Raw genomic sequence first — 72,089 nt, forward strand, 5'->3', positions numbered from 1 at the left:
ACAGAAGAATCGAACGAATGCCTCAGCTGAGACACACGAGGAACAGTTTAGAGTGTCAATTTGGATGCCTTTTCTAGATTTTCTGTATAGTAAACTAATCTATAGATTCCACAAAGTCCACTTTAAGCTGTTGGTCATTTAAAGAAGCTAATACCAAAAATACATTTCTGGTGTGTCCAGTGGGGAAGAGTTTAAGAGCGCTGAAAACAAAAATGATTTGCCATGTTTCGCAGCTTTGGAAGCGGAACTGATGATCAGGAATCAGATGTGGAAAAAACTAGACCAGAATCGAGTCTCTCCAGCAGAAGCTCATCCACGTTCATCTTGTGTTCGAAACATCGCAGTCCTCCTTCAGATCCTATCGAATCTGCCCCTCACTACTAGCGCAGCTGAAAAATAATTATTGCTCTGCGACCCAAAAAAATATATTCTCGCAGCACCACGGCAGAAAACCGACTGAATGGCTTAGCGTTGATGCACATTAACGGGAGCATCACATTTACAGCAGAAGAAGACCTAGACGTCTACTGTCGAAAATTTAAGAGGAGACTGAAACTGCAGTATTTTTGAGATTGCATTATTTTTCAGTGTGTGTCTTATGCTATATAAATTTTTTTGTTTAACTTAAACCGGTAACATTTGAATAAAACACTTCAGTTGAACTAAATTTATTGCAATGTCCTTGTGAAGACCACCTTGAGCATAACATACAGTCCCCTATTACAGGCAGATACACTGTGCTTTGCTGTGACATGATTAATTATTGACGTGAAAGCTTGTCTCCCCCCGCCCCTATTCCCCCCCACCAGAGTAATATTCTAAACCCGACCGGTGACTGACCTCCTCTGTGACGCTATCGCTCCTACTAAATGAACCTACAACGAAACGTGCTGCTATTATTTAGACCTTCACTGTTTCGTCTATCAGTCCTGTCTGGTGCAGATCCCCTAATGATGAGCAGTATCCAAGTATTGGTCTGACGAGTGTATTCCATTGTTGATGGGTTATACATTTCCTGAGGATTCTTCCAGTGAATCCCCGTCTGGCATCTGCTTTACTCGCGATTCATTTCGGGTGGTCCTTCCATTTCAAATCGCTCCTTACGTATATTCGCAGATATTTTGTGGAAGTAACTGCTTCCAGTGATTACAATGCGGTGTAATTTTATACTAAAGTTTCTGTCGTCTCTGTATTCGCAACACGTTACGTCTCTTTATGTTGGGGTCAGCTACAACAAGCGTCAATCCTCTGCAGGCCTTCTTGTATTTTAGTGTTGCGAATTCTCTGTATACAACGACGTCATCCATGAAAAGCTTCACGGAGCTTTCGACGTTTTCTGCACCTTTGAATAGAACAAATCCATCCCAAGGAAACATTATAATTTCCCGAGGAGAGCCTGTCAACTAAACTAACCCATGTTATACAGCGGCTGGTAAGAATACAGCATTCCTCTACGCCGTCAGAAATATAATTTAATATAATCACATACAATAATGTGTATAGAGTCAACATATCTTTAGTGGCGAAAGACATCTGCAGCTGGCCCCTCTACCTTCCCCGACACAGATAAGATTTGATTAGATTCAGCTTCCGTTCCACAGACCCTAAAATGAGGTGATTTTCGTGGGTGTGCAATGTGTCTGAAAGTATAACACTTGAAAAGAATACTCACTACCATGATCATTTGTCTGGAGATTGCCGGCCAGGGTGCCCGAGCGGTTCTAGGCGCTACGGTCGCAGGTTCGAATCCTGCCTCGGGAATGGATGTGTGTGATGTCCTTAGGTTAGTTAGGTTTAAGTAGTTCTAAGTTCTAGGGGACTGATGACCCCAGATGTTAAGTCCCATAGTTCTCAGAGCCATTTGAACCATTTTTTTGTCTGGAGATTGCCAATCTAGGTGACTACATTACAATAAAATGGAACTGCTAATACAATATTTACAGATTTAATACACTGTCAGAATGAAACACAGTTCTGCTAAAAACTAAACTAAACTCCTCCCGAACAGGCCATGAAGGCTCAAAGGTACCGACCGGCCGCCGTGACTTCCTCAACCCACAGGCGTCACTGGATGCGGATATGGAGGGTCATGTGGTCAGCACACCGCTCTCCCGGCCGTATGTCAGTTTCCGAGACCGGAGCCGCAACTTCTCAATCAAGTAGCTCCTCAGTTTGCCTCACAAGGGCTGAGTGCACCCCTCTTGCCAACAGCGCACAGCAGACCGGATGGTCACCCATCCAAGTGCTAGCCCAGAGCCGACACCGCTTAACTTCGGTGATCTGACGGGAACTGGTGTTACTACTGCGGCAAGGCCTTTGGCAATATAGTTATGCACTTTTAATAAATTTATCATACACAAAGTACGTAATCGTAACTGTTGGGACCAAGTGATGTCAGAACTGAAATCTCCCAGAATTTTTACTTAAGCTGGTTTTACAGTCACTGAGGATAATCATCCATAGAGCAGAAATAGTTGTCTACAAAAACGTCTTTGAACGTCTGTTTAAACTGTGCTTTATCTGAAAACACGTTTTCAGTGCTTGCTGGCAGTTTGTTAAAATGTGTATTTCTGGTCATTGGACCACATTTGGAGCAAGGTAAATGATTTTATGTCTTCACGATGCTTTGCGACACTTAGGGTTGCCATGCCAGCGTGTCTCCGTTCCAGGTAATCTGTCCTGGTATTCATTTAATGAATGAACTGGAGTAAATTTAGAGTTGTGAACGAGTGCTGCAATGTTTTTTGATTGTTGCGTTTTCGATTCGAAATCAAAATATTTCGGAGCCCTTACGGAAGTACCCATAACGGTTTGCGTTGCTAGTTCAGCCTCTGTGGCGATACGGGAACAATCCGTGTACCCGGCCATTGTGTGCCAGTGAATGTAGCGTGTTATGACGCGAGTTCAGTAGTTCACCTGCCGATCGCTCGCAGTCGGACGAATCAGTGTGCTCGCAGGAGAGCGCGTAATAGGTTTGCAATTACCGCGTTGCGTTGTAATCCGCCGAGCCATTCGGCCCGGCCGCAGTCAATCTGTTGTCCGGAGCGCCACTCAGCGGGGGGCTCGTCGTACGGACCCACCTGCCCTGCGGCGGCGTAACGAGCGAGCGCACACGTACACTTAACACACACATACACGGTTCCGCGCCCGCATAATCGTACAGTAACTGTTGCAAATGATGGGCGCTCCGGCGCGTTTACTTTCCGACCTCGAGGTCAGTGACCTGCGTGCCTCTCGTAGCCCTCAGCGTCAGTAAAACTGCGCCTGGATCGAAAGCGTGTAACAGATCGGGAGGCAATACATTTCATTTTATTTTATTTACGTACTTACTTCATGTCGCCCCCCCCCCACCAACTCTCCCTTTACAAGAAATGATATATCCATAGTAAGTTAATGATATTATATCTACAAACACAAACAAAGAAACATAAACACAGACTCACACACACAAACAGACATACATACTCGTGCACACACACACACACACACACACACACACACATATATATATATATATATATATATATAGTCTCAAGAGTCTCACGTTTTTTTTTTTTTTTTTTTTTTTTTTCATTCTCTCTCATGAGAGAGAGCGGGCTGGTGTTACAGCGTTGCTCTTTTCAGCCGTGGGATATTTGTGCTGTTGGGGCTCCATTTATTTGTAATTTGGGAGAAGATGCTGATCGATTCGTTTGATTCACACTTCCTTATGTTATATATGCTTCATATATGCTCTTTCTTTCTGTCTCTCTGAGGGGGTGGTTTTATAATCCCGGCATTTGCCATACAGGTAAGGGAGACCCCTCTAAAACCTCATCCGGGATTATTGGTTTCAGTTTAGATTGTCTTCTTGATCTCTTCTTTAATTCTAATTTAGTCTTCTTCTAGTAAGTGTACAATATTATCTTCTGGTCCTGTCTGTAAGTTAAGTTCGTCAAAATCTTCTTGTGTGTGTCTAATGCATTGTATTATGGTGTGTGTCGGATATTTATATTGATATTGATATTTGGGGAAGTCGAAAGTGATGATGTTTCCTTGTAGCAGCTCAGTTGTCAATGTGCTGGAGTGCAGTCTGTTCAGGCCAATCTTGCTTGCCAGTTTGATAAGTCGACTTTTTAGCATTGTGATTTTTGCTGTGTCATAGACTTCACTGTTTCTTGTATAGGTGCCGGATCTTGTGGCTAGTCTTAGGATGCGCCTCTCTGTACTTAGTATCCTATCGGTTTGGTATGCGTTTGCTATCCATACTGGTGCTGCGTATTCTAGTACTGGTCTGATGAGTGACTTATATGTATATACTAGTGTGTCGTTTGGGGCTCCGTTGAATCTGCCTTTGATCAACTTAAGCAGTCCTCTCCTCCTGGCTTTTGTAATCACCTTATAAATGTGTGGTTTCCATGAGAGGGTGGAGTCCATAATGAGGCCTAAATAGTGTGCGTTTTTTGTTGCTTTTATTTCTTGTCCCCATAACTGTAGTCTGTCATTTTCTGGTTCTTGTTGCCGGTTTTGAGTGGTTTGAGCTGGCTTTTAAGGGCATTTGGTTCAATTAGCCATTGGCTGAGCCATTCGTCTAGCCTTTTTAGGTATGTGGTGTTTGTGAGTTGCAGTTCTTCCGTTGTTCTCTCGTGACACCAATATACTGTGTCATCAGCATATAGTGCAAGGCCTTCATTCCAATGGTTAGGGCGAGGTATGTCTGCTGTGTATATGCTGTATAGCAGCGGTGATAGTATGGCCCCCTGTGGTACACCGGCTTCTGGTGAGAAAGTATTTGAAAATTTGCCTTCTACTGAAACTGCTGATGGTCTATTGTTTAGGATGGTCTTGATAAGCTGGACTAGTTGTCTGGGTACGCCAAAGTCTATTAGCTTGTGGAATAGGCCATTATGCCACACTCTATCGAATGCCCTTTTGATGTCAAGATAGATGGCTGATACACAGTCTAATCTATTGATGGCTTTTGTTACATGGTTGACTAGCCTCAGGATTGTGTTACGCAACACCTGAAACCCCGTTTTATTGAAACGAGGCTTTTACCAAATAAGAGTTCGCCAAGCAGCATGTACTCTGGTATGTGATGAACTCTCGTATCGATCGATATACTGAAGCTTGTATAATTTATTAAATAGACCTACGCCGCGCGGAGTGGCCGAGCGGTTAGAGGCGCCAAGTCACTAATCGTGCGTCCCATCCCGCCGGAGGTTCGAGTCCTCCCTCGGGCATGGGTGTGAGTGTTGTCGTTAGCGTTAAGTTAGTGTCAGTAGTGTGTATGTCTAGGGACCGATGACCTCAGTAGTTTGGTCCCTTAGGAATTCACACACATTTGAACAAATAGACTTACCTTTTTAACGGTATTCGAAAGCGTTTGAAAATACGAGTATGTGCTTTTTAAGCCTATGTTGAAACTCTTCGCAAAAAGAAGTCCGAGAAATATACTATAAGTGAAAAGCAGAGCGGCCAGAGTAAACACTGCTTAGCAGAGGTCCCATGCGAGGCTCGGTCGTTATATGCAGCAAGACGAAGCCTACGCTACTAAAATAAAACTTCATTACCAATACTGCATGGATTCAGGGTTCCTTATGGATTATATATATGGAGCTACGCATATGGTAGCTTCTCGGACATCAGATGGGGCTTAGGAAGACTATTTCAAATGGGAATTTTTCCATTGAAACCCTCCCTGTTGCTGCTTACTTGTCGAAGCGGTACAGAAACGTCGTCATTCATGCTTCGTAATGATAAACAGCCCTATTCATGGGAAAAGCGAAACTACTTTATTAACTTCCTAGATTTGAAGCAAAAAACTTGTCCTGTATTTTTCTAGTGACACCATAATGGTACTGACAGTACACCACGTGCTGTCTGACAAATTTGTCTATTAATACTACTCGAAATTGTAATTAGGCGGAAAAGACATTGTAATTAGGCGGAATAGACTTTAAATAGACGGTAGTCGAGCCGGTGTAAGTTCATCCCTTGCCGTGTAAAAGCGTTATTGCTAACTTCTCCTGATTGGTGTACGTGTCTGCATGCAAGGAATGTTGAAACAGGAATACCCTGATAATCGACAATTCAATTTCTGCTTGTTCTGCGGTGCAGACAAGTAAAATGTCGAAATGCTTCATGCAACGACTAAGCCTGGCATGAGCGTTTTTCTCATATCGCAATAGTCGATTTCGTATGACTTGCCTTTCAGTTGCAAAGACTCTCGATCTAAAAATTAACATGCCTTATATCACTGCACTCGCCTTTCAGACGCTTTCGGATGCCATTGCAGAGTATATCATTCTATTTCAAAAAATTGAACTTGCTTTATATCTTGAGTGATACAAGAGCTAAGACTCTTTAACACTTACCAAATTATATACTATGCAAGAAAGTGAAAATATATCTGAGTATGTTTGTGTATACGTCTGTTCCAGACCTCCTCGTAAACCACTGGACTGATTCCAACCACTTACTGTGTAGAAAAAATGGCTTTTGACGGGGATAGTATAAAACATAAAACGACATTAGTTAGAACATTATATTCATGGCACACACATTTTGGACGTATGTACTTGGAACTATGGCCGGTATATGGTTGTACTGTAATAGAGGCATTGCTATTCCTATTCGGTATAATTTAAACAAGTAAGTTTCGCAATCTGTTAATTGTGGAATGAACATGGGAAACGTACAAGCAGCACCGTAAAAAAAGAAAGAAAAAACACCGAAAAAGAAAAACTAAGACAAGAATCTGGCTTTACATTCACCGCGCAGTTCCACTCTCCTTTACCACTGGTGAATGTATTTATACATAAAACATGCTTGCCACACATTGTGAGGTGGTTTGCTGAGTATAGATCTAGATGTAGACGCCAATCAATGAGAAACATTGCCGAAGTAGTACACAACATTTTTTATTGCGCTTTCTTGTACCCTCTTCACTAAACTACTGAGAGGGATCACAGCAATGTTTTACCGTTTTGTTCGAAATCGAGGGTAAAATTTATCTAATTCCAAGGTCCAGAAGATGAAACCTCTAGGTTTTTGGACCCTCTGAAACTCTATGTTATGAAACTCAACAACTGTACAGTTACATATTCTACACTTATTCTCTACAAAATAAGACAAAACTCTTCTCTGGTAGAATAATGCTGTATATTTTACAAAAGATCCTGGTGCGGTTAGGAAATTATTACTGTTATTACGACCAAATGAAGTGTCAAAATATATATGATATCTTCAAATATTTGAGGAGAGAATGGGTCAGGTTATAGTGCGATAGTTCTGTTTTAGATTTTCAACGTTTTTGTGTAAACCACTTCAAACGAATATGGGGAGCTCTTTTAAGGGCACATCATTAGGACTTCCTTCAACAGTGTTTTACATAGCAATAGATGTTATTGAATCCATACCTCAAAAGGTTATCTGTCTGAAACATAAAATGTCTTGAGTCAATCATCAAGTCTCAGTTTATCGGGAAAAAATTTATTGTTTGCCCAAAATTGGAAGTTTTAAAAAACACAAGAAATAAAAAAAAGAATTAAAAAAGAAATTAAAAATTCAAGTACGTAAGGTGGCGGAACTAACCCAGTTGTGCTTCGTAACATTTACGCATCCTCTCTTCCCCTAAACCCCTCATCCCTCCCCTATTCTGCCCACATCCCAGTACTTTATAATACATTAAAATCAGTCATCCCTCAGAGCTGCCATCTCGTTTGTGCCTGGAAGTATCTGAAGTCTGAATGTTTTGCACTGTTTCATTACTATTTATGGAAATAGATTCTTAAAACACAAACACACACACGCTCTCTCTCTCTCTCTCTCTCTCTCTCTCTCTCACCCACCCACCCACACACACACACACACCCACACCCACACACACATACATACACACACAATCTTCATTCCATGTTCTTATAGCTCAAGCAGCCTAGTGAACATCGAAGTTTGATCTCTCTACCATACTTGCCATGGGTTAAGTCAGAATGAACCTGCAACTTAATTATTTTCCACAGATAAATTTTTCTGTCGTGCTTGGCAGGTGTCACAATATCTTTTCTATGTCTAAAATGTACGCAAATATAATTTAGCACCATAAAAATGTGATGTCTACACAATGGGTCAGAATTGTATTTCTCTTCAATATTTTCCAGTCCCAATTGTTCTCGATTGCTTGTCAAATATTACTGTGCTCTTTCCATGTCTAAAATATGTAAAGGCAGCTGGAATTTCCATCTGAGGTTATGTAACTGATGATTCACAAAATGCACTGGCATCACTTGATTTCACCGGTTCTTTTAGTAATGATACACATTAGCAAACTACACTCCTGGAAATTGAAATAAGAACACCGTGAATTCATTGTCCCAGGAAGGGGAAACTTTATTGACACATTCCTGGGGTCAGATACATCACATGATCACACTGACAGAACCACAGGCACATAGACACAGGCAACAGAGCATGCACAATGTCGGCACTAGTACAGTGTATATCCACCTTTCGCAGCAATGCAGGCTGCTATTCTCCCATGGAGACGATCGTAGAGATGCTGGATGTAGTCCTGTGGAACGGCTTGCCATGCCGTTTCCACCTGGCGCCTCAGTTGGACCAGCGTTCGTGCTGGACGTGCAGACCGCGTGAGACGACGCTTCATCCAGTCCCAAACATGCTCAATGGGGGACAGATCCGGAGATCTTGCTGGCCAGGATAGTTGACTTACACCTTCTAGAGCACGTTGGGTGGCACGGGATACATGCGGACGTGCATTGTCCTGTTGGAACAGCAAGTTCCCTTGCCGGTCTAGGAATGGCAGAACGATGGGTTCGATGACGGTTTGGATGTACCGTGCACTATTCAGTGTCCCCTCGACGATCACCAGTGGTGTACGGCCAGTGTAGGAATCGCTCCCCACACCATGATGCCGGGTGTTGGCCCTGTGTGCCTCGGTCGTATGCAGTCCTGATTGTGGCGCTCACCTGCATGGCGCCAAACACGCATACGACCATCATTGGCACCAAGGCAGAAGCGACTCTCATCGCTGAAGACGACACGTCTCCATTCGTCTCTCCATTCACGCCTGTCGCGACACCACTGGAGGCGGGCTGCACGATGTTGGGGCGTGAGCGGAAGACGGCCTAACGGTGTGCGGGACCGTAGCCCAGCTTCATGGAGACGGTTGCGAATGGTCCTCGCCGATACCCCAGGAGCAACAGTGTCCCTAATTTGCTGGGAAGTGGCGGTGCGGTCCCCTACGGCACTGCGTAGGACCCTACGGTCTTGGCATGCATCCGTGCGTCGCTGCGGTCCGGTCCCAGGTCGACGGGCACGTGCACCTTCCGCCGACCACTGGCGACAACATCGATGTACTGTGGAGACCTCACGCCCCACGTGTTCAGCAATTCGGCGGTACGTCCACCCGGCCTCCCGCATGCCCACTATACGCCCTCGCTCAAAGTCCGTCAACTGCACATACGGTTCACGTCCACGCTGTCGCGGCATGCTACCAGTGTTAAAGACTGCGATGGAGCTCCGTATGCCACGGCAAACTGGCTGACACTGACGGCGGCGGTGCACAAATGCTGCGCAGCTAGCGCCATTCGACGGCCAACACCGCGGTTCCTGGTGTGTCCGCTGTGCCGTGCGTGTGATCATTGCTTGTACAGCCCTCTCGCAGTGTCCGGAGCAAGTATGGTGGGTCTGACACACCGGTGTCAATGTGTTCTTTTTTCCATTTCCAGGAGTGTATATTTGGGAGGGGAGTGGGATCAGGAAAGATAATGCATTATAGTGTACAGCAGGGTAATGTAATCACTCTCACTGGTAGGCAATTGCGGCCAAGTTAAGTTACGAGGAGGGCTGCAGTGTTCGCTACCACTTTCTACAACGTGTATAGTAAATTTCAGATAATCAGCTCTAAATGACACCAAAATTTATTATAAATAAGAGACGTTAAAACACAAAGAAATAGCAAAAAACAAACAAAATGACCAAACACGATTTTGGAGAAAAGGAAAAATACGTTTAGACAAGAGTTGCGAACTTACAACATAATATTCTTGTAATAAAGAACAAAACTTCTGTAATGTTTTCTTTTTGCACAGCATGAATAAATACGTTGTAGGAACAAGACAGTGATGAAACTCGTTCTACAATAATGGTCTAATTCAACGATAATGGTGCAAAAACGCACAGACGGATAGTCAATCTTTCGAAAATACAATCTTTGCCACAAAACTAAATTTATTTATTACAATAATTAGCGATTTCAAATACAGTCTCTCTCCCCCCTCTCTCCCCCCTCTCTCCCCCCTCTCTCCCCCCTCTCTCCCCCCTCTCTCCCCCCTCCCCCCCTCCCCCCACCCTCCCCCTCCCCCCCTCCCCCCTCCCACCCCTCACCTCCCCCCTCACCCCCCCTCACCCCCTTCCACCCTCTCCCCCCCTCTCCGCCCCCCTCTCCGCCCCCCTCTTCACCCTCCCCCCCTCTCCACACCCCTTACCCCCCCCTCCCCCCTCTCCCCCCCTCTCCCCCCTCTCCCCCCCTCCCCTCCTCTCCCCCCCTCTCCTCCCCCCACCCCTCCCCCCACCCCTCCCCCCACCCCTCTCCACCCCTCTCCACCCCTCTCCCCCCACCCCTCCCCACCCCTCTCCCCCCTCTCCCCCTCTATCCCCCCTCTCCCCCCTCTCCCCCCCTCTCCCCCCTCTCCCCACCCTCTCCCCCCCTCTCCCCCCTCCCCCCCTCTCCCCCCCTCTCCCCCCGTCTCCCCCCCTCTCCCCCCTCTCCCCCCTCTCCCCCCCTCTCCCCCCCCTCTCCCCCCCTCTCCCCCCCTCTCCCTCTATATATATATATATATGCAGGTTGCTTATCGTAATTCTCAAGTGTAATTACAGATTTCTGATGATTGTGAACGAGAATTCAAATGTTTCACCAAAACAAAATTGTATAATTTTGCAAAGTTGTAAGCTTTCAGTCGCAAAACACATGACTGCCAAAATTAACTGATCTATAGATTCTTTTTAGAAAAAGGACTAGCATATAGGCACTACTAATATGTTATGCAGAACTTGTTGACTCCAAAGTGTAATTTTGTACCAAATATTGCAAATACGACGGAATTTCTAGTTAAATATTTCCACATCTTAAATGACTGTATGTTAAAATACATGTGGCTCACTTATTAGCACTGTGGAAATAAGCTACAGGTTAGTGGCTATTTGAACCAAACATTAATACAATGCATTCAGTTCATGACAATAATGAAAACTCGCTCCAAAACAAACATACATCAACACTACAACTGATCTAACTTACAGGTTAAAGTGCAACAGTTGATGAGAATTTCATAAAATAAGAAATGTTATTCCCACGTCTAAATTCATCAAAAACTCGCCTCAAGAATCGCCTTAATCTCAATTGAATATTATCGTGATCCCATGCTAGGATATTAGTTGTATCTTGCAACACAAAGCATTTGCTATTTTCTGCTTATAATGCCAGCCATTACAGTGATACTTATTCTAGGCTACTAACATTATCATCCAGGACAAAACATTTGTCATCTTCTGTCACACAGAAGAATTCAGTAAATTAATATACTGAACATTTGTAATACATAATCATGTATGTAAGAAACAAGTGTTGCTCTTGTGGCAAACCAGTACTGTTAATGCCTGCATGCTAAGGTACTACTTGTAGCTTGCAGTTCAAGAGACTTGCCATATTCTGCTGGAAACGCTAAATCCTGCAGTCACATGGTGGAGAGTACATGGCACTTCGATTAAATAACATACTGAACAGCACCGAGCGAGGTGGCGCAGTGGTTAGCACACTGGACTCGCATTCGGGAGGACGACGGTTCAATCCCGTGTCCGGCCATCCTGATTTAGGTTTTCCGTGATTTCCATAAATCGCTTCAGGCAAATGCCGGGATGGTTCCTTATAAAGGGCACGGCCGATTTCCTTCCCCATCCTTCCCTAATCCGAGCTTGTGCTCCATCTCTAATGACTTCGTTGTCGACGGGACGTTAAACAGTAATATCCTCCTAATCCTCCATACTGAACAGTGGATAGTAACAGCTATCAACCCAATCATAATGACTACCAAGAATTCTAAATCCATTTTTTGTGCTGTTGTTGGGACAATGATGCTCAAATTGAAGGATAACGGCAGTGATCGTCAGGTTGCAGGTTGATTACCTTTATCCCATACAAGCATACATACACACTTTAGCCTGGCCACTCTTAAATCACTCAGAATGTTCAGAGTAGTTCTGGATGGATCTGAGCAGTTCTGACTACTTCTGACATGACACATCCTCATATTAGAGCAAAACTGTGGTTGCCATTAACCCCAGATGCTGTTGGGTGGGCTAATGATGGCCAGTTGACATGGTTACTGTCATTGCCCAGCACATACAGTATGTTGGCTGCCATCACACCTCAGTACTAATGGGTAGGGCAATCATTTGGCACTGTGGCTTTCGTTACTGTGAATGTGCAGTATGGAGAAAGCCTTTAACCCTAGCTGCTACTGAGTGGGGCCGTGATGATGAGTTGAAGTGGAGACTGTCATTACTATGATCATGTATTTATCTAAGATCAGCAAAATATGACATGCTTTGAGATTACGTAAAACTGCATATGCGCAGATGTCAGCAAGTCTAATCATGAACACATGTTGAATTGTTCCAGCCAGCTGTAACTCGGAACAACAAGCAAAAGCGATTAGCTAACAATTTGAGCCTTATCAAGTCTCGTTCAATTACTGCAGTGGGTGTCAGCTACTCGTGGTATCAGGTACATGGGTTCTTGGATGCGTCAGCTACTTGAAGCGTCGGCTGCTGTGGGAAACTTTATTCCTTTCATTACCTCTGAAATATACACTGATCCAAAAAAATCGCGACAGTAATGAAAATTATGGAATACTTTTTCCTACTAACGTAATTAATTGATTAACATTGCAAGATCACAGATAAATGTAAGCATGAGATAAACTATTGCAAATCTGAAATGCTGGTACCTTAATATGCGGTGTAACCTCCAAAACGATGATTGCAAGGATGCAAACGTGCACGCATTGTATTCTACAGGTGCTTAATGCCAGTTTGTGGGATGGAGTTCAATGTCTGTTGCACATGGTCGGTCAATAGCGGGGAAGGTAATGCTGTTTGAGAATGACATTAAAATTGTCGTCTAATGATGTACATTATTTGCTTGTTTGGAGACAAATTTGGTGACAGAGCAGGCGAAGCAAACATGTCGACACCCTGTAGAGGACACTGGGTGACAACCGCGGTATGAGGGTGAGCGTTTGCTGTTAGAGAATACGTCATGGAGTGCTGTTCATAAATGGCACCAAACAGGTCCAATCACCAGATTGATGTACAAACCTGCAGTAAGAGTGAATGGGGTAACCACGAAAGTGCTCCTGCTGTCATACGAAATTGCAGCCCACATCATATGTCCAGGTGTAGCTGCTGATCTCCTTCCAACGAACTCATGGCCATCACTGGCACCAAGGCAGAACAAACTTTCATCCGAAAACACAACAGACCTACATCCTGCCCTAGAATGCTCTCTCTCTTGACATACTGAAGTCTCAAATGGCCGGGATTTGGGGTCAGTGGAATGCACGCTACAAGGCATCTGGTTCTGAGCTGTTTTTGAAATAACCAATTTTCAACAGCTCGTTGTGTCGCTGTTTTGCCAACTGCGGTTTGAACTGATGCAGATACATGATGCGCCAGAGCTGTAAGCTGAACACGATGGTCTTTCCACTCAGTAATGCTATGTGGCCAACTAGAACCCAGTCATCTTGCGCCCGTACATTCTCGTGACCACTGCTGCCAGCAATCATGTGCACCGCGCGACCGCTACGGTCGCAGGTTCGAATCCTGCCTCGGGCATGGATGTGTGTGATGTCCTTAGGTTAGTTAGGTTTAAGTAGTTCTAAGTTCTAGGGGACTGATGACCTGAGATGTTAAGTCCCATAGTGCTCAGAGCCATTTGAACCATTTTTGAACCAATCATGTGCAGTAACTAAATTCTCGCCAAGTCTTTCTGCATTACTGTCGAAGAAATATCGAGCTCCTCGTAGCCCTATAACACGACCTCGTTCAAACTCGTTAGGTAATGATAATGGCGTCTTTGTTGTCTTAAAAGCATTCTTGACTAACATCAACTCACCACATCCAATCTCAAAGGTATCTAACGCTCTCGATCGTTACAGCCTGTATGTAGAGCAAACTTTGTTTGCATCCTTATTGTGGCGCTGCTATAACCAGCCTTAAGCGTTTGATGCCGAATTTGAATAGATATCATCTTTCAGATATTGAAATGCCTACCAATTTTTGTTTATGTCGCACAACTTGTCCTTGGTGTTGCGGTTTTTTTCTGTCAGTGCATTATAATGTTGTTGTCAAATTAAAGTAAGCACTCCAGAGAGGTAGAGAGAAATAGTCGAAAGAGAAACGAAATTTACTTAGCTGTATAGATTAGAAAGATGAAATTCACTGTTTACAATCCTGAAGATGCAAGTACGAAATTACTGAACGTAGGTTTTTGCTGTTAGGTTTTCACATGTGAGAAGAAATTTAATATTGTGAGATGAAATTTAATGACGAGGCATTACAGTCAGCATTCACATAGGTGAAAAGAGAGGTAGAGAGAGAGGAAATTTAGTGTGATGTGTAAATCAGAGAAATGTTGATGAGGTGGATATGGAAAAATTGTTATCAGTTTTGTTGTGGTTGTACTTTCACTTGTGAGATGAAAGTTAATGATAAGGCAGTACATTTTGGTGGTATCTATGCATGGACACTGATGGAATCTCCAAGCTTGTCATATTTCACAGAATCGAAAAAGATGTACAGCAAGGTAAGTGCCAGTCACCGTGTTAACTGACCATAGTTGCCTCACCCAAGAGTACCTAACAGGTAATGTCAGTCGACATATTGCATGTGTGGGTTACTGACTGACCGTCATTTCCCACCTAGCAGTATCTGAGAGGTAGTGGCAGCGATTACATAGCATACACGAGGTAACGACAGTCACCGTGAGCCGCGCGGGATTAGTCGAGCGGTCTAGTGCCCTGCAGTCATGGACTGTGCGGCTGGTCCCGGCGGAGGTTCGTTTCCTCCCTCGGGCATGGGTGTGTGTGTTTGTCTTTAGGATAATTTCAGTTAAGTAGTGTGTAAGCTTACGGACTGATGACCGTAGCAGTTAAGTCCCATAAGATTTCACACACATTTGAACATTTTTTGAACAGTCACCGTGTAAACTGACCATCATTACTCCACCCAATAGTACCTGGGAATAGTGGCCTCACCCACAATTTCGTTGTAACATGAAGACGTGACTTGTCAGAACCAGTTGAAAATAGTCGAAACTACTCAGATCTATTTGGAACTATTCAGAACATGCTGAGCGTTGCAAGAGAGGCTGGACTAAGATGTGTATACACGCTTGTTCGAGGTAACTGTGGTCATTCTGTAAATAGGTCATCATTGCTCCCACTCAGTAAACTGTGCATAATTCTCCCTACAGTAGTACGAACCACGTGTTCGGTATAACTTTGACAATCATGAATGAGGTAATGGCAGTAACTGTTTAGTGTTAATTATACTATTTCATCGAAGTGTCATGTAGATTCCACTATGTGGCATCATCAGTTAGCATCATCAGCACACAATGGCAAAGGTTTTGTACAATAAGATAAAATAAATGCCCCAGCATGAGGTCGCTACACGTTTGAGTGACTCTGAAAAGATAGTAACCCTCATTTCTTACCTAGTAGCACGGGTATTACTATTGCTCAGTATGCTATTTCATCAAAATGTCATGCAGCGTCCACTGTGTGACAGCAAAACATGACAACGTTTTGTACTGCAAACTAAAGCCAAAGATGTTCATTTTAATCGGCTGTCTTACATATAATCTTATTTTATATAGCTTTATCTCACAAGCAGTCTTTGCTGTTTTAACCGTGACAGATTGATTTACTTCTGAAAATTCACGGCTGCTTCAGGTACACAGATGTATATGCCTGAGGTCCTTGAAGCAGGGTCGCTTCGACCAGTGTCAAACAAAAATCTGGTTGCCAAATATGGCTTTCCGGTTTGGATGGAAACCAAGGTATTCTGCTAGAGTCTATTCCTTTTGTGTTTTGCTCTTTGCTATATGGTGTGCTTCTGATCGAAGCTGTATGGTGTCACAATCAGAATGTGAAACATACTTAGGTGCAGTCCATAGTTTGTACTCCTGCAGTGGTGCTGTAAATCTCTCTGTCCTCCCCAGAATAGACGGAAGTACCTTTCTTTCTTTTAAGATCTGACTACGTTTCATGATTGTAATTGTTCAGCAATATTATTCAATAGCAGAGAGGTATTCACGGTTAGGATCAATGTGAGGCATATCCCGATTTGTTTACCTGTTGTTTCTTATTCATAACTGAGTTTAGCTGGACGATATCTCATTCACCAAAAGGTATTGCATTTTTTTCATGTCTACGTAATGCAGCAGGTCTTTGATTAGTATGTTGAAGGCCCAACGTGAAATATGTATTATTAATCCTGTGTCAAATCCTTTCTCTTTATGGGATCTAATAATAACCCTGAAGTTAAAAAAATGTCTTTCCTCTTTATCGCTATTTCGTTCCTTTCGCGAGATTTGTGAGATGGAGCGCTACATTTACAAGATAGGAATACTGAATAGTTCAATTACAACTGCATCTGCTGTGAGCAATGTATTCCAGTATGAGGTATTTCAGTTTGTTGTGGTCTTCAGTCCTGAGACTGGTTTGATGCAGGTCTCCACGCTACTGTATCCTGTGCAAGCTTCTTCGACTCCCAGTACTTACTGCAACCTACATCCTTCTGAATCTGCTTAATGTATTCATCTCTTGGTCTCCCTCTACGATTTTTACCCTCCACGCTGCCCTTCAATGCTAAATTTGTGATCCCTTTATGCCTCAGAACATGTCCTGCCAACCGGTCCCTTCTTCTTGTCAAGTTGTGCCACAAACTCCTCTTCTCCCCAATTCTATTCAATACCTCCTCCTTAGTTATGTGATCTACCCTTCTAATCTTCAGCATTCTTCTGCAGCACCACATTTCGAAAGCTTCTATTCTCTTCTTGTCCAAACTATTTATCGTCAATGTTTCACTTCCATACATGGCTACACTCCATATAAATAATTTCAGAAACGACTTCCTGACACTTAAATCTATACACGATGTCAACAAATTTCTCTTCTTCAGAAACGCTTTCCTTGCCATTGCCAGTCGACATTTTATATCCTCTCTACTTCGACCATCATCAGTTATTTTGCTCCCCAAATAGCCAAACTCCTTTACCACTTTAAGTGTCTCATTTCCTAATCTAATTCCCTCAGCATCACCCGACTTAATTCGACTACATTGCATTATCCTCGTTTTGATTTTGTTGATGTTCATCTTATATCCTCCTTTCAAGACTGTCCATTCCGTTCAACGGCTCATCCAAGTCCTTTGCTGTCTCTGACAGAACTACAATGTCATCGGCGATCATCAAAGTTTTTATTTCTTCTCCATGGATTTTAATACCTACTCCGAATTTTTCTTTTGTTTCCTTTACTGCTTGCTCAATATACAGATTGAATAACAACGAGGAGCGGCTACAACCCTGTCTCACTCCCTTCCCAACCACTGCTTCCCTTTCATGCCCCTCGACTATTGTAACTGCCATCTGGTTTCTGTACAAATTGTAAATAGTCTTTCGCTCCCTGTATTTTACCCCTGCCGCCTTTAGAATTTGAAAGAGAGTATTCCACTAAACATTGTCAAAAGCTTTCTCTAAGTCTACTAATGCTAGAAACGTAGGTTTGCCTTTCCTTAATCTTTCTTCTAAGATAAGTCGTAGGGTCAGTATTGCCTTACGTGTTCCTATATTTCTACGGAATCCACACTGATCTTCCCCAAGGTTGGCTTCTACTACTTTTTCCATTCGTCTGCAAAGAATTCGCGTTTGTATTTTGCAGCTGTGGCTTATTAAACTGATCTCTCGGTAATTTTCACATCTGTCAACGCCTGCTTTCTTTGGGATTGGAATTATTATATTCTTCTTGAAGTCTGAGGGTATTTCGCCTGTCTCATACATCTTGCTCACCGTATGGTAGAGTTTTGCCAGGACTGGTTCTCCCAAGGCCGTCAGTAGTTCTAAAGGAATGTTGTCTACTCCCAGGGCCTTGTTTCGACTCAGGTCTTTCAGTGCTCTGTCAAACTCTTCAAGCAGTATTGTATCTCCGATTTCATCTTCATCTACATTCTCTTCCATTTCCAGAATATTGTCCTCAAGTATGTCGCCCTTGTATATACCTTCTATATACTCCTTCCACCTTTCTGCCTTCCCTTCTTTGCTTAGAACTGGGTTTCCATCTGAGCTCTTGATATTCATACAAGTGGCTCTCTTTTCTCCAAAGGTCTCTTTAATTTTCCTGTAAGCAGTATCTATCTTACCCCTAGTGAGATAAGCCTCTACATCCTCTAGCCATCCTCTAGCCATCCCTGCTTAGCTATTTAGCACTTCCTGTCGATCTCATTTTTGAGACGTTTATATTCCTTTTTGCCTGCTTCATTTGCTGCATTTTTATATTTTCTCCTTTCATCAATTAAATTCAATATTTCTTCTGTTACCCAAGGATTTCTACGAGCCCTCGTCTTTTTACCTACTTGATCCTCTGCTGCCTTCACTACTTCATCCCTCGGAGCTACCCATTCCTCTTCTACTGTATTTCCCCCCTCCCCCATTTCTGTCAATTGTTCCCTTTTGCTCTCCCTGAAACTCTGTACAACCTCTGGTTTTATCAGTTTGTCCAGGCCCCATCTCCTTAAATTCCCACCTTTTTGCAGCTTCTTCAGTTTTAATCTACAGCTCATAACCAATACATTGTGGTCAGACTCCACATCTGCCCCTGGAAATGTCTTACAATTTAATACCTGGTTCCTAAATCTCTGTCTTACCATTATGTAATCTATCTGATACCTTCTAGTATTTCCAGGATTCTTCCATGTGTACAACATTCTTTTATGATTCTTGAACCAAGTGTTAACTATGGTTAAGTTATGCTCTTCGCGAAATTCTACCAGACGGCTTCCTCTTTCATTTCTTTCCCCCAATCCATATTCACCTACTACGTTTCCTTCTCTCCCTTTTCCTACTCTCGAATTCCAGTCACCCATGACTATTAAATTTTCGTCTCCCTTCACTATCTGAATAATTTCTTTTATCTCATCGAACATTTCATCAATTTCTTCAACATCTGCAGAGCTAGTTGGCATATAAACTTGTACTACTGTAGTAGGTGTGGGCTTCGTGTCTATCTTGGCCACAATAATGCGTTCACTATGATGTTTGTAGTAGCTTACCCGCACTCCCATTTTTTTACTGATTATTAAACCTACTCCTGCATTAACCCTATTTGATTTTGTATTTATAACCCTGTATTCACCTGACCAAAAGTCTTGTTCCTCCTGCCACCGAACACTAATTCCCACTATATCTAACTTTTACCTATCCATTTCCCTTTTTAAGTTTTCTAACCTACCTGCCCGAATAATGGATCTGACATTCCATGCTCCGATCCGTAGAACGCCAGTTTTCTTTCTCCTGATAACGACGTTCTCCTGAGTAGTTCCCGCCCGGAGTTCCGAATGGGGGACTATTTTACCTTCCGGTATATTTTACCCAAGAGGACGCTATCATCAGTTAACCATACAGTAAAGCTGCATGCCCTCGGGAAAAATTACGGCTGTAGTTTCCCCTTGCTTTCAGCCGTTCGCAGTACCAGCACAGCAAGGCCGTTTTGGTTACTGTTACAAGGGCAGATCAGTCAATCATCCAGACTGTTGCCCCTGCAACTACTAAAAAGGCTGCTGCCCGTCTTCAGGAACCACACGTATGTCTGGCCTCTCAACAGATTCCCCTCCGTTGTGGTTCACCTACGGTACGGCCATCTGAATCGCTGAGGCACGCAAGCCTCCCCACCAACGGCAAGATCCATGGTTAAGAGCACTTGTTGACAACCAAAGTTTGATTTCTGCACCGCACTTTGCGAACACTAATGCTATGAAATGCCTTTAGTAATTTATAAGATTACGGAAGATACGTTTTCCTCCAGATTTTCTGGACGGCTGCTGTTTCTTCGATTTTTTTATCCCTTGACAACTTTACACTTCTAGGTCACAGTCAACAGTTGATTTCAGACGAAAATTTCCATTGCACTACATATGCGTGTCTCTGATAATTCGATCCTAATGTTAGTCAGATCGCGGGGTAATATTGTATCTTTTAATTTCATTCTCTTCTAATGAGAGCATTCTTAATCAGGAAAATTTCGGGCTGAACTTTAATGTACGAGTACATCGCTACCAGTGAGCAGTAACCCTAGTATTAGGGTTACTGTAATGGTTAGTATTATCGGAAGATAATGGAAAACATTGTGTACTGCAAGATAAAACAAGTACCATTGAACTGTGTTACTGTAATGTTTGGTTGACTTTGATAGAATTTCTAGAATAGAGTTTTTGATGAAGTTACACATGGAAATAACACAGCTTATTTTTATAATTCCCGGCAATAAGTGCCCTTTAAGCTGTAATTAAGGTCAGTATTAGTGCTCATATGTGTCTTGCAATGTTACAGGGCCGATTTTTATTATTTTAATGTGTGTAGTGTATGTAACGTAGAATATAGATGTCTGGTACAAAAATCGAACTACACTCGTCTGCTAACATATATCTTATGTCACTAGTGTCAACAAGCAAGCCGCGTTAATTTCAGTTAGTGATACATAAAACTTAGATTTACAAATGTTTAATTTGAAGGTCCACTGTTTTCGAAAAGTGCGGTGCAGAAATCAAACTTTGGTTGTCAACAAGTGCTCTTAAATCTATAAGTTTTAACCTTAGTGCCAAGAAGCAAGCCACGTTTTTATTTAAATTCTATAGAGCCATTAATCTACGACAGTTGTGCTATGTATGTTTTGTGAACAATATCTTCCATATTTTGTGAGTTCAAAAGAATATTACTTCACATGAATGTCTGTGGTTACAGGACATGAAGGAAGGGCACGAAGGATCCTGTTTCCCTTGAAATGAAAATTACCATCTCAGATCTCCTTCACACCTGAATGTTTGTAGTTACCGTATTCATGTTACTTATGCAGGGCAAAAAGGAAACCCAAGATGAAACCTGCTTCCTCTGTAATGAAAGTTGCCATTTCAGATCCAGTTGTCCTTGCGGTGTTTCGGTTTTAAAGTTGTTCTACGAAAAACGTCGTCCGTTGACACTAGCTGAATTAGTGCCTTCGAAATCTACTGTCAGTGCTTCTCCACCTTTAGAGGACGTGAGAGAGACATTGCCCCCCGCTCCGTGCGACTTTCCGCCGTTACCGTCGCGTTGAGATGCAGCGGTGCTGCCGTTAAGGCGCCGGCACTGGTAGCAGAATTTAAACACCTTCGGCATCAGGTAGTGAAGATTTTGAAATCAGCACCCCCCAACCTCGTCTCTCTGAGAAGGTGGCGATGGACGGTGCTTTTTCCAATGGTAATGCTTTGAAAACCGACGTTAATAGCAGTTCTTGTTTCGCCATGGGTGAAGAGGCTGGTTCTGTTTGGATTCCGATGATTTAATGTAGACGTCGTTTCCGGTTGTGCGTTTACAGTTTTGTAGTGGAATGCCATCCGTTTTTCAATTTGATGAGATGGAGCAATAGGTTACTGTGTAATCTCTTCTGGGTAGTCAGTTGATGCAGCCAGCTTCAGACGCTGCATTGCCTGTGTCCTTTTATATGACGTTCATCGCTCCCGGTTGTGTTTCATGCATTCATGCATTCCTTTGAGTGGAGTGGCGACGCCTCCCCTTCCCCTCTCCCCCCCCCCTCCCCCGCACCTGGCCCTGAGGTAGGCTCCTACCCTTCCTCGTCACGGAGTGGTGTGAGAGATTTTTAACTCCACCGTCTGAAAGTGTTGTAGAGAGTGCTACGTCATGTGTAAATACATATCTGGTCTACTTTCATGCCTTACATGTGTTAACTACAGCAACTGTATAAGTTTGTTACGCTAAATGTTAGTACTCCATTACGGCTTGCTGCGTTACGAGAATCTATTTATGGTTTCCAGGGTGATGATGTGTGTTTGCAAAAAGTGTTATTTTATATGTTTTGTCTTGCTTGGTATTCTATGTTTTTTTTTTTATTTATTTTAAATGCTGCACTGGAAAGTTCTTCTGGTATGGCTGTGCTTTATAGAGACTGTATTCCTCTGACGGACTCTGAAATTCTGGACGACGGCCGGGGTATATGGTGTCGTTTTTTTGATGTCGCCGTAATTTTTCTCCGTGCTCCATCTGTGTCTAGTCACAAGTGTGACCGTCCGCGGTTTTATAAGGAAGATGCCCATTATTTAGTGCGTCATAAGCTACGAAAAATTTTGATGGGGTGAGATTTCAACTGCTTCTTACGTACTGTGCATCAGATTATCAGTTATAGCTTTGTCGTGAACTTGACGATGTGGTGGCGTCGTGGAGTGTATAGGATGGTTCGATCTACAGATATCCCACATTAGTGCGTTTTAAGTACTTCACTGTCACTTCTAGAATTCGACTGGAACGATTTATTTGTCTGCTTCCCTATGCAGCCAACTTCTGTCAACTGATGTAATTCCTGCTTCACTGACCAACGTCGTGTCCCAATGACACTTATCCACGTCCACCTCTTTCTCGTCCTATTTGGAAGCTAAATGTTGTACATCTGGCGGAGCCCTCCCTGGATGATACGATCGCTGTCATGTGAGGGTGGGAAAGGCGTTCCCTGGTACTTATCACTCAGTTATGGAATGCTGGGTTGCCATTGCCAAACCTCGACTTCCCACTGCGCTCATCCGTTTAAGCGCTGGTAAAGCGGCTGAAATGAGAGCGGGTCGAGAATTTTATTATGCTGTCCTTCGTGTTGTAAATGACAGTGTTTGAGACATCCCTTTAAGAGTTATGGAAGTACACTGCGTGAAGGCGAAACTCCTGCAACAGAAAAGACTACAATTAGATGGCCTTCGTTTGCGTTCCCAGCCACGTTAGATTCTTTAGAATGAGCTGGAGTCTTTGAATCATCTAAGTCAACATCAAACGCGATCTCAAAGGAAGTATCCCATTACCATTCGTACTATAAATCGACGTGAGTGGTCATCCCAATCTGATCCTATGCCCAAATTTTCTCGGTATTTATCCGATCTTTAGATACACCGTCGTTAGACGCTATACCGTTTACTGATTTTACCTCCCTCCTGGTTAGTGTTGCTACACCAACTCGCCATCAGGATTTTTGCAGCTTTTCATCGTGATGAGGTACACTATGTGATGGAAAGTATCCGGACACCAGCTGCTAAGTACTCCATACCAGCGACCTCGTAGTCATTGCAAATCGCGAGAAAGCAGAATGGGACGCTCCGCGGAACTCACGGGCTTCGAACGTGGTAAGATGATTGGGTGTGACTTGAGTCATACGTCTATATACGAGATTTCAACACTCCTAAACATTCCTAGGACCACTGTTTCCGATGTGATAGTGCAGTGGAAACGTGAAGGGACACGTACAGCACAAAAGCGTACAGGCCGACCTCGTCTGTTGACTGACAGAGACCGCCGACAGCTGAAGACGGTCGTGATGTGTAATAGGCAGAAATCTATCCAGAAAATCACACACGAATTCCAGACTGCATCAGGATCCACTGAAAGTACTATGACAGTTAGGCGGGAGGTGAGCAAACTTGGATTTCGTGATCGAGCGGCTGCTCATAAGCCACACATCAAGCCGGTAAATGCCAAATGACGATCCGCTTCTACATCTACATCTACGTGATTACTCTGCTATACACGATAAAGTGCCTGACTGAGGGTTCAATGAACCACCTTCAGGCTGTCTCTCTACCGTTCCACTCTTGAACGGCAAGCGGGAAAAACGAGCACTTAAATTTTTCTGTGCGAGCCCTGATTTTTCTTATTTTATCGTGATGATCAGTTCTCCCTATGTAGGTGGGTACCAACAGAATCTTTTCACAATCGGAGGAGAAAACTGATGATTGAAATTTCTTGAGAAGATCCCGTCGCAACGAAAAAGCCTTTGTTTTAATGATTGCCACTCCAATTCACGTATCATGTCTGTGACACTATCTCCCCTATTTCGCGATAATACAAAACGAGCTGCCCTTCTCTGTACTTTTTCGATGTCATCCGTCAGTCGCACCTGATGCGGATCCCACACCACACAGCAGTACTCCAGAATAGGGCGGACAAGCGTGGTGTAAGCAGTCTCTTTAGTAGACCTTATAAAATAAATAAAATAAATAAATAAAAAATATATTGTTATTTAGATATTGATTATTCTATCTGTATGATGGTGATTGTGATTGCAATTGTATTTGCTTATCTGGAACGTGGACGTTTAATTATTCGGTATCAGACGCTTGACAATGGCTTTTTCGTAAAGGCAATGTTACTCGTAGTTGACCGTGAAATAAAACTGAATAATCGGACTTCGTAATTAAATCGTTTCCAAAGACTGCTGCGGTAGGTGCGGACTCATATCTAAATCTCAATATTACAATAATTTGCCAGCCATGCTAATACGTCGTACAGAGGTGATTGTCTACTAAACATAAAAAAGTTACACAGTTAGTTAAATCAGATATATTCAATGAATAAGCCTACAGTTCATAATCCTACTTACTTTTATAAATATAATTCTTTACAGAATCGAGTGCCTAGTGTGGTTGCAACTCGCAGTATTCTTCTATAACATGAAATATGGCGGTGTGCCAGACAATAAAATAAAATACGTGCTTCTCGCACCACTTCAACCAGAGCTCTCCATTTTTTTAATCAAACATAAGAGTAACGTAATTGTGCTTTTGTTTTATCAGCGACACAGCGCTGCAGTTGTGTGCCATAGGCTTTATTTATTTGTCACTGATTATTTATTTAATTAATATTTCGCGTTTCCGCGGAAACTCACTCTCGGCATGCAAATGTGCCTTTATAACCTGTTGCGCCTTCTAAGTGTTCTGCCAATGAATCGCAGTCTTTCGTTTGCTCTACCCACAGTATTATCTATGTGATCCTTCCAATTTAGGTTATTTGTAATTGTAATCCGTAAGTATTTAGTTTAATTTACAGCCTTCAGATTTGTGTGATTTATCGCGTAATCGAAATTTAGCTGATTCCTCTCAGTACTCATGTGAATAACTTCACACTTTTCCTTAGTCAGGGTCAATTGCCATTGTCGCACCATACAGATATCTTATCTAAATCATTTTGCAAGTTGTTTTGATCATCTGACGACTGTACAAGACGGTAAATGACAGTATCATCTGCAAACAATGTAAGACGGCTACTTAGATTGTCTCCTATGTCGTTAATATAGATCAGTAACAATAGAGGGCCTGTAACACTTCCTTGGGGAACGCCGGATATTAATTCTGTTTTACTCGGTGACTTTCCGTCTATTACTACGAAATGTGACCTATCTGACTGGAAATAACGAATCCAGTCGCACGACTGAGGCGATACTCCGTAGGCACGCCGTTTGGTTAAAAGGCGCTTGTGAGGAACGGTGTGGAAAGCCTTCTCCAAATCTAAAAATATGGAATCAATTTGACATCCCATGTCGATAGCACTTATTACTTCATTAGTGTAAGAAGCGTTAACATTGGACGACCGAACAGTGGAAATACGTCGCCTGGAGTGACGAATCACGGCATACAATGTGGCGATGGGATGGCAGGGTGTGGGTATGGCGAATGCCCAGTGAACGTCATCTGCCAGAGTGTGTAGTGCAAACAGCAAAATTCGAAGGCCGTGATGTTATGGTATGGTCTTGTTTTTATCATGGAGGGGGCTTGCACCCATTGTTGTTTTGCGTCGCACTATCACAACACAGGCCTACATTGATGTTTTAAGCACCTTCTTGCTTCCCACTGTTGAAGAGCAATTCGGGGATGGCGATTGCATCTTTCAACACCATCGAGCACCTGTCCATAATGCACGGCCTGTGGCGGAGTCGTTACACGACAATAACATCCTTGTAATGGACTACCCTGCTCAGAGTCCTGACTTGAATCCTACAGAACACCTTTGGGGTGTTTTGGAACGCCGACTTCGTGCCAGGATTCACCGACCGACGTGAATACCTTTGCTCAGTGCAACAATCCGTGAAGAATGGGCTGCCTTTACCCAAGAAACATTAGAGCATCTGATTGAACATATGCCTGCGAGAGTGGAAGCTGTCATCACCATACTGAATACCACCATTACCCATGGAGGCGCACGAACTTGTAAGTCATTTTGAGCCAGGTGCCTGGATACTTTTGATCACATAGTGTATCTGACATTTTAGTTGGCTATTCTTCCCGCAGATCACCGGGTTAGGATGGGCTTCCTAAGGAATTTTATGTTCGATTTTGACCTTCGATACCAGATACGACAACATGTATGGTGAATGAGGTGGTGCAAGGAGTACACATCCCGTTCTCCTTTAAGGTCGCAAAAATTGTTTTAAATCCCAAAAAGGCGGGACATCTGTCCGTGGTTCAGGTCCGACCGATAACGCTACTCAGTTCTAATTATAATATCGTAGCGCGGAGGATAAATAGACTTTTGTTGGTTTTAGTTGGTGACATTGTCACGCGTTATCAAAATTGTATCCTGAGTCGTATTGTCCTGAGTCCAGTTGCTGAATGTCGTGATCTCATCTCGATTACTTCCACTTTTCCTGTGTCATAAACTTCACTTTTTATTGATTTCATTCATGCCTTTGACCGATTTATTCATGATATTTTGTTTCAAGTCTAACGGTTACTGCTTTTAATGATGGTGCACGATATTCACCTCTATAATTACTCGTATTCAGGCGTATTGACGTGAATGGTGGTCTTACTGGCCCCGAGGAAGTGTGTCGCTGTGTTCTGCAGGGGAGTTGCCTAATGGCACCGTTATTCCTTCTATTTCTGGAACACTTATTGCCATCCATAGCTGCTCGACTGGGTGGCTGGTAGTTATTGGGAGGAAAGATCATTGTTCACGCTTATGCCGATGACGTTATGGTATTTCCTCATGTTCATGACGACGTATCGGTGCTCAAGGACGTTTTGGATGCATTTTGTCGTCTTACACGAACACAGATCAGCGACAGGAAGTGTCGTTACTCAATTTTCGGAGATTTAATGCGGTTGAGATCACACTGGCTGTCGCGGTCGCCTGTCATCGATAATCGAGTGTTATTATTGATCGTTGTTCGGAGAAGATCGTTGCGTTAAAATGGAAGTCTGTCACGGACAGGATTCAAGGAGTGGTCGTTGAACACGAGCGTCGCTCCCTCTCGTTCCTTCGTAAGATTCTGACCTTGGAAACTTATTTGCTGAGTAAAGCTAGTTCCGTTGCACAAGTTTGCCCCCTTCTTGCGATAATCTCCCTAAAGTTACAGCGATTATCAGAAGTTTATCTGGCGAAACTATTTTTCGGGTGTGCTATGAGGTCACGGAGAGACCCCGGCTGATGGAAGTTTAGGACCTCCTTGATGTTCGAGTCAAGGCTTCTGCTTTATATCATCGAGGCACTGTTGAAACGTGTCTTCGCGTCTCCCAATCATTCACAGCTCGTTTTTTATCTGTCTTCGAACTGCGAGCTTAACCCTTCCTATAGACGTTGGCTGGATAAATAGTAAATTAAGGTATATGCGGGGAATTTTTGTTGATGTTAGTTATTTAGGGACTGACATTCTTCCAGTGACATCTCTGTGTAAAAGTGCTGTTATGTTACTGGACGTTTAAAAATCACAACGTCCTCTGTGGAGTCCCTATCGTCAGAGGCAGATTGGAAGACTGTTAGGTCCAATGTCAGCCCACCAATTTTTTTGCTGGAAGTGGCGTCCACATCGTACCTTCTCCCAACAACGTTCGCCTTTTTCGCACTGGGCTTACTGAGGTAGACAGATGCAGTCGTTGCCATGAAAAGGATGCAATGTCATCGTTTTGTCGCCTGCGGACACAGACATTGGAACTATAGGATTTTCTCGCCAGGACGACGGAAGGGGCAGTCTCCGGTGAGATTCTGCTACGTCCTTATTCTGCTGTATATGGTTACGGCCCATTGGACATAGCAAAGGATGCCACATTATCGTTAGATTTCTGCCAGTATGTTGTATCTGGTACTTAATCGTGAAAAGTTAGATGCAGTGTGGAATAGCTTGATCGTTAGAACGTTTCATTTCTGTTACCTTCTTTCGGTAAACTTGATAAAAAACGAAAAAGTGTTAACCGGTCCTCTTCGTATTTTCGTCACGATTCCTTTTCAGGTATATTGTTAAACAGATTATTTCATTTTCTGACCCTGATTGTCTCGTTTTTTGTTTCATTAATAAAAAAATAAACGAAAATTGTTCCAGGCCAAGACTCAAATTATTTTCTTTTTTAAGTGGTGGCAACAATGTGAGATTAAGTCCGATTTTGTCTCTTTCCTTTATGAGTAGCCAATTTCAAGATTTCAATAAATAAAGAAAAATATAAACAACGGACTGTGCTATGTATGGGACCAGCACAGTGACACATGGAGACGGGGGATGGGAGGCCACCTAGTCTGAAGCTGACTGTCAGTTCTTTCCTGCTGCTACAAGGAGGCCGATGCCTGACTTCATTTCATTACATAAGAAGCAGAAGAAGCCGCAGAAATATGTTATTATGTTATTTTCGGAAGAGAGGTGTTAAATTTAGGAGGATTCCAAGAAAGATGAGTATGAGAGCAGGTGTGAAAAAAGTTGTGGATGGCCACATTGCAAATCCAGAACACTCAAATTCGATCCGTAGTCTGTCCTTGGACTGTTGCCTATCACTTAGTAATTCTTTCACCTCTGGCAATATCTGTTGATGTGAAAAATGTCAAGTTGCACCGTGGTTCAGAATCGGTACTGAATTGTAGATCCTCCTATAACTGAGTGCGTAAGTCAGTTCAGAGGTCGGAGAAAGGAAACGGCGTATTAACTCCTACATGCCTAGTAGCCGCGCGGGGTATCCGTGCAGTCTAGGGCGCCTGGCTCCGGTTCGAGTGGCTCGCCCCGTCAGAGGTTCGAGTCAACTGGTTCAAATCGCTCTGAGCACTATGCGACTTAACTTCTGAGGTCATCAGTTGCCTAGAACTTAGAACTAATTAAACCTAACTAACCTAAGGACATCACATACATCCATGCCCGAGGCAGGATTCGAACCTGCGACCGTAGCGGTCGCTCGGCTCCAGACTGTAGCGCCTAGAACGCACGACCACTCTGGCCGGCAGAGGTTCGAGTCTTCCCTCGGGCATGTGTGTCTGTGTGTGTGTGTGTGTGTGTGTGTGTGTGTGTGTGTGTGTGTGTGCTGTCCTTAGCGTAAGTTAGTTTTAGTTAGATAAAGTAGTTGTAAGCCTAAGGACCGATGACCTCAGCAGTTTGGTCCCATAGGAACTTACAACAAATTTCCAAATTTCCATGCCGAATAAAGCACACTTATTACGATAAGCAACGTCTGTGTGTATGTGTGTACGTTTGTACATGAAATCGTTACTGATACCTAATTTTATTTCAGTGGTAGAGATGCTGTTTTTGGGATATACGCTTTTAATCTCTGTCATGATGTACCATTATATTTGAACATGTTTCATTTCTGTCTTGATCCAGCATCGTTTTTGGTCGTGTTGTGTATAATGTAAACATTGAAGTAGTTCTCTTGGTTATTACTAGAATATGCAATTTAAGTGTTACGTTGCAATAAGAATCTTGTCGGAATATAATTTTCCATCGTTCCTGAAATTGTGTTTGGTCAATTTTTCTTTTGACTATGATGAGTGTCTTTTCATATCACATTATTTTGATACGATTTTTGTGTTACTGAGGAGTAATCATCCTCGTGGGTTATATTTTCCTGATGTGGAACATGAAGTATCATCTTCATCTCTCCTTAAAATGGTGATTGCTAAGATGAAACAGTACCTGTAAAAAAAGCCGAGTAATGGCAGTTCGTTCTACGAATCATCATAAACTCAGAAGAAATACTAACAACCTCAAAGTATTTTTGAAGTGGAAATACACACTGTGACGCTTAAAAAGCATCAAAGAAGAATTTTTGCGTGTAAATACTTATTTGATCGTGTATTATCCCCTTACACGAAGTTTCGTGTAAGAAACTGAATAACGGTTTTCAAACAGCTGACAGTAATTATATATAGGATGATTCCGCTGCCCCTGTCTACAGGTTTTACGTAACCTGCAACACGTTCGAGTACTATGCACGTGACTTTCATGTTTCCTTGCTGTCGCCTTTAGCAAAGACGTATCTCAGTATAAAATCTAACAACATTAAATTTCCTACTAAAAGACACCGCTCGTTTTTTCTGTAGAGCTAATAGTTCGCGAACTGCAAGCGAGAGAATATGAAAATATCGTGCATTGTTTTTGAAGACATTTTGGGTTGCATCAGACCCATAGGTAGGGACAGCTGGCTCACAGTGTGTTGGTGTGTGTCAGTGAGTGTGTGTGTGTGCATTTCTGACGCATTTTAGATGAGGAAATGCCGCAAATTACGTTATAATGTAATTTTTTAATAAAATGAGTATGACGTAAAAGATCAGATCTTTCGTATAGCTTTGCATACACCCACGATGACGGTTCTAGGCTACATTGTGATTGGCTCTTTCATTATAGTGAACAGTAAAGTACTGGGATTTGATGTAAAGGAGGGGAAAGAGGGTAAGAAGTGGCAGGGGCGAGGTAGAGGGGAGGAGAGGGGTTAGTGAGCACAACTAGGTCAGTTCTACCATCTTGGGTTTTTTAAAATTATTCCTTTACTTTTTCATCTTGTACCTTTATTTCCCACCATCTTCCATTTTTATAGTCCAGCCAACAGCATCTGGCATTTCTAAATTTATCAACTGCGTGAATTGTATTTATGAATTTTCTGCTATCTCCCTTTTGCCCTTTTTTAATTTGATGACATCTCCAGTGTCTCCAACGTCAAAACAGTAGCACCTCCTAGCGGCACCACTTGAACTATAAGTCTGAGTCCCTATGGATATATTACTCCCGATCGAGACATTCACAGAGTAAACATGACATCGTACAACATAACCAATCAAGGAGACGCTCTAGAATGGCCAAAGCCGTCCATGACCACTTACTTCATTTGGAGGTAATTCTCAAAATGACGACTCTTTACTTCACTGTCTTCAGAAAAATTTCTCCTTACGAATGCAACTGTAAAATCAGACACAGCTTGAGTTGTGTATTTCAGAAAGATATTCTTTCTCTGGGACCTATAAATTTACTGAAATGAAACATAGCCAAGAATACGAAAGTTATTCCTGTGGTTCTGTGTCCAGCAGACTGAGGTTGGAGTAGGTCGCAAGCTTTTTTTTAAATATAACTGTAACTGACCCGTGGTGAAGGGTAGCGTATTTGATTTAGAATCAAAATATTTTCGTTCCGGGTTCGAATCCCAAGGCTGCTTAAATTTTGATTAATGATCAGCACTGGCGGCCGAGGACTTCCGGCATAAGAAGTCACCCTCGTTCTGCCAACGGCCTCGTCAAAGAGGGCCTAGGAGCGGACAGAAATTCAGGCCACTCTCTTGTCCTAGGGGTGGGAAACTACCCCTAAATACGGATGAATCAGCAATGATCAACTGCATGAGGATGCAGAGGGCAGTGGATACCACTGCATTAAAGACACGTAACGTGTATCTAGAGGACATGTGGCCTGTAATTGAAGAAATGTCTCTGGGTTGGCGAAAGATTCCGGAATAGCTCCCATTCGGATCTCCGGGAGATGACTGCCAAAGGGGAGGTTACCATGAGAAAAAGATTGAATAATCAACGGAAGGATAACGTTCTACGAGTCGGTGCGTGGAATGTCAGAAGCTTCAACGTGGTAGGGAAACTAGAAAATCTGAAAAGGGAAATACAATGGCTCAACTAGATACAGTAGGGGTCAGTGAAGTGAAAAGAACACAAGGATTTCTGTTCAAATGAGTATAGGGTAATATCAACAGTAGCAGAAAATGGTATGACAGGAGTAGGATTCGTTATGAATAGGAAGGTAGGGCAGAGAGTATATTACTGTAAACAGTTCAGTGCAAGCTGAAGATGAAGAGATACAGAGGGTGTGTGAGGATATTGAAAGGGTAATACAGTATGTAAAGGGGGATGAAAATCTAATAGTCATGGGGGACTGGAATGCAGATAGAGGGGAAGGAGTAGAAAAAAAGGTTACAGGAGAATACGAGCTTGGGAAAAGGAATGAGAGAGGATGAAGACTAATTGAGTTCTGTAACAAGTTTCAGCTAGTAATAGCGAATACCCTGTTCAAGAATCACAAGAGGAGAAGGTATACTAGGAAAAGACAGGGAGATACGTGTAGTGTTACTTAAAATCCGTCTTGATTGCAATTTTTTTTATTATTCATATGACCGGTTTCGGTTCATTCAGAACCATCTTCAGATCTGATACTTCAGTTACAGGAGTAACCCGTCCAAATCCAGCAACTTTCACATGTTACGTCACCTTTTATGTGACGAAGTTCTCTAGGGATATAAATACAGCAATAAGGATAGCTCAGTAGACAGTACGGTTGAAGAGGAATGGACATCTCTAAAAAGGGCCATCACAGAAGTTCGGAAGGAAAAGATAGGTACAAAGAAGGTAACTGCGAAGAAACCATGGGTAACAGAAGAGATACTTGAGTTGATTGATGAAAGGAAGAGGTACAAAAATGTTCCGGGAAACTCTGGAATACTGGAATACAAGCCACTGAGGAACGAAATTAATGGGTAGTGCAGAGAAGCTAAGACGAAATGGCCGCAGGAAGAATGTCAAGGAATCGAAAAAGGTATGATTGTCGGAGGGACAAACTCAGCGAATAGGAAAGTCAAAACAACCTTCGACGACATAAATGCGGAGGAGAGAGTGGATAGGTGGAAAGAATACACTGAAAGCCTCTATGAGGGGGAAGATTTGTCTGATGTGATAGAAGAAGAAACAGGGGTCGATTTAGAAGAGGTAGGGAATCCAGTAGTAGAATCAGAATTTAAAAGTGCTTCGGAGGACTTAAAGCCAAATAAGGCAGAACGGGTGGATAACATTCCATCAGAATTTCTAAAATCATTGGGGGAAGCGGCAACAAAACGACTATTCACGTTGGTGTGTAGAATGTATGAGTCTGGCGACATACCATCTGACTTTCGGAAGCATCATCCACACAATTTCGAAGACGGCAAGAGCTGACAAGTGCGTGAATTATCGCACAGTCAGTTTGACAGCTCATGCAACCAAGTTGCTTACAAGAATAACGTACAAAAGAATGGAAAAGAAAATTGAGGATACGCTAGATGACGATGGGTTTGGCTTTAAGAAAAGTAAAGGCACGAGAGAGGCAATTTTGACGTTGTGGTTGATAATGGGAGCAAGACTAAAGAAAAATTAAGACACATTCATAGGATTTGTCGACCTGGAAAAAGCGTTCGAAAATGTAAAATGGTGCAAGATGTTGGAAATTTTTGAAAAAAGTAGGGGTAAGCTATAGGGATATACGGGTCATATACAAAATGTACAACAGCCAAGAGGGAATAATCAGAGTCGATGACCAAGAACGAAGTGTTCGTATTAAAAGTGGCGTAAGACAAGGATTAACCTTTCGCCCTTACTGTTCAATCTGTACATCGAGGAAGCAATGATAGAAATAAAAGAAATGTTCAAGATTGGAATTAAAATTCAAACTGAAGGGATATCAATGATACGATTCGCTGATGATATTGCTATCCTGAGTGACAGTGAAAAAGAATTACAAGATCTGCTGAATGGAATGAACAGTCTAATGAGTAGAGTGCATGGATTGCCAGTAAATCGAAGAAGGGCGAATGTAATGAGAAGCAGTAGAAATGAGAACAGCGAGAAATTTATCATGAAGATTGATGGTCACAAAGTGGAAGAAGTTAAGGAATTTTGCTACCTAGGCAGTACAATAACCAATGAGGGACAGAGCAAGTAGGACATCAAAAGCAGACTGGCTATGGCAAAAAAAGGCATTCCTGGCCAAGAGAAGTCTACTAATATCAAATATCGGCCTTAATTTGAGGAAAAGAATTTATGAAGATGTACGTCTGGAGTACAGCATTGTATGGTAGTGAAAAATTGACTGTGGGGAAACCGGAACAGAAGAGAATCGAAGCATTTGAGATGTGATGCTACAGGCGAATGTTGAAAATTAGATGGACTGATAAGGAAAGGAAGGAGGAGGTTCTGCGCAGAATTGGAGAGGAAAGGAATATGAGGAAAACACTGATAAAGAGAAGGTACAGGATGATAGGACATCCGTTAAGACATGAGACACTGAATTCCATAATACTAGAGGGAGCTGTAGAGGGCAAAGGTGTAGAGAGAGACAGAGATTGGAGTACATCCAGAAAATAATTAGGGGCGTAGGTTGCAAGTGCTACTCTGAGATTAAGAGGTTAGCACAGAGAGGAATTCGTGGCGGGCCGCATCAAACCAGTCAGAAGACTGATGGAAAAAAAAAACCACTGTAACCGATATGGAAACGGCCGTAAGTTGCACAGGAAGAACCTTTATTTATTAATTACCGGTTTCAGACAGCTCGTCCATGATCAAATCAGCCTGTCGAATACAATACAGGAGATTTTATACAGCAATAAGGTTTACAAAATTGCATATAATAGCAACACAGACTGTACAACGCTAATATTGTTCAAAAATAGATGAAAAACCGCAAATGTGCGTCTTGCGTTGCAACAGTCATAGAAATGGAACATTGGCCAAGTACACAGTAAGAGTCATAATAAATAAAATGGTCTCCACATGTGCTCATCGCTGTCTGCCTCCAAGTGGTGCCTCGGCGTCCAAGTGGCTAAGAGATTGCTTGCGACGCGTGCATCAGAAGTAGTCCGTTGGTACTCGAGTCAGATCCAATCGTCAGAGATGCTGTAGGGCAGGGGGGGGGGGGGGGATTCTCTGCCATTCTGGAGGCACTAACCACGAGCTAGGCTAGCGGTATGCAGCACGAGGTGGGCGGGTCGGCAGCGATGCAGACAATAGACGAGAGAAAACAGCCAGAGAAAATACTTTTATAAGGTATGCACGCCTCCTACTGACGACTACAACGAGGGATTATCCCAGCCAAGGATTTCGCAATAGCAACGAGTTAATGCACACAGAAATTATTGGTGGCCAGTAGATCCCTCTGTTGTTTTATCGGAGAGAGTCCGATCACAAGCAGAATATAAAAACCATCACTGGTGATCAGGACGTAAGGTAATCTAATCGGAATTACTTCTCTGATAACACTGTCCCAAGTTTAATCTGAAGAGCCAAACTACTGCTGTCCCTCTTGTCTTAAAAGCAGCAAGCGTTCTTTATCAAATTTATGACAGTTACTCACGAACTCCAGAAATTAATTGTAGTGTGACAAAGAAAATCTGATACATTTTGGGGAAAGGAAAGAATAAGTCTTAGCGTTCCGTCGACGATGAGGTTCTCAATGACGGTGCCGCGCGGGATTAGCCGAGCGGTCTGTGGGCGCTGCAGTCATGGACTGTGCTGGTGCTCCCAGCGGAGGTTCGAGTCCTCCCTCGAGCATGGGTGCGTGCGTGTGTGTTTGTCCTTAGGATAATTTAGATTAAGTAGTGTGTAAGATTAGAGACTGGTGACCTTATCAGTTCAGTCCCATAAGAATTCACACACATTCGAACATTTTTTTAAATCGAATTATAGATACAGCTGAAAATCGATTGCGCGAAGAACAAGCCATCCTTCGGGCACAACGCAGTTGTGTGGATATTAATACTCTTCGGATCTACATCTACATCTGCATCTACATCTACATTTATACTCCGCAAGCCACCCAACGGTCTGTGGCGGAGGGCACTTTACGTTCTATTGTCATTACCTCCCTTTCCTCGCGTATGGTTCGCGGGAAGAACGACTGCCGGCCGGGGTGGCCGAGCGGTTCTAGGCGCTACAGTCGGGAATCGCGCGACCACTACGGTCGCAGGTTCGACTCCTGCCTCGGGCATGGATGTGTGTGATGTCCTTAGGTTAGTTAGGTTTAAGCTGTTCTAAGTTCTAGGGGACTGATAACCTCAGAAGTTAAGTCTCATAGTGCTCAGAGCCATTTTTGAAGAACGACTTCCCGAAAGCTTCCGTGCTCGCTCGAATCTCTCTAATTTCACATTCTTTATCTCCTCGGGAGGTACAAGTAGGGGGAAGCAATATATTTGATACGTCATCCAGAAACATTTAGAGTCCGAAACTAATTCCAGCCTAACAGGTAGAGGTTACGTACTTTCCCTAAACCTCTTAACGTGAATGCAGGAATTCTTCATTTGCAGAGTACACCTCTGTTTTCATTCAAGTTTAAACTCAGCCAGACCCTCTCAGACAAACAGAAGCTAAACGATGTTAAAGTTAGCGCAAGGAGGGCTATGCGTGAAGCTTTCAGTGAATTCGTAAGTAAAATTCTATGTACCGACTTGACAGAAAATCCTAGGAAGATCTGGTCTTACGTTAAATCAGTAAGTGGATCGAAACAGCATATCCAGACAATCTGGGATGATGAAGGCACTGAAACAGAGGATGACACGCGTAAAGCTGAAATACTAAAAACCTTTTTCCAAAGCTGTTTCACAGAGGAAGACCGCACTGCAGTTCCTTCTCTAAATCCTCGCAAGAACGAAAAAAATGGCTGACATCGAAGTAAGTATCCAAGGAATAGAACATCAACTGAAATCTCTCAACAGAGGAAAGTCCACTGGACCTGACGGAATACCAATTCGATTCTACACAGAGTACGCGAAAGAACTTGCCCCTCTTCTAACAGCCGTGTACCGCAAGTCTCTAGAGGAACGGAAGGTTCCAAATGAATGGAAAAGAGCACAGGTAGTCCCAGTTTTCAAGAAGGGTCGTCGAGCAGAAGCGCAAAAGTATAGGCCTATATCTCTGACATCGATATGTTGTAGAATTTTAGAACATGATTTTTGCTCGCGTATCATGCCATTTCTGGTTCTAGGCGCTTCAGTCTGGAACCGCGTGACCGCTACGGTCGCAGGTTCGAATCCTGCCTCGGGCATGGATGTGTGTGATATCCTTAGGTTAGTTAGCTTTAAGCAGTTCTAAGTTCTAGAGGACTGATGACCACAGATGTTAAGTCCCATAGTGCTCAGAGCCATTTGAACCATTTGAAACCCAGAATGTACTCTGTAGGAATCAACATGGATTCCGGAAACAGGGATTGAGTGAGACCCAACTCGCTTTATTTGTTAATGAGACCCAGAAAATGTTAGATAGAGGCTCCCAAGTGGATGCCATTTTCCTTGACTTCCGGAAGGCGTTCGATACAGTTCCGCACTGTCGCCTGATAAACAAAGTAAGAGCCTACGGAATATCATACCAGCTGTGTGGCTGGATTGAAGACATTTTAGCGAACAGAACACAGCATGTTGTTCTCAATGGAGAGACGCCTACAGACGTTAAAGTAACCTCTGGCGTGCCACAGGGGAGTGTTATGGGACCATTGCTTTTCACAATATATATAAATGATCTAGTGGATAGTGTCGGAAGTTCCATGCGGCTTTTCGCGGATGATGCTGTAGTATACAGAGAAGTTGCTGCATTAGAAAATTGTAGCGAAATACAGGAAGATCTGCAGCGGATAGGCACTTGGTGCAGGGAGTGGCAACTGACCCTTAACATAGACAAATGTAATGTATTGCGAATACATAGAAAGAAGTATCCTTTATTGTGTGATTATATGATAGCGGAACAAACACTGGTAGCAGTTACTTCTGTAAAATATCTGGGAGTATGCGTACGGAACGATTTGAAGTAGAATGATCATATAAAACTAATTGTTGGTAAGGCGGGTACCAGGTTGAGATTCATTGGGAGAGTGCTTAGAAAATGTAGTCCATCAACAAAGGAGGTGGCTTACAAAACACTCGTTCGACCTATACTTGAGTATTGCTCATCAGTGTGGGATCCGTGCCAGGTCGGGTTGACGGAGGAGATAGAGAAGATCCAAAGAAGAGCGGCGCGTTTCGTCACTGGGTTATTTGGTAACCGTGATAGCGTTACGGAGATGTTTAATAAACTCAAGTGGCAGACTCTGCAAGAGAGGCGCTCTGCATCGCGGTGTAGCTTGCTCGCCAGGTTTCGAGAGGGTGCGTTTCTGGATGAGGTATCGAATATATTGCTTCCCCCTACTTATACTTCCCGAGGAGATAACGAATGTAAAATTAGAGAGATTAGAGCGCGCACGGAGGCTTTCAGACAGTCGTTCTTCCCGCGAACCATACGCGACTGGAACAGGAAAGGGAGGTAATGACAGTGGCACGTAAAGTGCCCTCCGCCACACACCGTTGGGTGGCTTGCGGAGTATCAATGTAGATGTAGATGTAGAAACGCACCCTCTCGAAACCTGGCCAGCAAGATACACCGCGATGCAGAGCGCCTCTCTTGAAGAGTATGCCACTTTAGTTTGCTATACATCTCCGTAACGCTATCACGCTTACCAAACAACCCTGTGACGAAATTCGCCGCTCTTCCTTGGATCATCTCTATCTCCTCTGTCAAGCCGACCTGGTACGGATCCCACACTGATGAGCAATACTCAAGTATAGGCCGAGCGAGTGTTTTGTAAGCCACCTCCTTTTTTGATGGGCTACATTTTCTAAGCACTCTCCCAATGAATCTCAACCTGGTACCCGCCTTACCAACAATTAATTTTATATGATCATTCCACTTCAAATCGTTCCGCACGCGTACTCCCAGATATTTTACAGACGTAACTGCTACCAGTGTTTGTTCCGCTATCATATAATCATACAATAAAGGATCCTTCTTTCTATGTATTCGCAATACATTACATTTGTCTATGTTAAGGGTCAGTTGCCACTCCCTGCACCAAGTGCCTATCCGCTGCAGATCTTCCTGTATTTCGCTACAATTTTCTAATGCAGCAACTTCTCTGTATACTACAGCATCATCCGCGAAAAGCCGCATGGAACTTCCGACACTATCCACTAGATCATTTATATATATTGTGAAAAGCAATGGTCCCATAACACTCCCCTGTGGCACGCCAGAGGTTACTTTAACGTCTGTAGGCGTCTCTCCATTGAGAACAACATGCTGTGTTCTGTTCGCTAAAATGTCTTCAATCCAGCCACACAGCTGGTATGATATTCCGTAGGCTCTTACTTTGTTTAATAGGCGACAGTGCGGAACTGTATCGAACGCCTTCCGGAAGTCAAGGAAAATGGCATCCACTTGGGAGCCTCTATCTAACATTTTCTGGGTCTCATTAACAAATAAAGCGAGTTGGGTCTCACTCAATCCCTGTTTCCGGAATCCATGTTGATTCCTACAGAGTACATTCTGGGTTTCAAATGGTTCAAATGGCTCTGAGCACTATGGGACTTAACATCTGTGGTCATCAGTCCTCTAGAACTTAGAACTGCTTAAAGCTAACTAACCTAAGGATATCACACACATCCATGCCCGAGGCAGGATTCGAACCTGCGACCGTAGCGGTCACGCGGTTCCAGACTGAAGCGCCTAGAACCAGAAATGGCATGATACGCGAGCAAAAATCATGTTCTAAAATTCTACAACATATCGATGTCAGAGATATAGGCCTATACTTTTGCGCTTCTGCTCGACGACCCTTCTTGAAAACTGGGACTACCTGTGCTCTTTTCCATTCATTTGGAACCTTCCGTTCCTCTAGAGACTTGCGGTACACGGCTGTTAGAAGAGGGGCAAGTTCTTTCGCGTACTCTGTGTAGAATCGAATTGGTATTCCGTCAGGTCCAGTGGACTTTCCTCTGTTGAGTGATTTCAGTTGATGTTCTATTCCTTGGATACTTACTTCGATGTCAGCCATTTTTTTCGTTCTTGCGAGGATTTAGAGAAGGAACTGCAGTGCGGTCTTCCTCTGTGAAACAGCTTTGGAAAAAGGTTTTTAGTATTTCAGCTTTACGCGTGTCATCCTCTGTTTCAGTGCCTTCATCATCCCAGAGTGTCTGGATATGCTGTTTCGATCCACTTACTGATTTAACGTAAGACCAGATCTTCCTAGGTTTTTCTGTCAAGTCGGTACATAGAATTTTACTTACGAATTCACTGAAAGCTTCACGCATAGCCCTCCTTGCGCTAACTTTAACATCGTTTAGCTTCTGTTTGTCTCAGAGGGTCTGGCTGAGTTTAAACTTGAATGAAAACAGAGGTGTACTCTGCAAATGAAGAATTCCTGCATTCACGTTAAGAGGTTTAGGGAAAGTACGTAACCTCTACCTGTTAGGCTGGAATTAGTTTCGGACTCTAAATGTTTCAAATGTTATTTTAACGTCTAATACTCTACTCACCTCGCTTGATTCATTTGAATGGTCCCACTATAATTCACCCTAATCAAATGAGTATTGTAGAAATCGCGGGCTTCCATTGAAACTGAACTTGACGCAAGTTGTGCTATTTCTGTATGGAATGTAGTTTTCCCACATCGCTTCATTCAGAGTTAGCAGGAATTATCTAAAAGCTTCTGATTAGTAGTACAGCTTCTAGAAGAGGAAAGGTGATTGTGGTTAACTTTTTTTCGAGACGTTATCCGACAACTTTAGGGCTACTCCAGTCGTTACGTGCTAAGCAGGCAACACCTTCTGCAATTTTCCTCTGCTTCCTGTATCGCTGCACGTTATTTCTTCCCGCGGAATTCTTCAAGGCTACGGCTGCTCTCACTAACGTCACCAGAATTAAGGTTGCGCTAAACCAAAATCGTTGAGGATGACATGTGGGTGGATTAAGGGGAGTGTAGTTAACTTGAAGTTACCTTATGCCATTTAGGGGCTGGCGTGGAATGGAAGTGATATTCTGATATCTGCGTAAACCTCTCTGAGGGAGTTATAGGTTCATGTAATTTTCAGATACCATCAAAGGATGTCTTCATGAAATGATCTATCAACTTATAATGACATTGTTCTCAGGAATCTTTATGAAGTACGGAAACAGAAGGAAACAATGAGTGTGCAATTTTATTAGGTTGAAAGTACAAACAGGCCTTAAGTGAAGAATTATGCACAGACTTTAGAGACCTTTTGATTTGGTATTATCGACGTGCATTCTTCTTTCTAATGTAACGAATGATCACATATGCTACACTACTGGCCATTAAAAAAATTGCTACACCCAGAAGAAATGCATATGATAAAAGGGTATTCATTGGACAAATATATTATACTAGATCTGACATTTTATTACATTTTCACCCAATTTTGGTGCATAGATCCTGAGAAATCAGTACCCAGAACAACCACCTCTGGCCGTAATAATGGTCTTGATACACCTGGGCATTGAGTCAAAGTCAAACAGAGCTTGGATGGCGTATAAAGGTACAGCTGCCCATGCAGCTTCAGCACGATACCACAGTTAATCAAGAATAGTGACTGGCGTATTGTGACGAGCCAGTTGCTCGGCCACCATTGACCAGAGGTTTACAATTGGTGAGAGAACTGGAGATGTGTTGGCCAGGGCATAAATCAAACATTTTATGTATCCAGAAAGGTCCGTATAGGACCTGCAACATGCGGTCGTGGATTATCCTGCTGAAATGTAGGATTTCTCAGGGATCGAATGAAGGGTAGATCCACGGGTCGTAATGCATTTGAAATGTAACGTCCACTGTTCAAAGTGCCGTCAATGCGAACAAGAGGTAACCGAGACGTGTAACCAATGGCACCCCATACCATCACGCCGGGTGATATGCCAGTATGGCGATGACGAATACACGATTCCAATGTGCACTCACAGCGATGTCGCCAAACACGGATGCGATCATCATGATGCTGTAAACAGAACCTGGATTCATCCAAAAAAATGACGTTTTGCCATTCGTGCTCCCAGGTTCGTCGTTGAGTACACAATTGCAGGCACTCCTGTCTGTGATGCAGCGTCAATGGTAACCGCAGCCATGGTCTCCGAGCTGATAGTCCATGCTGCTGCAAACGTCGTCGAACTGTTCGTGCAGATGTTGTCGTCTTGCAAACTTCCCCATCTGTTGACTTAGGAATCGAGACGTGGGTGCACGATCCGTTACAGCCATGCGGATAAGATGTCTTGTCATCGCGACTGCTACGAGGCCGTTGGGATCCAGCACGGCGTTCCGTATTACCCTCCTGAACCCACCGATTCCATATTATGCTAACAGTCATTGGATCTCGACCAACGCGAACAGCAATGTCACGATACGATAAACTGCAGTCGCGATAGGGAACAATCCGACCATTATCAAAGTCGGAAACGTGATAGTACGCACTTCTCCTCCTTACAAGAGGCATCACAACAACGCTTCGCTTCGCTTTGCGTTTGAGAAATCGGTTGGAAACTTTTCTCATGTCAGCACGTTGTAGCTGTCGGCACCGGTGCCAGCCTTGTGTGAATGCTCTGAAAAGCTAATCATTTGCATATCACAGCATCTTCTTCCTGTCGGTTAAATTTCGCGTCTGTAGCACGTCATCTTCGTGGTATAGCAATTTTAATGGCCAGTAGTGTACATTATGAAAATGCATCCTGTCTCATGTTACACCGTTTCTCGCTCCTCTTTCTTCAGAACATAGACCATCTGTGCCAGGTAGTGTCATTTCACCAACTATGCTGCCGAAAGTTAACTGTGTATCACATTTTGTGGTAGTTCTGCAACATACTATATACCAAACCCTTGAAAAGTATACCTTACATTCTATGGCATGGAACACACATCTGTGCGTTGTCGAACTATTCCCTCGCCAGGTCTAGTATTCAACAAATGTTACGAAGTACATGCTCTTCCTGGTCAGTATCGAGAGCTTAAAAATTTTAAATTACGCACTGTAAGCATAGAACAGACGCAGCATATAGCAGACATGCTTCATATTTCTGTCAGCTGTGAAATTATTTCATTCAGCAAATGAGATTTAAGTTGTGCGTTTGGTCAGTAATGATGGAAGTTCTGTGTGAACTGGAGGTTGCAGTCTCAGATGATACCGACTCTATGACAGATAAGTGAATCAAAAAAATGTGGCACAAATACCACTGTAGTACTTACCATTTCTCAGTAACTGTAACAATTCGACGACAAATCAGAGGTTGTTTTGAAGCAACTAACCATTTTTTTATGAAATCTTGTTTGGAATGCACCCTTCACGATGCGATATGATATTGCAAAGCCTGTGTTCAGAAATACGGTACAGTGTTCCTTCGGACACGCATGCAATATCATATTTATACGCCGACCTCGAGCCAGTAGCTTTCAATTAAAATGGCTCCCATCTACGGCAATATACATCATGTATGTATGAGTGCAGTTTGTCGACACATGGCTAGCGACAAATGGATGTTTCGGTCTCATCGTGAAGCGTGTACGGATAGCCTATTGAACGTCAACGCTCGCAATAAGCGGGAAGCTCAGGTTAGAAGTCAGGTCGGGCACAAATTTTCACTGTCGCCATTCCATTATACCGCTGATGGTTGGACGTATTTGCCACTGCTAATACATTGCACGACTTCCTCTTTTTCTCACATAACTACTCGGAAAATTCTCCTTTCAATGATACGCACCTGATGGAACTGTAATTAATTTGTTATTGATATTGCATATGATGAATACTAAAAATCATGGTTCTGACGTATCGTTTAAAAATGTTTTGTGCTAGAAAGTGCTAAGGAATCTTGAGAAAGAGGGGAAGAGAAAGTTCCTGTGAAGCGTGAACGCTAAGAGGCAGCCAGCGATCCTTACAAAAATAGGTACTGAGTTGCTTAACACGTTACGCGCAGGTGGGAAAGCCATTGGCTGAGTAATTACGTCGTCAAGAGGCAGCAGGAACCATCTATGAATGGCTTCGCTCGTGCAGTGACAGCGAGACACGCTCAGAAAGTCATGGCTGTACTTCACCGCTCCTCGCTTTCATGACATACAATAACTATTACTTACATCGTTCTTAGAGCTTCTAGCTATCGAGAACAAGGACGTATATTTGTGTAGCGGTGAGTGATAGAAATGGTACGCTTGCATTAGTCACGCGTTCTTTCCCAATGCGACTACTCAGCTGCTACCGTTGACAGCTGGTGCTCGTTTTCATTCAGAGAAGTCACGAAGCACCCTTAAAGCGCGCTGCTCTTCATCTCTGTTCATTGCATTCTTGTCTAACGCCGATTCGTTTCAATATAACAGCTAGTCTCTCAAAACGCTATTAGTGTTTCAGCGTTTCATTTGTTAGGAAAGTTGATACATCTTAACTATAGCCTAGAGCCATAATTGACATAATCAGCCATTGTGGACATGTCGAAGTGGTTCACGATGGCTAACTCATTAGCAGAGGTGAAAGTAGGACGTCACAGTCATATGAAATACATCTTACTTGTATGTGAATACAGTTTATGTAATCGACGGGTGCCCCACTACGGATACATACACAATGTGATCGTTTACTGGACTTGTCAGATATGTCAAAGGGCCTTACTAGAGCAGCTATAGCAATATTCGGATGATGCTGCCTTGCTTTCTGCATTTTATCACACAACTTAAAACAGTTTCTTCTACCAACAGACGTGACACTGCTGCCGTAGCAATACGTGCTTCCGTCATCGTCTTTTTAATGGGAACTCTGAATTCAACAAATTCGTTTTTGTAAACCGGTTTCTACTTAAGAGTTCTTTTAATCAGGACAGTTCACGGCTAAGTAGGTAGCATTTTACAAACATACCTATAAAACAACAATACTGTCTCTTCTTACAGTTCGTCGACACATCGGAGTATTCTATCTATAAAAAATACGTATAATATTTATGCTGACCATCAGTTTATGCTCCGATTTATTTCATGACTTATACTGAGGTGACAAAAGTCATGCGATACCTCCTATTATAGTGTGGGACCTTTCGCCCAGCGTTGTGCGGCAACTCGAAGTAGCAGGGGCTCAAAAAAACCGTTGCAAGTTTTCTTCAGAAATATTCAGTCGTGTAAACATAGCCCACGCCATTATGGACGCACCTCCGGCTCGCACTGTGCCTCTTTGACAACTTGGTGGGCCTAAGGCCTCGTGGGGTCTGCGCCACACTCAACCACCGCATCCCTCCAAGGGTTCATGGTTCTTTCGTGCATCCGTGCGTTGCACCAACAGGGCTCCGAACTATCGACGCCTCTTCTTCCTTCCCGGGCTGCATTTCTTTCCCGTTCGCATCCCTCTCTAGCGTAGCTCCTTCCTCGTTGCCTCATCCTCCCCCTCTCTCGGTGTTCTTATGTCGATTTGGCTATCCACCTAGATTCTTATATTCCTTGCGGTTTTGTTTTCAAATGGTTCAAATGGCTCTGAGCACTATGGGACTTAACATCTGAGGGCATCAGTCCCCCAGAACTTAGAACTACTTAAACGTAACTAACCTAAGGACATCACACACATCCATGCCCGAGTCAGGATTGGAACCTGCGACCGTAGCAGGCGCGCGGTTCGGACTGTCCTTTCCTTTTGTCTTTCATCCTTTTTGGTGCTTTTGGCCCCAATTTGGGGTTTGACCTCCACTTATAAATTTTATTTCTGTAGTGTGAGCCTTTTTGGGAAGAATTTCACCCCTCCCCCCCCCCCCCCAGCTTCTACGGCGTGGATTCGTCTCCTCCCTTCCTTTCCCTCTCCCTTCCCTGTCGTAGCCTCCCTCTACCCTCTTAGGTCACAAGCATGTGTAGCAAGTTTGTGTGGTGGGTGTGTCATGTACCATTCTAGCTGAGCCCCTGACAACCCAGGGATCACGCTTTGGGTACCTGAGCTGCTACCTGCCCATGAATGCCTAGGAGTGGTTGCTTGTCATTCCAGAGCATCGGATCCCTCAGCTATGGCTGCCGTGCCAAATGGCTCTTGATGTGGCTGGGTGACACCTATGGGGAAATCCTCTGATTGGAGTGCTTGGTATCAGGGCAGATGCTTTGCACATGAAGTGTATCAAGCTCCAAAAATCTCGCCATTCTTCTAGGGCCATCTCTTTGAGTGGTAACCGAACACTGAATGCTGTATCTTTTGACCCTGTGACCTTCCTTTTCCTGGCTACATTCTGGGAGGAGGTCCAGGCTCGCTGGCTTGGAGTTTCCCTGCTGCCTGGTCTGTACTGGTACAGACAGGGACACACTCACTGCCACAAAGCCGCTATTTTTTGTGGAACATATCAAAGACATTTGCAAAGTGGGGTCTCCAAGTAATATGTGTTTGGGTTGCCTGTCGATCAAAGCTTCTGCCGCCGCCCAGTCTACAATTCTTCATGCTTATGATCATCTTGGCAACGTCCAGGTGTCTATTATACATCACCAGTCCCTGAATATGGTCTAGGCAGTAATTTTTCATTATGATCTCATTCTTCAAAGTGACGAGGAACTCTGGGATAATCTGGAACGATGGGGCATTCATTTTGTTTGACATGTGCAGATAAGTCGTCAGGACAGCTGCACCTCTACTGGCCCCTTTGTTCTGGCTATCAAAGCAGATACCGTCCCGGAGAAGGTAAACGTTATGTGTGTCAGTGTGATAAACTGCACGTCCTGCCACCCATGAGGTTCTTTCAGTGCTTGGTTTTGGGCACCTGTCTTCCCGATGTAAGGTGGACGCTCTTTGTGGTGATTATGGACACTCAATCCATAAATGCAGCCATTGTGTTCGACCACCTGTGTATGTATATGCTCCGCTCTCCATGCCCCCATGCCCTCCATTCTTTGACGCCCACCAGTGATGGGGCTCCCTCCCTAGAAACCTCCTTCTAACAGCTCACAGGCCAGCAGCCTGCTACCACAACTTGGCCTTGGGACACGGCCTGTTCACCCCACTGTCATCCAGTCGCTTTCAGTTCTGGATCTTGCAGAAGCCTGCTCTTCCTCCATGCCCTGCTCTCCTCAGCGTATAACAGAAGAAGAAAGAACGTAAGTCCCAGGACAAGCCGCCGCCCCCCCCCCCCCCATGTACTCACCCACCCCCTCCAGTGTGCCTGGAGGTACCATCTACCTCCTGGCAACCTGTGATACCTTATTTGCGGATGTACCCCATTATTTTTGGTGACAGATGGTAACCTGGCAGCATGATTGGTTCCAGTCCGTTCACCTACCATTTCGATACTTCCTCCATGATTATTCCGTGGAACTATAATGGATACTACTGTCACCTTCCAGAGTTGCAATCGCTTATTGCCTTTTACCCAGTAGCTTGTGTCGTTCTTAACGGGTCTTGTTTTATCGATGCTCACTCACTGACCCCTCGTGAGTTTTGTGCTTTCTATTGGAACCAGGTCGGCCCTTTGAGGGCTTCCAATGTCATCTGCACACTGGCCCATATGGGTATTGTTAGTATGTGGATCCCCCTTTGAATCACATTGTAAGCGTTTGCTGTTCAGGTTGGACTCTGCCATCATGGTTTGCAATCAGTATATCTCTCCTGACAGGTCACCTTGTAAGTAGGCTGTTTAGGCTTTTATATTGGTAACACCACGTAGCGCTCTATATGAAAATCACTGACTGTGCTGTGTGCAGTCTTTGGCTGCTTTGCATTGTTGGAAATTCGCTATTGTAGTGTTGGGCAGTTGGATGTGAACAGCGCGTAGCGTTGCGCAGTTGAAGGTGAGCCGCCAGCAGTGGTGGATGTGAGGAGAGAGATGGCGGAGTTTTGAGAGCGGATGATCTGGACGTGTGTCCATCAGAGACAGTAAATTTGTAAGACTGGATGTCATGAACTGATATATATTACGACTTTTGAACACTATTAAGATAAATACGTTGTTTGCTCTGTATCAAAATCTTTCGTTTGCCATCTATGCCTATCAGTAGTTAGAATCTTTTACTTAGCTGGCAGTATGGGCGCTCGCTGTATTGCAGTAATTCGAGTAACGAAGATTTTTGGGAGGAGTGTGATTCATGAAAGGTATAAGTTATTGTTAGTCAGGGTCATTATGTTGTAGGGATTATTGAAAGTCAGATTGTGTTGTGCTAAAAATATTGTGTCAGTTTAGTGTTGATCACAATAACTAAAGAGAGTAATGTCTGAGTACGTTCAGTTTCGCTCAGCTGTTTCAAAATCAAATAACGTAAGAGGTTTATCAGCACAGTAATTCATTAATTTTTCTAAGGGGATGTTTCAACCTATGCCTGCTGACCTAATTTCCCTCCTTCAGCAACTCCTCCCTCCCTTCCTCCTCCTTGAATTTTAATGTCCATCACCCTTTGTGGATCAGTGCTTTTTCATCTAGTCAGCGGCTCCTCATTGATCAATTTCTTTCAGGCCACGATCAGTGCCTTCTTAATGATGGTTGCCCCATTCATTTCAGTGCAGCCTACGGCACTTTCTCTCCCACTGATCTTTTGTTCTCTTCCCCTACCTTCTTATTTCCTTACACCGCTCCCCACACATTGATCTCTGTTATAGTGACGACCTCTCGTTGATTCTTTCATTCCTTTCCCACCTCCATATGACCAGGTTTCCCTGCTGGGCTTTCCGTCGTGCTCATTGTTCTCTATGTGCTTCTCAGGTCTAGTTTCCATCTTCTCTGTCGGTTTGTATTGATAAATTCGCTCGTGAACTGCCCAATAAGGTAACCCGCACTGCCAGCGTTACCGCTCCACACTTTACGGCCACTGTTCACCATTGGCCAGTTCCATGGTGTAGCACAGTTATTGCGACTACTACCTGTGATCATCGTCATGCCTTGAACGTCTCAAGCAGCACCCGACCTCTGCTGGTCTTATCACCTTTAAACTTTCTGACGCAAAAGCCCATTGCTTAACTAAACAGAGCAAACAGGTGTATTGGGAAGGTTTTGTCTCCCCTCTAGGTCCTTCTGTCCCTTTGTCATAGGTGAGGGCTTCCCTCTCCACCCTCCATGGTTGTCAGTGGCAGTCCTCCGTTCTGTGCCTTGCCCTTCGAAGTGACATTTGTACAGATCCATCAGTTCTCACGGAACACCTCATGATCCATTTTGCGATGGCACCGCCGTCAGCCCCCAATGCAGATACCTTTCTTCTCCAGAAACTACAGGCCGCAGTTTCCTGCTTACGTTTAACCCCTTCTCAGATGGTGTCCTACAGTGAACATTTTATTGAGTGGGAGCTTCTTCTGCCCCTCTCTTCTTCTCACAGTCCAGCTCTTGCGCCTGACTCCATCCATAACCAATTCCTTCCAGATTTCAATCCTCCACAGCGACAATATCTCCTCCAGATGTTTCACTTTGTTTAGCTTGAATGCATGCTCCCCTCCCAATCGAGAGACAATATTGTGGTTCCTGTCCTTAATCAATGATCCGTCATCCCTTGATAGTTACCAGCCCATCAGCTTGACAAATGTCCCTTCAAGTTACCAGAACAGATGGTTGCTCGTTGTCTTGTAATCTTTCATCCCCATACCAGTGTGGCTTTCCAGAGTGCGGTCTCTGACCAATCATCTGCTTCGATTGGAAATTGCAGTTCTGCAGTCCTTTTCTCAGCGCCCATGTTTTGTCGCAGTTTTCTTCGATCTTCGTAAGACCAACAACACAGCTTGGCGTCATCACATCTCCCTTATGCTCCATCAAATGAATCTTTGGGACCGCTCCCCCCCCCCCCCCCCAATTTTTACTGTTCAGTTATTGTCCCACTTCAGAGTCTAGGTGGGCGTTGTTCTCAGCTCTTCACAGAGGCAGGAGAATGGCGTTCCACAGGGCTCTACATTATCGCTATTAATGGACCTGTGGCCTCTGCCAGACCGTCGGTCATCCCTGCTCTGTATGTGGATGATTTCTGTATTTGCGGTAGCTACCACTTGGTGATCTTTACAGAAAGACAGCTCCAGCGCACTTTCTTTGTGGACAGTCTCGCCAGCCGAAGTGGCCGAGCGGTTCTAGGTGCTACAGTCTGGAACCGCGTGACCGCTATGGCACAGGTTCGAATCCTGCCCGTCGTGTATGTGTGTGATGTCTTTAGGTTAGTTAGGTTTAAGTTGTTCTAAGTTCTAGGGGACTGATGACCTCAGAAGTTAAGTCCCATAGTGCTCAGAGCCATTTGAACCATTTTTTTTTTTTTTTGGACAGTCTCACATGTTTTCAATTCTCTCTCCTTAAGTCGAGGTTTCTGCATTTCTGGTGCCGTACTATGGTCCATAGTTATCCAGGGCTCTACCTTAATGTTCAACACGTTTCTTGCGACTTCTTTCTGACAACAAGCTTACTTAGTTGCCCCACACCCATCTTCTGAAAATTGACTGTTTTCATAATCAATGTTCTCTGCTTCCTTGCCCACACATCTTGGGGCATGGACCGTTTAGCCCTTTTCCACCTTTACCAGGCATTAGGTCTGTCCCATCTGGACTACGGTTGTCAAGTTTATGGATCAGCTACCCCTTCCACACTGCTCCTCTCGGACCCGATTCACCAATGTGTTACCTGATTAACCTCTGGTGTCTTTTGTTGATAGTTATTTGGTTGCCACTGGGATCCCTCCCCTTTTCATTCGGCAGTCCCAACTCCTGGTTTTCTATGCCATTACTATCCATTCTACCGCTGCTCATCCTTCCTATTCTATTCTTTTCGTAGCTTCAGGCTATTGCGCACATACTGCCCCCCCCCCACCCCCCCGTATGAGTTGGGCTTTGCCTCACCTCTCACTGTCATGACATCCATTTCCCCTCCTTGTACTCTTCACCACATTTTCTACCCCTTGGTTAGTTCCTTGGACACAGATTCAGATGAGTCTCTTCCGGGGACTAAAAACCTCTATAGACCAAATTGTGTTCTGTTGTTTGTTCTGAACGCTTTTAAGGGAATAGCAAGATGCCATTAATTTTTACGCTGATGGATTTAAATCTGCTGATCTTGTGGGATATGCCTTCACGTCTTCTGTTGGCACAGAACACTATCTCTTGCATGCCACATGTGGCATGTTCACCGCGGAACTGATAGCCACCTATGGGCCCCTCTGCTTTATTAGATGTTCCTTCCTCACCTCAGTTTTTGTTATGCACAGATTCAATGAGTGGCTCTCAGGCTATCACTCGATGTTTTCCTCACCACCCCTTGTTCTCTGCCACCCACAACCTTCTTGTTTGTCTTGGTGCTGCTGCTTGTATGTCCTTGATTGGCATTCTTCCCTGTGCCTCTCCTGGCGGGAATCTACCATCCTCTACTGTCTTTGGACTGGCTATACTAGATAGACCCATGGTTTTTTTCTCCGCAGTGAGCTCTGCCCGATTTGCAGTTGCAGGGCTCCAATCATGGTGAACGATATTTTACTGGACAGCCCCTGCCCTTTGGCCCTTTGCACTAAATGTGCCATCTCGCCTTCCTTCCCTCGGGTGTTAACAGACGACCCTCACATGGTTATATCTGTCCTCTATTTTCTGCGCGGAAGTGATTTGTACTCTCAGGTATAAGTTCTTGAATTTTCCTCTGGTATTTTAGTCCTTCTCTTAGCGTAGCCGTTGGTTATGGAGGCGTTGAAGTTTTCTGCGCACCGGTCAGATTCTCCCCACCTTTTCCCTACATTTTGTCTGATCAGTGTGCTGTTTTATTTGCCCTTTTCTTGTGTCTTTTTCCCCTGGTGTTGTCCCCATTGGTGCCAGTGCTGGTACCCCACCGCATGTAGCCACCCTGTTCTTCCTGTTTCCACCCACCCCCTACTGTTCTTCCCTCTTCCTGCTGCCTCTTTTCCCGCTTTGTTTGCAGGTTATCCCTTCCCATTAACTGCACTGTGCTGTTTGTGCTGTTCCTCCCTTTATATATGCCATCCTTGATCATGGGACTGATGAATTTGCTGTTTGCTCACCTCGCTCAAATCAACCAACCAATCAATCGAAACCAACCATTAGCTCTTACCAGCTGAAATCGGGAGTCGTCTGACCAGGCCATGAATCGACGCAACCGATATCATCATGAGCCTAGGAGAGGCGTTGCAGGGAATGCTGTGCTGTTAGTAAAGGCACTAGCGTCAGTCCTCTGCTCCATAGCCCATTATAGCCAAATTTCGCAGCACTGCCCTGACGGATAAGTTCGTCGTACGTCCCATATTGAAATTTATTTCCGGTTATTTCAGGCAGTGTTACTTGTCTGTTAGCACTGATGATGTATGCAGTCTCAAGGTGATTATTTCAGTGCCATTCCAGAATTTCCGAATGAAAAATTGTGAAAGAAAAATGTACCACTCAAAATACAGAAAATCACAAAAACCACAGCATATAGTAACAAGAAAGGAAATAAAAAAGACGGCTGATGATGTGGTAATTTCAGCGGGAATGTCTAGGGGAAAATAATCAAGAAAAGTGTTTCCTCAAGGCAGATCCTACCCAAAAATAAGCCGACAACAACTGACCTCTTCACTCAACAGTTAAAATAAGTTTCATAGATAATCAAATGATGTTGTCAGTTTACGTCAGTCCTTAACGTCGTCTTTGTATCATTGGAAGCGATGCGTTACAGACTGGGAAAAACTGTAAATCGAGAAGACTTCATGCTAATAACATGGTAGCACACATCCTGTAGCCTTTATAAAGGTCTCATTTCATTCAGGAGGATTCATCAGGTGTGCTATATCCAATGATGCCATTCTTTAATAATAAGATGTAGAGCTACCATGTTCCCGGGACGTTCATTACTACATTTCACTGTCCGAAATAATTCTGGATGTATACTGTGGATATATTCTGTGGATCATTGGAGGAATAGAAGAATGCATTAGTGCTCGTCAAACCAGGAACACAGCTTTGCTGCCCTGTGAACATAAAAGTTGTAAACGTGTAAAACAGGCATGTTCAACGCTTACTCAGCATGAGAAAAGGTACCCTCCTGATAGCCGGGAATGTTCAGATAAACAGCCTGGCAAATGTTAATATTATCGTGATCCAGTGGCCGCAAGTCATTGTACGATTGGTACTATGAATGAAATGACTTTATGGCATTAGCATAATGTCAGGGAGACCCTCTACAAGGCTTTTAGGTTGCCAGGTGGTAGCCATTCTATTTAACGCCACTTTAGCGACCTGCGGATCAGTGAAGATGAAAGGAAACGATTAGGACAATCGAAACAGCCAGTCCTCAAGTGAAGAAAATCTCCAACCCAGATAGGATTCGAATCTAGGACTTCACTATTATAGAGGCCGCAATGCTAACTACTACATCCTGAGTTGCGGTTTCACTGCAATAATCACCAACAAAAAGTACTGCGGCACCTCAAGTTGGACTAAAACTTTCACACACTGTGGGTTCAACGCCCCATTGGACCGTCGGTGCATTCGGCGCCTTGCTCCATTTGAAAGAGGGAAGGCAGCGATTCGCTGGACCACACTACAAGATTTTGGTCTAGCCTCTCAGCTAATTTTCAGTTGCTCTGCTTTTAATGCCACAGAAGTCGTGTGGCTTAATAGGAAGCTGTGAGCAATGGTCTTTGGATGGGTATTTTCCCGATGTCCGCCCGGAAACTAGTTAAAAAGGCCCTGCAACGCATTATAGCGGCCGCTCCTGTCCTTTCATAACAATCGTAGCGTGGATAGTCTCAAGGAAACGACGAAGCCCACTTCTATTGGCAAGGGTTCGTCAATAAGCGAAATTGGCTCATTTCAGGGACTGAGAATCCGCATTTCAAGATCGAGAAGTCTCTTCACTTTTAACGGATGACTCTATGGTGTGCAATGTCCAGCCACGGAATGATCGATCCGATATCCCTCGATGACATACTAATTACCGAAAGGCACGTAAAGTTTTTGGAACATGATTTCATCCCCATTATCCAGAGTGATCCTGATTTCGAAAGGATGTGGTTTAAGACCAGAGCTCGAACCAATGGAAGCAGGAGAGTGATGTCCTAGAGCAGCACTACAGGGACCGTATTCTGGCTCTGGGGTACCCAGAGGCCACTGGCGTGGGCCTTGATTGGCCACCATGTACTCCGAATCTCAACTTATGCGACTTCTTTTTATGCGGCTATACTAAAGACAAGTTGTACAGCAATAACCCTAAAATCATTGCTAAGGCGAAAACAGCCATTCAGAAGGTCGTCGACATCATCGATGTTTCGACACTTCAGCGGGTCATGCATAATGTTGCTACTCGTCTGCGCATCACCGTCGATGATGGCAGGCATATCGAACATGTCATGACCTAAGTCAACATATCATAGTGATGTGTATATGGCAAATAAAGTGTGTGCACGCCGTTGTTTGTAACTAATCTACGTTTTATTTTTCATATACACTGAAGAGCGAAAGAAACTGGTACACCTGCCTAACATCATGTAGGGCCCCCGCGAGCACCCAGAAGTGCCGCAACACGACGTGGCATGGACTGACTCATGTCTGAAGTAGTGCAGGATGGAACTGACACCATGAACCCTGCAGGGCTGCCCAAAATCCATAAGATACGAGGTGGTGGAGATCTCTTCGGAACAACACGTTGCAAGGTATCCCATAATGCTCAATAATTTTCATGTCTGGGGAGTTTGGTGGGCAGCAGAAGTGTTTAAACTCAGAAGAGTGTTCCTGGAGTAACTCTGTAGCAATTCTGGACGTGTGGGGTGTCGCATTGTCCTGCTCGAATTGCCCAAGTCAGTCGGAATACACAATAAACCTGAATGGATGCTGGCGATCAGACAGGATGCTTACGTATGTGTCACCTGTCAGTCATATCTAGACGTCTCAGGGGTCCCATATCACTCCGACTGCGCGCGCCCCACACCATTACAGATCCTCCACCAGCTTTAACAGTCCCCTGCTGCCTTTCAGGGTACATTGATTCATGACGTTGTCTCCATACCCTTACACGTCCATCCGTTTGATACAATTTGAAACGAGACTCGTCCGACCAAGCATCAGGTTTCCAGTCATCAATCGTCCAATGTCAGTGTTGACGGGCCCAGACGAGGCGTAAAGCTTTGTGTTGTGCAGGCATCAAGGGTACGCGTGTGGGTATTCGACTCCGAAAGTCCATATCGATGATGTTTCGTTGAATGTTTCGCACACTGACACTTGTTGATGGCCCAGCACTGAAATCTGCAGCAAAAAAAGCGGAACGGTTGCACTTCTGTCAAGTCGAACGATTCTCTTCAGTCGTTGTTGGCCCAGTCTTTGCAGGATATTTTTCCGGCCGCAGCGATGTCGGAGATTTGATGTTTTGCCGGATTCTTGATACTCACGGTACACTCGTGAAATGGTCGTACGGGAAAATCCCCTCTTCATCACTACCTTGGAGTTTCTGTGTCCCAACGCTAGTGTCTCGACTATAACGTCACGTTTAAATTCATTTAAATCCTGAAAACCCGACTTTGTAGCAGCAGTAACCGATGTAACAACTGCGCCAGACACTTGTCTTATGTAGGCGTTGCCTACCGCTGAGCAGTATTCTGCCTGTTTACATATCTCTGTATTGAATACGCGTGCCTATACCAGTTTGTTTGGTGCTTCAGTGTATTTTATACAAGACGCGTCCTTTCAATTTTTTAATACACACATCAAAAAATTTTGCATCACCCCAGTTCCCAGAACTCCTGAAGATAGACGTCGACTGTCGATATTGTATCACAGATACAGTCCCTTTGACTGTTCAGAGATGTCACTAAACCCGACCAAAAATGTAAAGAAACATGCACGAGCAACGCCAGTTAGACGTATGGGTCAGACAGCCGATCAGTTCCAGTCATTCCACCAGGAAGGACGTACGCGGTTCGTGTTGTCTGTAGTTCAACCATGTCTAGACGGTCAATACCGCGGTTCGATCGCGTCCGCATTGTTACTATGTGCCGGAAAGGGCTCTCAACAAGTGAAGTGTCCAGGCATCTCGGAGTGAACCAGAGCGATGTTGTTCGGTCATGGAGAAGACAAAGAAAGACAGGAATTGTCGATGAAATGCCTCTCTCTGCAAGCCCAAGGGCTACTGCTGCAGCGCATGACCGCTACCTACGGATTATGGTTCGGAGGAGCCCTGACAGCAACGCTACTATATTGAATAACGCTTTTTGTGCAGCCACAGGGAGTCGTGTTGCAACTCAAACTGTGCACAGTAGGCTGTATGATACGCAACTTCACCTCCGACGTCAATGGCGAGGTCCATCTTTGCAACCACGACACCATGCAGCGCGGTAGAGATGGGGCCAACAACATGCCGAATGGACCGCTCAGGATTGTCATCACATCCTATTCACCGATGAGTGTTGCATATGCCTTCAACCAAACAATCGCCTTAGACGTGTTTGGAGGGAACCTGGTTAGGCTGAACGCCTTAGACTCACTGTCCAGTGAGTGCTGCAAGGTGGAGGTTCCCTGCTATTTTGGAACGGCGTTATGTGGGGCCTACGTACGTCGCTGGTGGTCATGGAAGGCGCCACAACGGCTGAACGATGCGTGAATGCCATCCTCCGATTGATAGTGCAACCACATTGGCAGCATATTAACGAGGCATTTGTCTTCATGGACGACTATGCGCGCCCGCATCGTGCACATCTTGTGAATGACTTCCTTCAGGATAGTAATATCGCTCGACTAGAGTGACCAACATGGTTTCCAGACATGAAACCTATCGAAAATGTCTGGGATAGATTGGAAAGGTCTGCTTCTGGACGATGCGACCCACCAACCACACTGAGGGATCTACGCCGAATCTCCGTTGAGGAGTGGGACAATCTGGACCAACAGTGCTTTGATGAACTTGTGGGGAGTATGCCACGATGAATACGGGCATGCATCAGTGCAAGAGGACGTGCTACTGGGTATAAGATGTACCGGTGTGTACAGCAGTCTAGACCACCGCCTGTGAAGGTCTTGCTGTACGGTGGTAGAACGTGCAATGTGTAGTTTTCATGAGCAACAAAAAGGCCGGACATGATGTTATGTTGATCTCTATTCGAATTTTATGTACAGGTTCCGGAACTCTCGGAACCGAGGTTAAGCAGATCTTTTTTTGATGTGTGTATTGTCCCGTTAGTGGGAAATAGAGAAATCACAAGTAGTGTTTTAATGGTATAATGTTACTGTTAAATGAAGTGGTTTAAGAACAAATATTAAGGGTGTGTACCACGTCTAAGCGCAGTAGAGCCGTACTAAGGAATAAATTGTACGCGGTTTGTGAGCATACACTCCCTACTTCATATGTCTGCAAGTTGAAGAGCACGCAGGTGAATCTCCACACAATTTGCCCGACTACGTCACAAGAATCAACTACGTGGTGAGTTATACAGACCCTGCGCTGCACGCCTCATGAGTCACAGCAGATGCAGTGCGCAGACATACCCGAAGGCTTGTTCGTTTTCGACAAATTGCATTAATATTACATGGAATACAGATATGAGTTACTAATGGTATTAACGCAAGAAATGTCCATGGGATGAATCTAAGTAAATCTCTGTTCACAGCTCTACATTGTTAGAGGGTAAATCGATTCTTAGTCATTATGTGGGGTTCTTTGAGAAACAGCAACTTCCTCATCACGAGCGCTTCTCGATTTTCATATTTGAGACAGATTACACCTCTGCAACACTGTTTGTCCAGTTATTTTTTTACCGAGCGAGGTGGCGCAGTGGTTAGGCACTGGACTCGCATTCGGGAGGAAGACGGTTCAATCCCGCGTCCGGCCATCCTGATTTAGGTTTTCCGTGATTTCCTTAAATCACTCCAGGCAAATGCCGGGATGGTTCCTCTGAAAGGGCACGGCCGACTTCCTTCCCCATCCTTCCCTAATCCGATGAGACCGATGACCACGCTGTCTGGTCTCCTTCCCCAAACCAACCAACCAACCAGTTATTTTATGTGAGCAGATGAAATCACTTCAATGAGCTTTATATAGCGGAGTTCTTTTAATTTCATTAAGTGAGTGTTTATTTGTAATTGCTAAGGAATATATCACGTAAAAAAGGTCTGTAGTTGGAGCTGTCAACCATCTGTCACACTGAAGAGCTGGGCGAAGTGTAATATGATGTCAACATATCTTCGACGTTGTCGATTTCATTGCTTCTACTATTACTGCCTGGAATACGTCTCACAGCAAGAGGGGTATGAAATGCATCTCCCCAGTCTCAGCTCTCCAGCATTTGACGAGGTCGAAAAGCTTAAATGGTCTCCCACTGCAACAGAAATAGCTCATCAAGGTGTTATGGAACTAAAGGTGTTTCAAAATGAACCAAGGACTTCGTTACAGCAGATTACTGCTCTAGACTGGCGCATAATGTGGTCCATTTCATCAGACATAGTCACACCGAAGTTTTAGAATACACTGTGGATGAGTGCAAGTGGCTCCACTCAGTGTTGCCCACTCTGCAAGTTCCAGCAACTCATGCGTGGAAGAGACTTCTGCAGTCTACCAGTAACACAGCCAATGATGAGAGAAGCGCAGTATCTTCCTGGTCATTCATTAATTCACCATCAAGTGACTATAACACAATTAAGCGGCTTTACTACATATTGTCAATAATAGTCAGCAGCAAAGTGCCTCTTTTCCCATCTACACTATAATGGTCACTGGCATGATTACACTTTTCAGCAACTGTTTATAGGAACGAGTTATACATAAAAGCTCACTAAACAACTGCCTAATATTACACATTTAACTAACCGAAAATAGCTCCATAATATAAACACGGGCTCTATAAAGGTACTTTGTCCATTTACATGAAAGAACTGGTCAAGCAATCCTCGCGAGTTGTGATCTGGAAAGGGAAAAGCGAGCAGCACTCATGGTGGGGGATATTGCTTTTTCCGGCCGGCCGGAGTGGCCGTGCGGTCCTTGGCGCTACAGTCTGGAGCTTAGCGACCGCTACGGTCGCAGGTTCGAATCCTGCCTCGGGCATGGATGTGTGTGATGTCCTAAGGTTAGTTAGGTTTAATTAGTTCTAAGTTCTAGGCGACTGATGACCTCAGAAGTTAAGTCGCATAGTGCTCAGAGCCATTTTGTTGCTTTCTCCAGGAGACCGCTACAGCTGCCGTACGGTATGACTGACAATCAATTTCCTTTCTATCATGAAAAACGGTGTACATAGATTGACGTAGATTCAGTCCATATCCGTTTCTTGCGTTAATATTATTAGTAACTCATATCTGTATTCTACGCACTGTTAATGCAATTTGTAGAAAATATATATCGCCCAGGAGTGTCTGTGCACTGCATCGTCATTGATTCATGTCGCAATGGAGAGTGTCTGTCAAAGTTTGTAAAACACCGTGTAGTTGCTTCTTGTGACGTAGTGTGGCAGATAGCGTGGGGGATCACCCGCTTGATGTTCAGTTTGCAGACCTATGAAGGTGGGAAGTGCATGAGCCATCGGGTATCTACCCTTCCTCGCGTCTCTACGTTCCATCTCTGCCCTCTCCACCCTCATCACCAAGGACACAAATTATACCTTAATACGGCTTTATTGTATTTTGACGTGGTACACACATTTAATGTTTGTCACTGATTCCCTCCATTTAACAGTAAACAACACTAAGACACTATTTCTAACAATCTGGAATATTTCTATCCCCTGCTACGTAGAATGAATTAGTCTTAGAGAGAGAAAATGGAAATGTTCCATAGAAAAGTTAATGGAGTTTAATTTTGTACTGGGATACATTTTCGCTAGAAGCCGCGGTTTTCGAATTATTCAAGAAAAACATAAAAAAGTGATATACAGATGACCCCACCATCCTCATGCTCATACACCACCGTCGGGGCTTTTAATATGTTGTACATGACACTCCCTCCTACCAGACTACAAAAATTTGTGGCTACTCATTTTTTCCCGCGACTTTCCTTCATTGACAGGACTGTAGCAGATAGAATGGTTCATAAGGGAGGTCTGTGTAAATAACTTACTACTAAGTCAATGATGATAATTTAATACATTTTTTGTTTTCTATTCTACGTTTAATTGGCATTTGGAGTGACATCTTGGGGCAATGATGAGTGCTACGTATTGGTCAGTTACAGAGGAGGCGAGATCTGGCGTGTCAAGTAGAAGAACAAAACAGTCTCAGCAACTCCCGAGAGTATGGAAGCTTGACCAGTATCTATACATATCCTCTATACACATTTAACTTGTGGTCGAGCACTGCCTTTTCTGCCTGTATTTGGAGGCTAATCTCGGAAACTGCTGTGAGGATTTTGATAAGTTATTTCATTCAAGGCTGTACTTTTTGGCAGTTTTACTACAAATTTCTCATAATAAAATTCAGTTATCAATTCCAAATATATTTTATTATTCTAGTTTCGACCAACTAGTCATTTTCAGAAGCTCCGTATTGGTTTATTAGATGTCAGTTCCTTTCTCATAGAAGCAATAAGCCATGTTATGTCCAGAAAGATACATATTTTATGTGATTATTGTAAATATAGGTCGACACTTTACACTAATTGAATGACGTCCGCGTATATGTCAAAGTGTTGTGCTAGCACAACGACCTAACCTAATAACCAACCACAATAACAACAATACAGCCAAATGGATGACACCATCAGTAATCCAAAACAAATGGTAGTTAAACGAAGGAAACTAACAATAAATTTGACCGAGAAACCAACTATCGAGATCCTATAAACGAACGAAATAACCAATGAAACTATGAATCACTCAAATCTAACCACAAATGCCACATCAGTGTCCTAAGAACAAACTTTATGTGCTAGAAACAATCGACATACTAAAAGAAACTATGAATCACTGAAATCCAAAGCGAAACACTAAGTTAGTGTTCAAGAATGACAATAATATTCACAATCCAGTACACTTTGACAATCCATGTTATCAACATTAATTCTTCTGAACAATGGAGACTCTAGACGCAAACGAAATCTACAAAAAATTATAACTCATTCAAATCCAAGCAGAAAGACTCCAAGTCAATGTTTAAGAACCCTGATACTATCACAATCCAATACACTTACCAAACATTCTACATGTGCAAAATATTTTCATGGCATACATTGTTACAGAGTTCAGTGATGACTTATCCTACAGGAATATTTACACTGTCCTAGATATATGTACATATTTATAAAAACAGCTGAAACTAATCTCTATATTAAACATAATGCATTCGTTTGATAGTTAACTTTCGTGGATGACTTTTTAGTGACTTTACCTATCCCATGGGAACAGTAGTCACGTTGATCTGCCCACAGGAACAATAACTTTATTTTCGGAATAAGAGGTAGCCTGACTCTATTCGAGCGTTAATCCAAATCTGTTGACATGTTACAGCATGAAGGGATAACAAACATAGTGACTTTATGAAGAAATGCAGTGAGCAATTTCTAGTTCGGTGCAACAACGTCATATGCCCTCATGTATGTTCTTATTAACAGCGTATACACTCACTTATCATAATCCATGTTCTACATGTAAAGGCACGAACTCTCTCTGTTGTACCTCATTTTAATGACACCGTCATTGTGAATCTTCAAGCGTCATAGCAGCTATAAGTTACGCCTGATGCTCAGCGGTTAAAATGCAACAGGCTTTTATGGAAGTATGGATTAAGCATTATAAGCATTTTATTCCATGCTTTGGATCGTAGTATGTACGACATGGTAAACAATAAAAGCATTTTCACAAAGTGCAAATGCAAAAAAGCAAATAGACTTCTCTAAAAGTAATTAATGTTGCACATTTCATATTGTGTTCTTCAAATAAATAAATGTCTTGAACTGCACACTTTTAAAAGTAGCCACTGTCTTAATTCAGAGTATAAGCTAATTCGATTGCAAATTTCTTCCAAATCTGTCCAGCCGTATCAGAGTGAAGGAGTAACAAATACACTCACACAGAAACTTTCGCATTTATAATGTGTAGGGGACAGCCTAATTTGAGTCCGGATAGCCGACTTGTACAGCTATGACCACTTTCTACATTAAATTCATCTACGGATGGCAAATCCTGTTGTGTCTCCTGACCGTCAACAATGTCATCCTCAGTAATCATGCAGAGCAGCAGTTGCCTTCCAAATAACTTTTTTACGGAAAGTTTTCTGTGTTATATATGCAGACATTTTTGTATCATTTATTTGACTCTGCTGCTCTACACACTATGATGGTATTTTGATCTATGCAAATATGACCACTGATTAGTACACTTTACCGGACCTGGAAGAAATCAATTATTGATACTGTTCGTTATGAACATAAAAATTTAGTAAGTATGTTCCTACTTTCAAGTAGATTTTAACACTAAGGACCGAAATATAAAGGAATGAGAGAAAAACGCTTGAGAAGTATCGCTGCCGACTGCCTGTTAGGTTTTGCCTCTAGTGTTCCGTTTTCATTTACCATGCCACAAAAAAGCACATATATTCCAGTTCCGCAAACGTCAAGAAAAAGGTTACAATAAATCTGCCCGTGAAATAGCGAAAGTGTCTCTTTGCCTTTTGTTCCAGCGAGTCCGTGGTTTATAGCTGCGGCGAAAGGGGCCGACAGTCTCAGGATGTCGGAACATTCCTGCCCGCCACGGTTTTCCCAGAATCAATTACGCCTGACGAATACCCCTTTCCCCTACTTTAGTCACAGCTGTCTCTCCTCACGTTAACTGTGGGAGGATTAAAGGAGACAATTACACGCGTCTGCCAACAGCGGCAGTTATTCTGTTAGCCATGTTACGAAACGCGAGTTGAACTGCAGTCCGCAGCCCCCGACAGGATCACAATTTCCCGGCTGTTTGCTAGGGACATCAGTGTTACAGACCTTTGCATTTACTTTCGGTTTCATCTTATTTGCGTGCAAGATGAAACTATCTTCAGTTGTGCACTTAAATAAAGGTTACATCCTTACGTATTATGTATGTTCGATCATAAGTTTGATGTGTTAGAAATGCATGGACTAGGGGTCGCGAGGGCTAGACCACAAAATATAAAAATCTATCAAAATTTAGTTTTATTGCCAGAGGTACAAGGAGACTCAAAAGAACGGGAAGTTTGAGAACATGTTGTGGCAACGCTGAGAGGTAGATGACGCCGAATAACCTATACAAGATGGAACAAATAAGTGAGTGACCCGGGATGAGCCGATACTATTCGATGTGAATGTACGCATATAATCACACTCCGTAACGTGCACACCACACGTACACCTGCCACGTGATCAGCATCGGTTCAGACAGTAATGTGGGCTGTGTTTTTGTGAGTGGAGCAGGGCAGACAGGACGATTGTACTCACAGTGGAGCAGTAGGTATTCGTTTTGGAAAGTTACGTGACAAAGACGTGGAAATAGTGTGGTCAGTTGTTTACTGAGAAGTTTAAACGCGTCAAAGTTGCAGGAAAGAGTGTCATGCAACGCTTAGTCCAAAAATGGCGTCTGGCAGGATCTCCTTTGACCGTGTGTAAAAACATCATGAAACGTGATCGCACACCAGAAAATGTGGCTGCAGTTCACCAGAAAATGTTTCAGAGTCCTACCAAATCAACTCGAAGCCCGCCGCAAGAGACCGGCATGTCTCGTCGATCATGCGAACGAATACCCCACCTGGACCAGCACATACATCCCCTCCTAGTGTCAGTCGTTCAGCCATTAAAAGCAGCAGATGATTATCAAAGCATACATTTTGGTGATTGTTTCGTCACTGAGATAGCAATGAATGACTTGGACAGGGATCTTTTCTTTATGTCTGATGAACCCTGGTGTCATCTGAGTGGTTATGTCAACTCACACTATCACACGTTCTGGGCTGCGGAGAATCAACATAGCTTCCTCGAAGCACCATTGCGTGATCATAAGGTTGGGGTTTGGAGTCCAGTGTCTGCACTCCGCACTATTGGTTCAAATGACTCTGAGCACTATGGGACTTAACTTCTGAGGTCATCAGTCCCCTAGAAATTAGAACTACTTATACCTAACTAACCTAAGGATAGCACACACATCCATGCCCGAGGCAGGATTCCAACCTGCGACTGTAGCGGTGGTGCGGTTCCAGACTGTAGAGCCTAGAACCGCTCGGCCACCCCGGCCGGCCCGCACTATTGGTCTGGTCTTCTTTCATCAGATGCTGACTTCCGTGCGTTACATTGCCAACATTTGGAAACCTTTTGTAGCGATATTAATGGAGGAGGAAAAGGCCTAGAGTTACTTCCAACAGGATGAAGCAACTGACCAGAGAGCAGGCCGAATCTTGGAGCATATTTACACAATCTTCACGCCTGACAGTTGTTAGCAGCCCTACCGGCCCATCCAGGTCACCTGATCTGTCAGTGTGCAATTACTTTGTCTGAGGAGCCCTCGAGTCTAAGGCGTGTCATAGCCTTCAAGAACTGCAGCAGAGTATTTCGAATGGAATCTGAACCATTCCAGCAGCCCAGGTTCCATCAGCCTCCAGGAACTTGCCAAGAGGTGAATGGTGGTCAGTTCTAGCATCTGCGGTACTCAGATTAGTGCTGTATTTCTTTTGCTCTGCTGTTGTTTCTCTGTACCCTGGAACTCTGTTCTCCGGGAACCTTGTATTTGCCGCACTCTTTAGTATGCTGCTCGCACTGTCTTCCCAATTAGCGAACAGTAAACGTGGAGCAATGGAACGGTGTGCAGCATGAGTTTGTAGAAAAATCCTATTACAAAAACGGAAGTCCAGAAACGGTGCGACGAGAATTTAGGCCTCATTTCAACATCGGACGGCACTGTCGGTTTTCCTTAGCTCATGAAATCAGCATCTAGATGGGCAGTTTTGAAGCAGTGGGTTATATAATGAAGAAGCAATCTGCAGAAAGACCCCGAACGGGTGACAACATGGAGGCTGTGCGAACTGCTTTCATAAGAAGCCGACAGAGCTCTGTTATACGCCATGCTGAGTGTCTACAGTTGCATCATCTCAATGTTCAACGACTACTGAAAGTGAATTTAAAATTTCATCCGTACTCGCCGCAAATCGCTCAGCAACTTTAGCCTAACGCCCTGCTAGTGCGTAGGCACTATGCTGAACGCTTGTTAACAAAAGTGCACGATGACGTTACGTTAACAACGTGTGGATGTCAGACGAAGCTTACTTCCACCTCACTGGCTTTGTCAATTGACAGAATTTTCGCTGCTGGTCTAAGCAAAATCCCCGTCAGCTACATGAGCTTCTACCGCCCAACAGCGAGGTTACTGTATGGTGCGTCATGCCATGGTGTGGCGTTATAGGTCCCTACTTTTTTGAAGATGATGATGGACGCAAACCAGGGCAACAAATGTTCGGTAAGTTGCCATGATGGAATATTTTGCTGTGTGGTAACTGATCCATTTTCCTGCCAACACTCAGTTTCAACACGTCGGAGGAATGCCACATGGAGCACGGTTATTGATGGCACTGTGCGACGATTGTTTGGTAAGCGTGTCATTTCAAGGCACTTTGACACTGAATGGTCCCCTAGATCGCCTGATCTGACAACGTGGGAATTTTTCTTCTGGGGCCACCCTAAGAGCGCAATTTTTCGTGCTCGTCCTGCTACCACCGAAGTATTTAAAGCAAGATTACGAGAGGAAATCTCCAGCGTTCCTAGTGAAATATTAGGTCGAGACAGGCATACCCTTCCTACCAGGCTGCAGGAATATGTGCGCCGAGGTGGAGCTCACCTATCGCGTCTGATATTAAAAAATATTTAAAAAAAGCCTGTTGCTATACCAAGAGCAAATGCGATTTAGGGAACACAGTACTTCATAGAGCAACATGTAAGACAGACTGAAGTTGCGCGTATCACTGAACACATTAACTGGACAACAGTAATACAAGTTACAGAATAGGCCGAGCACTCGTTTCGACAATATGAATAATGTTGTTTCTTTGGCGGCTTACCAGAGTACACCAAGTGGCCAACCCGGGTGGCATGTGTAAGTGGGCCCGTGAACTGTATGGACAGCGCGATCTCTGAAATCTCGAGCGTCATGAGTGAAGGTGCATCAGCTGTAATATTCAATAAAGACCTACCTTGCACTATATATGCGTATCGTAATTGTGCACATCCACTAATCTTCATTCAAATGGCTCTGAGCACTATGGGACTCAACTGCTGTGGTCATAAGTCCCCTAGAACTTAGAAGTAATTAAACCTAATTAACCTAAGGACAGCACACAACACCCAGCCATCACGAGGCAGAGAAAATCCCTGACCCCGCCGGGAATCGAACCCGGGAACCCGGGCGTGGGAAGCGAGAACGCTACTAATCTTCATTCCAAAATTTCCCATTCTTTGCAGTCATTCCATATTAACAAAGGAAATTAGGCACATTTAAGAAACAATAATCCGTATGAAAAAATATTATACCTCTAAAGCGTTTGAAATTGACAAATAGAAAAAAGAAAATTGAAAATAATTTCTGTAGTAAACTCGATAGCTCATTCAAAGCCAGCCTGTACTAGTTCAGTTACAAACAGCCACATTGGCAGCAAAATTTGCCGAGTTACATGTATAACATACACGATTACACCAAGCCGAGTACACCCGAAATTGCCAGGGAGAATAACAAAATATTTGTGCAGAAAATAAGATTTATAACCTATGTTGCGGCCAGACGAAACTACAGTACTTTCGTTCAGCCATAACCGTGGGTTCTTTGGTTCCTATGGGAGAAATCTTAGAAAATTAGAACACGTGAAATATTAGTTCACTTTGTTACTTAAACGAACAAAAGATTTACTTACCTTTGACACAGACCTTTCCCACAAGACTGCTTGAAAATTTGCAAATGTTGTTGCCGGCCGAAGTGGCCGTGCGGTTAAAGGCGCTGCAGTCTGGAACCGCAAGACCGCTACGGTCGCAGGTTCGAATCCTGCCTCGGGCATGGATGTTTGTGATGTCCTTAGATTAGTTAGGTTTACCTAGTTCTAAGTTCTAGGGGACTAATGACCTCAGCAGTTGAGTCCCATAGTGCTCAGAGCCATTTTTTTGCAAATGTTGTTGACTATGAAAGCATCACTAGACACACAAATTAACAAACTGTGGCCTTGCAGTACAAAATGCAACATTTACGAAGGTATATTTCATCGGAAATTTAAACTGCCACCGTTCGCAGCTCGTGGTCGTGCGGTAGCGTTCTCGCTTCCCACGCCCGGGTTCCCGGGTTCGATTCCCGGCGGGGTCAGGAATTTTCTCTGCCTCGTGATGACTGGGTGTCGCGTGCTGTCCTTAGGTTAGTTAGGTTTAAGTAGTTCTAAGTTCTAGGGGACTGATGACCATAGATGTTAAGTCCCATAGTGCTCAGTGCCATTTGAACCATTTAAACTGCCACTGTAGTACACGATGATGACTGCTGCGGCTGAGGTCTCCAACTGGGTTGAGCTCTTACGTGCTCAACACCATACTGATATCAATGCAAAGGTGCTGCATTGCTGGTGGAGAGACGTGGTCTTAAAAAGCACACCTCATACGTCGTTGAGAATTGCTGTTGGCCCTAGGTATGGCCTGTGGTATCGATTCACTCAGCCGACTTGGGTGTAGCAGTCTGTGAACGACACCACAGACTGAATAATATCTGACATGCAGTTAACCCTGTAAATCACTATATGTACACTCCTGGAAATGGAAAAAAGAACACATTGACACCGGTGTGTCAGACCCACCATGCTTGCTCCGGACACTGCGAGAGGGCTGTACAAGCAATGATCACACGCACGGCACAGCGGACACACCAGGAACCGCGGTGTTGGCCGTCGAATGGCGCTAGCTGCGCAGCATTTGTGCACCGCCGCCGTCAGTGTCAGCCAGTTTGCCGTGGCATACGGAGCTCCATCGCAGTCTTTAACACTGGTAGCATGCCGCGACAGCGTGGACGTGAACCGTATGTGCAGTTGACGGACTTTGAGCGAGGGCGTATAGTGGGCATGCGGAAGGCCGGGAGGACGTACCGCCGAATTGCTCAACACGTGCGGCGTGAGGTCTCCACAGTACATCGATGTTGTCGCCAGTGGTCGGCGGAAGGTGCACGTGCCCGTCGACCTGGGACCGGACCGCAGCGACGCACGGATGCACGCCAAGACCGTAGGATACTACGCAGTGCCGTAGGGGACCGCACCGCCACTTCCCAGCTAATTAGGGACACTGTTGCTCCTGGGGTATCGGCGAGGACCATTCGCAACCGTCTCCATGAAGCTGGGCTACGGTCCCGCACACCGTTAGGCCGTCTTCCGCTCACGCCCCAACATCGTGCAGCCCGCCTCCAGTGGTGTCGCGACAGGCGTGAATGGAGGGACGAATGGAGACGTGTCGTCTTCAGCGATGAGAGTCGCTTCTGCCTTGGTGCCAATGATGGTCGTATGCGTGTTTGGCGCCGTGCAGGTGAGCGCCACAATCAGGACTGCATACGACCGAGGCACACAGGGCCAACACCCGGCATCATGGTGTGGGGAGCGATCTCCTACACTGGCCGTACACCACTGGTGATCGTCGAGGGGACACTGAATAGTGCACGGTACATCCAAACCGTCATCGAACCCATCGTTCTACCATTCCTAGACCGGCAAGGGAACTTGCTGTTCCAACAGGACAATGCACTTCCGCATGTATCCCGTGCCACCCAACGTGCTCTAGAAGGTGTAAGTCAACTACCCTGGCCAGCAAGATCTCCGGATCTGTCCCCCATTGAGCATGTTTGGGACTGGATGAAGCGTCGTCTCACGCGGTCTGCACGTCCAGCACGAACGCTGGTCCAACTGAGGCGCCAGGTGGAAATGGCATGGCAAGCCGTTCCACAGGACTACATCCAGCATCTCTACGATCGTCTCCATGGGAGAATAGCAGCCTGCATTGCTGCGAAAGGTGGATATACACTGTACTAGTGCCGACATTGTGCATGCTCTGTTGCCTGTGTCTATGTGCCTGTGGTTCTGTCACTGTGATCATGTGATGTATCTGACCCCAGGAATGTGTCAATAAAGTTTCCCCTTCCTAGGACAATGAACTCACTGTGTTCTTATTTCAGTTTCCAGGAGTGTATTAAAGGTTAAATATCCACAAATATATTTCATCTGAAAAAAAGACTTCGACCATGATAAATTAACCTTTATCAGCTTGTGCAGAACATGATTGTAAAACAGCTTACCTCAAATAAGATTATCGCGACATAGGAAAACGCGTAATTGTATAAAGGACGCAGTTACTTTTCATTCAGTTCCCTGAAGCGCTGCCTCCACCGTTAAATGGGTCTTCATTTGAGGATTAACGAGTTCATGGTCATCAGCTTCAATAGGATCCAAGTACACTGAGGTGCCAGAAATCAGGGGATAGTGATACGCACACGTACAGACGGTGGTAGTCTCAGGTTCACAAGGTGTATGTGGGCAGTGCATTGGCGCAGCTGTCGTAGGTACTCAGGTGGTTCATGTGAAAAGAGGTGACTGTGGCAGCACGACGGGAATTAACATACTTTCAACGCAGAAATGGTAGTTCTAGGTAGACACGTGGGACATTACACTTCTGAAACCGTTTAGGGAGTCAGCATTCCGATATCAACAATGTCAAAACTGGGCCAAGAATACAAAATTTCAGCCATTACCTCTCACCACGGACAACGCTGTGGTCGACGGCCTTCGCTTAACGACCGAGAGTAGCGGCGTTGGCGTACAATTGTCAGTGCTAACAGACAAGCAACACTGTGTGAAATAGCCGCATAAATCAAGGTGGGACTTGCGCCGAACATTTCCGTTAGATCAGCTCATCGTTAATGGGCTGTCGCAGCAGGTGACTTGCGAGATTGCCTTTCCTAATAGCACGACGTCGCTTGAAGCGACTCTCCTGGGCTCGTGACCACATCGGTTGGGCCCTAGACGACTGGGAAACCGTGACCACTTGAGATGAGTCCCGATGTCAGTTGGCAGGAGCTGATGTTAGATCTAGATTGTGGCGCTGACGCTACGATGCCGTGATCCAAAGTGGTCAACAACGCACTGTGGAAGCTGTAGGAGGCTCCATAGCTGTGTTTACGTGGAATAGACTGACTCCTGTTTAAGATCGGCTACTTGGAGACCGTTTGCACCTATTTCTGGACTTCATGTTCCCAAACAACTATCAGATTTTTATGGACGACAGTGCTCCATGTCACTGGGCCATAGCTGCTCGAGATTCTTTTGAAGAACTCTGTGGGCAGTTCGAGAGGATGATTTGGCCACCCAAACACCCGACATGAATCCAATTAAATATTTATGGCACATATTCAGGAGGTCAGTTCGTGCACAAAATCTTGGGCCCTCAACACTTTGGCAATTATGGACTTCTATAGAGGAAGCTGAGCTCAGTATTTCTGTAGCAGATTTCCCACAAATTGTTGAGTCCATGTCACGTCAAACTGCTGCACTACAACTGTCAGAAGGAGTTCCCAAATGGTATTAAGACCTATCCCATGACTTTTGTCACGTCACTGTACATTAATAAAATTTCTGTAATGACTTTGTTAAAAAATACTCTTCATCAACCACGGCACAGCATGATGACCACCCACAGACACGTCTGCGGAACTAGCGACCAAAGGTTTGAGGGCCGCCAGACTGTAGACTTCCGTCAATTGGATGTGCTCATAGAGAATAATCGCGGCTAGATGGAACACTGCTGCACCGTAGACTTAATCCAATCTCACATGGAGCATACACGCTGGTTGCAATCCATCCAAACACAGACCGTTGTTCCACTACTGCGAGACAGCGAACACTGCCGAGTGTACGGATGCAGACAACCAGCGCAGACGCGATGGACCTAAGCTTTACTACTCGATCGCTTCACGTGTGTTATCGACACGCCGCGAAATTCGTCAGCATGTCCTCAATAGGAATGTATCTCTTGCACATTGGCATTTACCGATTTCAGTCGTTGTAGGGCTCGAATTTCACTTCGGCTGCCAAAAGTGCGTTAATAATATATTCTACAAAAGTTTACTTTTAAATGAATATTTATTGATGGAACGTCCAGTGTACATCATATTATTCTGACTCAACATGAGACTATGAACATCAGAGATGTTACTTCGTTTGGCCGAGCGGTTCTAGGCGCTACAGTCTGGAACCGCGCGACCGCTACGTTCGCAGGTTCGAATCCTGCCTCGGGCAAGGATGTGTGTGTTGTCCTTCGGTTAGTTAGGCTTAAGTAGTTCTAAGTTCTAGGGGACTTATGACCTCAGCAGTTAAGTCCCATAGTGCTCAGAGCCATTTGAACCATTTTTTTAATATTACTACTGGAACAAAAGAGTATGTGAATAGTATGTGAATAGATGTAATTGTCTGTGTTGGTACTTGTTGTCAGTTTACGTTCTGGGAAAGATTAACGTTGCCAATGTTCCAAATTATATTTGTGTAATGTCGTCGAAAGAACCGCATCAATATTAACCATAAACGCACTGGCAATCATCATGAGTCAATCGAGATCTACTGCTGGATAAAAAGGTCTTTCTGACATATCCATGAGTTACGACCTTCACCTGCAGTTATCCATTTTGCAGCTGCCCCTTTTCAAATGTCATTTGCCCAGTTCCCTCTCGTTCCTCTATTGTCTCTTGCAAGCCGTATTGCTCTATCTGCCGTCTTTTCACTGGGCAACCTACGCTTTATCCCGTTCTTTGAGCACTTGAGAAAGTTAGGCGTCATGACGAGCGTCTGATAGTTGACCTTCTGAGACGGGGAGTCACCCCACAAAGAAACGCATTGATGAGCCAATACAGTATTACCAGTGCCCACAGATTGTACAGTACGGCGCCTACTGGCGATGCAGGTAGGTGACGTGGTAAGGAAATCATATAAGGAGAGTTGATTCCAATACAGAATCATTGTAGCGTTGGTTCAGGATAAGGATGAGAAAATCCACTGACGTAAGTGATTTTGACAGAAGTCCTGGGAACGAGCATTTCGGAAACGACGAAGATGGTAGACTGATTGCGTGCTGAGGTCATGAGCATCTGTGGAAGGTGTTGGAGGACTGTGAAACCCCGAGATGGCTGTTAGGTATTGGAAGCCCACGCCAAATCACGGACATAGAGGACGGAGACTTACCCACTTTCTCAAGCCGAATAGGAGGCGATCTGTAGCAAATTTGATGACGGAGTATAATGCTGGTGCCGGTACAAGTTTTTCGGAGCACGCCTTTCAGC

This window comes from Schistocerca piceifrons, chromosome 7 (assembly GCF_021461385.2).
Source record: "Schistocerca piceifrons isolate TAMUIC-IGC-003096 chromosome 7, iqSchPice1.1, whole genome shotgun sequence".
NCBI lineage: Eukaryota > Metazoa > Arthropoda > Insecta > Orthoptera > Acrididae > Schistocerca > Schistocerca piceifrons.